Source organism: Heterodontus francisci, unplaced genomic scaffold, assembly GCF_036365525.1.
Source record: "Heterodontus francisci isolate sHetFra1 unplaced genomic scaffold, sHetFra1.hap1 HAP1_SCAFFOLD_124, whole genome shotgun sequence".
NCBI lineage: Eukaryota > Metazoa > Chordata > Chondrichthyes > Heterodontiformes > Heterodontidae > Heterodontus > Heterodontus francisci.
The window spans coordinates 2646174-2718262 of NW_027140322.1; the positions used below are offsets into that span (position 1 = coordinate 2646174).

At 43.4% G+C, this 72089-nt stretch overlaps 1 protein-coding gene across 1 annotated transcript; it reads left to right on the forward strand.

The window, feature by feature from the left end:
* The first annotated feature begins 26600 nt into the window (after positions 1–26600).
* Positions 26601–50998, forward strand: LOC137359223 (deleted in malignant brain tumors 1 protein-like). The gene is made up of 7 exons (XM_068025283.1): positions 26601–26714; positions 27426–27610; positions 28266–28294; positions 29353–29661; positions 37032–37346; positions 44961–45146; positions 50943–50998. Exons 1-7 carry the CDS (start codon positions 26601–26603, stop codon positions 50996–50998), a joined length of 1194 nt encoding a protein of 397 aa, XP_067881384.1.
* Positions 50999–72089: the final 21091 nt, after the last annotated feature.

The window sequence follows — 72089 nt, forward strand, 5'->3', positions numbered from 1 at the left end:
TGAAAGGGGACACCGCCTGCAGCTCCCGTAGCACCGGTCTGCTCCCATGGGGCTGTACATTATAACTCACTGATCTGCATGAGAGAAAACTAAAGGACAGCAGTGATCCGACCAAAGCTCCTCTCCATTCGAACCACTGAATCTGTCAATGCTGCCTCTCTACTTTTCGAGTCTGGAAGTGATTGTGGAAACCAGTGCCTCAACATCAGCAGGTTGGGCTTCAATCAAATCTGGCCTGTGTGAGTTGGTGTATGTTTGTTTGTGTGTGTGTGTGTGTGTTTGTATATTTGCCTGGTTCGGTGCCTGGGTTCTGATCGGTGTGTGTGTTGGTGTGTGGCGTCTGTCTGTATTTGTCTGTGTAGATCTGTCTGGCTTGGTGCCTGGGTTCTGATCGGTGTGTGTGTGTGAGTCTGTCTGTCTCTGTTTGTGTCGCTGTGTTTGTATATCCGTCCGAATCAATGCCTGGGGTGTGATCGGTATGTTTGTGCATGTGTGTGTGTGTGTGTATGTATGTGTATGCGTGTGTGTGTGTCGTTGTATGTCTGTCTGGCTCACAGACTGCGTTCTGATTGGTGTGTGTGTGTGTGTCTGTTGGTGTGTGTGTGTGGTGTGTGTGTGGCGCGCGTCTGTATTTGTATATCTGTCTGGCTCAGTGCCACGGGTCAGATCGGTGTGTGTGTGAGTTTGTGTTTGCATCTGTGTGCACTTGTGTGTGATTGCCTTTGTCGATCTGTCAGGCTTGGTGCCTGGGTTCTGATCGGTGTGTGTGTATGTATGTGTGTATGTACATGTGCCTGTGTGTGTGCTTCTTTGTATATCTGTCTGGCTCACAGCCTGGTTTCTGATTGGTGTTATTGTGTGTCTCTCTCTCTCTCTCTCTCTCTCTCTCTCTCTCTCTCTCTCTCTCTCTCTCTCTGTCTGTCTGTGTTTATGTGGTTGTATATCTGTCTGGCGCAGTGCCTGGGCTCTGAAAAGTGTGTGTGCGCAATTGTGTATATGTGTGTCTCTATTTATATGTATGTGTTTCCATATCTGTCTGGCTCAGTGCCTGTGGTCTGACTGGTGTGTGTATGGTGAGTATTTGTCTGTCTGTCTATGTGTGTGTGTGTGTGCGTGTGTGTGTGTTTGTATATCGGTCGGGCTCAGTGCCTGGTGTCTGATCTCTGTGTGTGTGCGTGTTTGTGTGTGCCTGTGTCTGTGTGTTTGAATATCTGTCTGGCTCAGTGCCTGGGATCCGATCGGTGTGCATTTGTGGGTCAGTGGTGTGTGCCTGTGTTTGACTGTATGTGCTTGCTCATCGGTCTGGCTCAGTGCTTGGGTTCTGATCAGTGATTGTGTGTGTGTGTTTGTGCGTGCATGTATATCTGTCTGGCTCAGTGCTTGTGGTCTGATCTGTGTTTGAGTGCACGTGTGTTTTTGTGTATGTGTGCCTGTCAGTCTCTCTTTGTGAGTGCGTGTACATCTGTCCGTTTCAGTGCCTGTGCACTGATCGGTATGTGCGTGTTTGTGTCTGTCTGTCTCTGTGCGAGTGCGTGTTTGTATATCGCTCCAGCTCAGTGCCTGGAGTCTGATCAGTGCATGTGTGTGTGTGTATATCTGTCTGGCTCAGTGCTTGTGGTGTGATCGCTGTGTGTATGTGTGTAGGAGCAGGAGCAGGCCATTCGACCCTTCGAGCATGCTCCGCCATTCATTCTGATCATGGCTGATCACCCAACTGAGTAACCTGTTCCCGCTTTCACTCCAAATCCTTTGATCCCCTTAAACTCAAGAGCTACATCTAACGCCTTCTTGAAAACATAAAATGTTTTGGCCTCAATTGCTTTCTGTGGTAGCGAATTCCACAGGCTCACCACTCTCTGGGTAAAGAAATTTCTCCTCATCTCAGTCCTGAAAGGTTAACCCCCTATCCTTCCACAATTACCCCTGGTTCTGGACTCCCCCACCATCGGTAACATCCTTCCTACAACTGCCCTGTCAAGCCCTGTTAGAAATTTATAGGTTTCTATGAGCTCCTCCTCACTCTTCTGAACTCCAGCGAATATAATCTTAACCCACTTAATCTCCTCTCATACGTCAGTCCTGCCATCCCAGGAATCAATCTGGTAAACCTTCGCTGCACTCCCTCTATAGCAAGAACATCCTTCCTCAGATAAGGAGACCAAAACTGCACCCAATATTCCAGGTGCGTCCTCACCAAGGCACTGTATAATTGCAGCAAGACATCCCTGCCCCTGTACTCGATTCCTCTCGCTATGAAGGCCAACATACCATTGAGTTGTTACCACCTGTTGGACCTGCATGCTAACCTTCAGCGACGGATGTATGAGAACACACAGGACTCAGTTCATATTCCCCTCTCTCAGTTTTTAGCCGTTCAGATAATAATCTGCCTTCCTGTGTTTGCTGCCAAACTGGATAACCTCGCATTTATCCCCATTATACTGCATCTGCCATGCATTTTCCCACTCACTCAACTTGTCCAAATCACCCTGAAGCCTCGCTGCATCCTCCTCACAACTCATCCTCTCACCCAGTTTTGTGTCATCTGCAAATTTGGAGATATTGCATTTAGTTCCCTCATCTAAATCATAAATATGTATTGTGAATAGCTGGGGTCCAAGCACCGATCCCTGTGGTACCCCACGAGTCACTGCCTGCCATTCGGAAAAAGACGCATTTATCCCGACTTTTTTTTTTCCTGTCTGCCAACCAATTTTCTATCCATCGCTATAAAGTACTCCCAATCCCATGCGTTTTAATTTTACAAGCTTATCTTTTATGTGGGACATTTTGAAATGCCTTCTGAAAGTCCAAATAAACCACATCCACTGGTTCCCCCTCATCATCTCTAATAGTAACAGCCTCGAAGGATTCTAGTAGATTTGTCTAGAATGATTTCCCTTTCGTGAATCCATGCTGACTCTGGCCGTTTCTACCACTGTTCTCCAAGTGTTCTGCTATAAAATCCTCAATAATGGAATCTAGAATTTTCCCCACTACCGACGTCAGGCTGACTGGTCTATAATACCCTGCTTTCTCTTTACCTCCCTTTTGAAATAGTGGGGTTACATTAGTTACCGTCCAATCTTTAGGAACTTTTCCAGCGTCTATCCAATCTTGGAAGATGACCACCAATGCATGCACCATTTCTAGGGCACTTCCTTAAGTACTCTGGGATTCAGACCAGCAGGCCCTGGGAATTTATCAGCCTTCAATCCCACCAATTTCCCATCACCATTTCTCTTATGATACTGATTTCCTTCAGTTCCCATCTCTCACTAAGCCCTGTGTTCCCCAACATTTCGGGTATGATATTTGTGTCCTCCTTTGTGAAGACAGAACCAAAGCATACAATTAGTTGGTCAGCCATCTCTGTGTTCCCCATAATAAATTACCTGTTTCTGACCGTAAGGGACCTACATGTGTCTTCACTAACCTTTACAGTCAGTTTTTATATTCCCCACAAGCTTGTTCTCATACTCTATGTTCCCCTTCTTAATCAATCCCTTGGTCCTCCTTTGCTTAATTCTAAACTGCTCCCAATCCTAAGGTTTGTTGTTTTTTTTCTGGCGAATTTATAGGCACCTTCCTTGGATCCAATTCTTTCTCTAATTTCCCTTGTAAGTCATGGATTGGCTACCTTTCCCGCTTTACTTTTGCACCAGACAGAAATAAACAATTGTTGCAGTCCATCGATGCACACTTTGAATGTTTGCCATTGCTTTTCCACCGTCGTCCCTTTAACTAACGTTTCCCAGTCCATCATGGACAATTTGCGCCTTATACCATCATAGTTTCCTTTACTAGGATTCAGGGCCCTCATCTCAGAATCAACTATGTCACTCCCCATCTTGATGAAGAATTCTACCATATTATGGTCGTTCTTCCCCATGGGGTCTCGCACAACCAGATTATCAATTATTCCTCTGTCATTACCCATTACCCTGTCTAGGATGGCCTCTTCTCCAGTTGGTTCCTCAACGCATTGGTCCAGAGAACCACCCCGTATATACTCCAAGAATTCTTCCTCGACGGTATTGTGACTAATTTGATTTGCCCAATCTATAGGCTGATTAAAGACACCCGAAAATACAAATGTTGCTGTATTGCATGCGTCTCTAATTCCCTGTTTAATGCCATTCCGAACATCACCACTACAGTTTGGGGATTTATATACAACCCCCACCAACCATTTCTGCCCTTCAGCGCTTCTCAGCTCTACCCATACATATTCCACATCGTCAGAGCTAATAACCTTCCTGATTATTGCATTAAAAACCTCTTTAACCAACAATGAAACTCCAATGCCTTTTGCTTTTTATCTGTCCTTCCAAAATACAGAATAGCCCTGGATGTGCATTTCCCATCCTTGATCACCTTGCAGCCATGTCTCCATAATCCAGACTGTATCATACTCGTTTATCTCTATTTGAGCAATGAATTCATCCACTTTATTGTGAATGCTCCACGCGTTAAGGCACACAGCCTTAAGGCTTGTTTTTAAAACATTAGTTGGCCCCTTCCCACTACTTTTCACTGCGGTCATGTTTGATTCTGGCCCTTGATTTCTCTGCCTTTCACTTTTCCTATTCCCCTTACTGTCTTTTGTCCTTGTCTTTGATCGTCCCTCCTCTGACTCTTTGCAAAGGTTCCCATCCCTCCGTGTGTTTGTGTGTGTGTGTGTGTGTTTGTGTGTATCTCTGTTTGTGTATGTCTGTTTGTATATCTGTCTGGCTCAGATACTGGGGTCTGGTCGGTGTGTGTGTGTGTGTGTGATTCTCTTTGGCAGTCTGTGTATGTCTTTGTACATCTGTCTCGCTCAGTGCCTGGGGTCTGATCGGTGTGTGTGTGCCTGTGTGTGTGTTTTATCAACATCCTTGCTCGTAGATTTGCTAGTGCTGTTGGGGTGGTTGGGGGTGGGTGGAGTTGCTGTTGGGGGTTAAACTAATTTGGCAGCGCAATGGTATATGACTGGAGGTACAGTCGGGATGATGCAGTCAAATAAATAAGAAAATCTAAGTCAGTTTGGAAGGCAGAGCAAATACAGACCTGTTAAGGCACGAGTGAATAATGCAAGGATGGATTGCATCTATTTTTTTAATGCGAGGAGTCTGACTAGCAAGACAAATGATTTGATGGCATTAATTAGCACATGGGATTTTGATATTAATGCAATCACAGAAACATATTTGTGGGAATGGTAGGACTGGCAGCTCAGTATTCAAGGATATAGAATCTTCAGGCGAGACAGACGAGGGGGTAAAAGAGGAGGTGGCATTGCACTGTTGATCAAGTAGGTCAATTACTGCAGTAAGGAAGGATGATATCTTAGAGGGATCCTCAAATGAGGGCATATGGGTAGAACTTCAAAACAAAAAAAGGGGCAATTACTTGGCTGGCAGTGTACTGCAGGCCTCCAAACAGTCAGTGAGAGATAGTGGAGCAGATACGCAGGCAAATCTCAAGCAGGTGTAACACTGATAGGGCTATAGTAGGGGAGTTCATGTGCCCCCAATATTAACTGGGATATTCTTTATGCAAAAGGCTGAATGGGGGTGGATTTCTTAAAATGCATATAGGACAGTTTTTTGAGCCAATACATAGAACGTCCGACAAGACAAAGGGCAGTCTTGGACCTAATCCAAGGGAATGAAGCTGGACAAGTACTAGAAGTATCAGTGGTGCAGCATTTCGTGCTTAGTGGTCATAAATCTGTAAGATTTAAGGTAGCGATGGAAAAGGACCAGGAGGGACCGGAAATGAAAGTACTGAATTGGGGGAAGGCCAATATCAATATGAAAAACAGGATCTGGCTAAAGTGGAATGGGAGCACCTACTTGAAGGAAAGTCTACATCAGGCCATTGGAAGTCATTCAAGGAGGAAATAGTGAGACAAAAACAAGAAATGCTGGATTCACTCAGCAGGTCTGGCAGCATCTGTGGAAAGAGAAGCAGAGTTAACATTTCGGGTCAGTGACCCTTCTTCGGAAATAGTGAGAGTTCAGAGCCAGCATGTACCCGTAAAGGTGAAGGGTAGGTCTAACAAGCCCAGGGAACTCTGCATGTCAAAGGATCTCGAGGATCGGATCAGGAAAAAGGAGGGCTTATGGCCTATTTCGAGCGCTGAAAACAGTGGAGGCCGTAGAGGAGAATAGAAACATAGAAAATAGGAGCAGGAGTAGGCTATTCTGCCCCTCGAGCCTGCAGAATGTGCAGGGAAAGGAAAGGCCCAAGGCGTTTTATAAGTATATTAAGGGCGAGAGGATAACTAGGGAAAGAGTAGGGCCCATTAGGGACCAAAGTGTCAATCTGTGTGTCGAGCCGGAGGACACAGGTACAGTTTTAAGTGATTAGTTTTTATCTGCTTTGACGATGGAGAAGGAGGATGTAGGCATAGAGACCAGGCAGGGGGATTGTGATATACTTGTACAAATTAGCATTGAAACGGAGGAAGTATTAGCTGTTTTAGTGGGATTTAACGTGGATAAATCCCCAGGCCCAGACGAGATGCATCCCAGGCTGTTATATAAAGCAAGAGAGGAGATAGCAGGGGCCCTGACACAAATTTTAAAATCCTCTCTGGAAACAGGAGAGTTACCAGAGGACTGGAGGCCACTGAATGTGGTACCATTATTCAAGAAGGGGAGCAGGGATCTAACAGATAATTGCATCAGTGGTATGGAAACTATTGGGAAAAACATTCTGAGGGTCAGGATTAATCTTCACTTGGAGAGGCACTGGTTAATCAGCGATAATCGGCATGGCTTTCTCAGGGGAAGATCCTGTCTAACAAACTTGATTGAAATTTTTCGAGGAGGTGAATAGATGTGTAGATGAGGGTAAAGTGGATTCTGTAGTCTACATGAACTTCAGTAACGCTTTTGCTAAGGCCCCGCATGGGCGATTGGTGAAGAAGGTAAGAGCCCATGGGATCCAGGGTAATTTGGCAAATTGGATCCAAATTTGGCTTCGTGGCAGGAGGTAGAAGCTGATGGCCGAGGGTTCGTTTTTGGGGGTGCAGACGTGTGATCAGTGTTGTACCGCAGGGATCTGTGCTGGGACCCTTGCTGTTTGTAGTGTACATTAATGATTCAGACGTGAATATAGGAAGTATGATTAGTAAGCTTGCAGATGGCACTAAAATTGATGATATTGTAAAAAGTGAACGAGGAAAGCCTTTGATTACAGGACGATATAGATGTGCTGGTGAGATGGGCGGAGCAGTGGCAAATGGAGTTTAACCCTGAAAAGGTGATGCATAGGAGGGCTAACAAGGCAAGTAAATATAAAATGGATGGTAGGACCCTTGGAAATAGAGGGTCAGAGGGACCTTGGTGTACTTGTCCATAGATCATTGAAGGCAGCAGCAAAGGGAGATAAGGTGGTTAGGAAGGCACATGGGATACTTGCCTTTTTTAGCCGAAGCATAGAATATAAGAGCAGGGAGGTTATGATGGAGCTGTATAAAATATAAGTTAGGCCACAGTTAGGGTGCTGTGTACAGTTCTAGCCTCCACCTTATTTGAAGGATGTAATAGTACTGGAGAGATTGCAGAGGGGAGTCACCAGGATGTTGCCTGTGCTGGAGTATTTCAGATATGAAGAGAGACTGAAAAGGCTAGGGTTGTTTTCCATAGAGCAGAGAAGGCTGAGGGGGGACGTGATTGAAGTTTACAATATTCTGAGGGCACTAATAGGTGAGATAGGAAGAAACGTATTCCTTCAGCTGAGGGATCAATAACCAGGGGGCATAGATTTAACGTAAGGGGCAGGGAGTTTAGAGGGGATTTGAGGAAAAGAATTTGAACCCAGAGGGTCTTTGGAGTCTGGAACGAACTGCCTTAAGATGTGGTAGAGGCAGGAACCCTCACGACATTTAAGAATTATGTAGATGAGAATTTGAAACGCCATAGCATACAATGGTCCGGGTCAAGTACTGGAAAATGGAATTAGAATAGTTAGGTGCTTGATGGCCAGCACAGACACGTTGGGCCAAAGGGCCTGTTTCTGTGCTGTATTACTCTATGCCTCTCTGATTGACCACCGCACAGTCCCTCTGGAGCCAAGGTCCTGTCTTTACATTGAGGTATACTCACCATTGTAGTGTGTGGCACTGCCACCATGCTAAATGGCATAGATTGCAAACAGATCTAGCAACTCAAAACTGGGTATCCACGAGACGCTTTGTGCCATAGGCAACAGAAGCAACAGCAGAATTATATTAATTATTTCCAGCACTTTCTTATTTAAGGTCAGTGTTTATTGGGCTGCCTGAGTGTTATATTATTAACAGGGATCCCAGAAAATGACATTGTTGGCACAGAGATCCTCACATTTCTGCTTTCATACTGCATTCTCTTAAGTATTTGAGAAATTCTGAGGAGATCTTGCATGTGTAACATAATTTATATAGTTTCTTTGCTGAGTATCAGTGCTGACTGCAATTTCCTTGGTTAGTGTGACCATTTTCAGCATGTTAATGTGTAAGTGCCACTGTATGCAGGATTGATCAGCTCCTCACAGATACAAGAGATTGACCCAAATATCTTCAATCTCCATCATTCTGTGCGTTTGCTTCAGGTTTCTCTGACAGCCGGTTGCTGTCAACATCCATGTCTCATTCTGAAATTGTCAGTCTGTGATCTCTGTAAAACACACCTCAGGGGGACAAGTCTATCAGATTGGGAAAGACTGGATACAGCTGCAGAAACCAAAGAGTGTGTGGCAGTGTGATGGGGCGCATTACCTGGTTTCAAATCATTTCTGTCTGGATTGATAATACAGTTTGTGGAATTCTTTTATTCAATGTCCATTTCGGGAGAGTCTTTGTTTCATTCTTTGTGCAATCCAGGGAATTAATCATTTGAAGGTTTTCTACCTGTTATAACTTTACAGTGGCAGCTCAGCTGCGTTCATTTATTGATCTGTTTTCGTTCTTCAGACTTTTTTCATTGCCCAGATCTACTTTCACTCCCACAGAAATCAGGCTGGCATTAAATTTTATTTATTGGGGTGCAGTGGACAGTTTATTTTGAAGCAACTTTCAATCTTCAGATCCCCTCTTTGAATTGAATCACAGCAAATTAACTACTGACATTGACACAGGCTGCATTTCCAGTGATCGGATCACAGAGAGTTAACGCTTTACATTAAAACAGGCTCAATCCTCCTGATTGTATTTGATTATTAACAGTAGTCCTGCTTCATTAACCTATACAGGAAACAGCCTTAACATCTCATGGCGTCTTCTATTTTAAATTAAAACCACAGCGAGAATTGATGCGTTGGTGTATCTGACTTTACTGATTGAATTGGACTCAGAGTGATTTATCGTGACCTGTTGATATTGTGTGTTATTCATTCGGAAATTGTACACAGATTAAAGCAATTATGTACTCTTTGTGATAAGAGATACGTTTATTTGCAGACACTCAGCTGTCAAATATTTCCAGTGAATTAATGATATTGCCCAGACATCCCCCGATACATTGTCCTTCTGGATTTTAGCAACGTAAGTTCAAATTCCAAGCTGAAACATCCTGCTGCAGTATTGATATTGCAGAGCAGCAGGCAAGAAAAACAGAAGCACTGAAATCACCACAACGCCAGGTGCTTCCTCTCAGTAGAACTGAAAAACACACAGTGACTGTTCTGAGGCTCTGCAGACTGTGAGCTGCTTTTCACATATTTCGGTATTGGAAAGCCTTTCTTGACTCCAAGTGATCACCTTCCAGAAAACAGACTCCTTTTTTGAGGGAACACATCACATCCCTCCCTGTCTCGTTCAACGATGGTGAAAATTCACAACTTATGATGACCAGTCAGTGTCTCTGTGTGATCTGGGTTTTTCACAGTCTTAATGAGTGAACACATTTCCTCAAATATTTGGCAGGTTTCCCGATAAAGCTGCACAGTCCTTATATGGAGTGCAGCAGCTTTGAGAGGAATGGCTCAGATACACTCTGCTGTTCTGCAGTGGGCAAATACAGCAAGAGTGATTGTTGTATTGCTGGTAATAGTGGTAATAGTAATCGAGGTGACTGCCCTCGGTATCAAGGCAATATTGGACCAAGAGTGTGCCTAAGGAGATTACTTTCCTGATTCTATCATATTCTCTTTTCTCAGCCTCTCCAAAGTTATTGATCTATTGTGTGTATGCTTTTACATTCAATTGCAACCTCACCCCATTTCCCCATGATATCATCTTACTTAAAAAGTCAAAATACTGAGGATGCTGAAAATCTAAAATATGAACAGAAGATGTTGGAAATACTTAGTCGGCATTTTGAGAAAGGGACCGAGACTTAACCTTCCCCGCTGGAGAATTTTCTTCAGAACTGGAAAATGTTGTGCTGCAACAGTGTTTCAGTGAGCACAGAGGCTGGGAAAAGGGGAATGGAGGAAGTAGATAAAGAGAGAAACTGTGATGGGGTGGAAGGCATCAGTGATTAAATGAAGAGCTGAATCATTCCCAGAACCTGCTGTCAAAAATAAATGGGGGCAGTAGTTCCCACGTGATTTTATTTTTGAAGTTGATGCTGAGTCAGGAAAATTGAAACAGTGTAGGAGGCTGAGTACAGAGGGGCCAGCTGGGAGTGGGACAGGGAATTATAATGGCAAGTGAACGGAAGCTAAGGGACTTAATGACTGCTCAGCAAAGCCATTGCAGAATGTATGCTTCATCTCCACGGTTTCGAGGACAATTGTTAAGAATTAATACATTGATGAAATAAAGTAAAGTACAAGTAAATCACTGTTTGTGGGCCTGACGGTTGAAAGAGAGGAGGTGAAAGGGCAGGTAATGCATCTCCAACACTTGCATGGGAAGGTGACATTGGAAGAGGAGTGGGTATTTCGAGTGATGGAAGAGTGGGTCAAGCTGTACCTTCAGAATGCTGAAAATGGAGAGGAGGATGCCTGGTGGTAGCATTGTGGTGAAGTTGGCAGAAGTGATGGAGGATATTTCATTGAATGTGGAATTGGTGGAGTGAAAGTTGAGGGTAAGGGCAACTTCATTGTGGTTAAAGAAGGATGGAAGGAATGATAGTGTAACTGGAATGGAAAGGTTCAAAGGCCCTTTCAGCCACGGTGGCAAGGAGCTAAAACACATTCTTTCAGTGCAGCAGCTTTTTCGGGAGCAGCGTGTGAGCGAGTGAGCAGCTGGGAAAGTCCGTTTGAAAGTAAATTTAATTTCCTTTTGTTTTTCGGCGGAGGCCAGGGGGCTGCTGGGTAAGTAAAACACTATATATTTGGGCGGTTTAAAATAACTTTCCTTTCAGTGCAGCAGCTTTTTCGGGAGCAGCGTGTGAGCGAGTGAGCAGCTGGGAAAGTCCGTTTGAAAGTAAATTTAATTTCCTTTTGTTTTTCGGCGGAGGCCAGGGGGCTGCTGGGTAAGTAAAACACTATATATTTGGGCGGTTTAAAATAACTTAATTTTCAGTGAGGCAGCTTTTTCGGGAGCAGCGTGTGAGCGAGTGAGCAGCTGGGAAAGTCCGTTTGAAAGTAAATTTAATTTCCTTTTGTTTTTCGGCGGAGGCCAGGGGGCTTCTGGGTAAGTAAAACACTATATATTTGGGCGGTTTAAAATAACTTTCCTTTCAGTGCAGCAGCTTTTTCGGGAGCAGCGTGTGAGCGAGTGAGCAGCTGGGAAAGTCCGTTTGAAAGTAAATTTAATTTCCTTTTGTTTTTCGGCGGAGGCCAGGGGGCTGCTGGGTAAGTAAAACACTATATATTTGGGCGGTTTAAAATAACTTTCCTTTCAGTGCAGCAGCTTTTTCGGGAGCAGCGTGTGAGCGAGTGAGCAGCTGGGAAAGTCCGTTTGAAAGTAAATTTAATTTCCTTTTGTTTTTCGGCGGAGGCCAGGGGGCTGCTGGGTAAGTAAAACACTATATATTTGGGCGGTTTAAAATAACTTTCCTTTCAGTGCAGCAGCTTTTTCGGGAGCAGCGTGTGAGCGAGTGAGCAGCTGGGAAAGTCCGTTTGAAAGTAAATTTAATTTCCTTTTGTTTTTCGGCGGAGGCCAGGGGGCTTCTGGGTAAGTAAAACACTATATATTTGGGCGGTTTAAAATAACTTTCCTTTCAGTGCAGCAGCTTTTTCGGGAGCAGCGTGTGAGCGAGTGAGCAGCTGGGAAAGTCCGTTTGAAAGTAAATTTAATTTCCTTTTGTTTTTCGGCGGAGGCCAGGGGGCTGCTGGGTAAGTAAAACACTATATATTTGGGCGGTTTAAAATAACTTTCCTTTCAGTGCAGCAGCTTTTTCGGGAGCAGCGTGTGAGCGAGTGAGCAGCTGGGAAAGTCCGTTTGAAAGTAAATTTAATTTCCTTTTGTTTTTCGGCGGAGGCCAGGGGGCTGCTGGGTAAGTAAAACACTATATATTTGGGCGGTTTAAAATAACTTTCCTTTCAGTGCAGCAGCTTTTTCGGGAGCAGCGTGTGAGCGAGTGAGCAGCTGGGAAAGTCCGTTTGAAAGTAAATTTAATTTCCTTTTGTTTTTCGGCGGAGGCCAGGGGGCTTCTGGGTAAGTAAAACACTATATATTTGGGCGGTTTAAAATAACTTTCCTTTCAGTGCAGCAGCTTTTTCGGGAGCAGCGTGTGAGCGAGTGAGCAGCTGGGAAAGTCCGTTTGAAAGTAAATTTAATTTCCTTTTGTTTTTCGGCGGAGGCCAGGGGGCTGCTGGGTAAGTAAAACACTATATATTTGGGCGGTTTAAAATAACTTTCCTTTCAGTGCAGCAGCTTTTTCGGGAGCAGCGTGTGAGCGAGTGAGCAGCTGGGAAAGTCCGTTTGAAAGTAAATTTAATTTCCTTTTGTTTTTCGGCGGAGGCCAGGGGGCTGCTGGGTAAGTAAAACACTATATATTTGGGCGGTTTAAAATAACTTTCCTTTCAGTGCAGCAGCTTTTTCGGGAGCAGCGTGTGAGCGAGTGAGCAGCTGGGAAAGTCCGTTTGAAAGTAAATTTAATTTCCTTTTGTTTTTCGGCGGAGGCCAGGGGGCTGCTGGGTAAGTAAAACACTATATATTTGGGCGGTTTCTGAACCCGAGACACCACACTTGTAGTGTCTCCCACCCGCCCTCCTCCTCTAACCAAAAAAAAGGACTCGGTGGGGTGTTTATAAGGTAAGGCTTTTTCGATTTCTCTGGTTTTATAGTGATTGGTAAAAACTTTTCGTTCCTTTTTCATTTAACTAAGTTTAAACTTAAGATTAAAAATGGCAGGAGATCTCAGACCCGTATCATGCTCCTCTTGCTCAATGTGGGAGCTCAGGGACATGGCTGATGACCCTGACTCCTTCACGTGCAGGAAGTGTGTCCAGCTGCAGCTCTTGTTAGACCGCATGACGGCTCTCGAGCTGCGGATGGACTCACTTTGGAGCATGCGCGATGCTGAGGAGGTCGTGGATAGCACGTTTAGTGAATTGGTCACACCGCAGATTAGGATTGCTGAGGGAGAAAGGGAATGGGTGACCAAAAGGCAGAGAAAGAGCAGGAAGGCAGCGCAGGAGTCCCCTGCGGTCATCTCCCTCCAAAACAAGTATACCGTTTTGGATACTGTTGAGGGAGATGGCTCACCAGGGGAAGGCAGCAGTAGCCAGGTCCATGGCACCGTGGCTGGCTCTGCTGCTCAGAAGGGCGGGAAAAAGAGTGGAAGGGCTATAGTCGTAGGGGATTCGATTGTAAGGGGAGTAGATAGGCGGTTCTGTGGTCGAAAACGAGGCTCCCGAATGGTATGTTGCCTCCCAGGTGCACGGGTCAGGGACGTCTCAGATCGGCTGCAGAACATTCTAAAGGGGGAGGGTGAACAGCCAGTTGTCATTGTGCACATAGGCACTAATGATATAGGTAAAAAACGGGATGAGGTCCTACATTCAGAGTTTAGGGAGTTAGGAGCCAAGTTAAAAAGTAGGACCTCAAAGGTAGTAATCTCAGGATTACTACCAGTGCCACGTGATAGTCAGAGCAAAAATGAAAGAATAGTCAGGATGAATGCGTGGCTTGAGAGATGGTGCAGGAAGGAGGGGTTCAGATTTTTGGGACATTGGGACCGGTTCTGGGGGAGGTGGGAGTATTACAAATTGGACAGTCTACACCTGGGCCGGACTGGAACCAATGTCCTTGGAGGTGCTTTTGCTAACGCTGTTGGGGAGGGTTTAAACTAATGTGGCAGGGGGATGGGAACCAATTGAGGTCAGTTGACAGTAAGGAGGTAGTAACAAAAGCCTGTAAGGAACTAGATAATGAAGTCAGTGTGACTAAGGGGAAGAGCAGGCAGGGAGCAGATGATGAATATAAAGGGACTGGTGGTCTGAGGTGCATTTGTTTTAATGCAAGAAGTGTAGTAGGTAAGGCAGATGAACTTAGGGCTTGGATTAGTACCTGGGAGTATGATGTTATTGCTATTATTGAGACTTGGTTGAGGGAAGGGCATGATTGGCAACTAAATATCCCAGGATATCGATGCTTCAGGCGGGATAGAGAGGGAGGTAAAAGGGGTGGAGGAGTTGCATTACTGGTCAAAGAGGATATCACAGCTGTGCTGAAGGAGGGCACTATGGAGGACTCGAGCAGTGAGGCAATATGGACAGAACTCAGAAATAGGAAGGGTGCGGTAACAATGTTGGGGCTGTACTACAGGCCTCCCAACAGCGAGCGTGAGATAGAGGTACAAATATGTAAACAGATTATGGAAAGATGTAGGAGCAACAGGGTGGTGGTGATCGGAGATTTTAATTTTCCCAACATTGACTGGGATTCGCTTAGTGTTAGAGGTCCAGATGGAGCAGAATTTGTAAGGAGCATCCAGGAGGGTTTTCTAGAGCAGTATGTAAATAGTCCAACTCGGGAAGGGGCCATACTGGACCTGGTGTTGGGGAATGAGCCCGGCCAGGTTGTTGAAGTTTCAGTCGGGGACTACTTTGGGAATAGTGATCACAATTCCGTAAGCTTTAAAATACTCATGGACAAAGACGAGAGTGGTCCAAAAGGGAGAGTGCTAAATTGGGGGAAGGCCAACTACACCAAAATTCGGCAGGAGCTGGGAAATGTAGATTGGGAGCAGCTGTTTGAAGGTAAATCCACATGTGATATGTGGGAGGCTTTTAAAGAGAGGTTGATTAGCGTGCAGGAGAGACATGTTCCTGTGAAAATGAGGGATAGAAATGGCAAGATTAGGGAACCATGGATGACAGGTGAAATTGTGAGACTAGCTAAGAGGAAAAAGGAAGCATACATAAGGTCTAGGCAGCTGATGAAAGACGAAGCTTTGAAAGAATATCGGGAATGTAGGACCAATCTGAAACGAGGAATTAAGAGGGCTAAAAGGGGTCATGAAATATCTTTAGCAAACAGGGTTAAGGAAAATCCCAAAGCCTTTTATTCATATATAAGGAGAAAGAGGGTAACTAGAGAAAGGATTGGCCCACTAAAGGACAAAGGAGGAATGTTATGCTTGGACTCAGAGAAAATGGGTGAGATTCTAAACGAGTACTTTGCATCGGTATTCACCGAGGAGAGGGACATGACGGATGTTGAGGTTAGGAACAGATGTTTGATTACTCTAGGTCAAGTCGGCATAAGGAGGGAGGAAGTGTTGGGTATTCTAAAGGGCATTAAGGTGGACAAGTCCCCAGGTCCGGATGGGATCTATCCCAGGTTACTGAGGGAAGCGAGAGAGGAAATAGCTGGGGCCTTAACAGATATCTTTGCAGCATCCTTAAACACGGGTGAGGTCCCGGAGGACTGGAGAATTGCTAATGTTGTCCCCTTGTTTAAGAAGGGTAGCAGGGATAATCCAGGTAATTATAGACCGGTGAGCCTGACGTCAGTGGTAGGGAAGCTGCTGGAGAAGATACTGAGGGATAGGATCTATTCCCATTTGGAAGAAAATGGGCTCATCAGTGATAGGCAACATGGTTTTGTGCAGGGAAGGTCATGTCTTACCAACTTAATTGAATTCTTTGAGGAAGTGACAAAGTTGATTGATGAGGGAAGGGCTGTCGATGTCATATACATGGACTTCAGTAAGGCGTTTGATAAGGTTCCCCATGGCAGGCTGATGGAGAAAGTGAAGGCGCTTGGGGTCCAAGGTGTACTAGCTAGATGGATAAAGAACTGGCTGGGCAACAGGAGACAGAGAGTAGCAGTAGAAGGGAGTTTCTCAAAATGGAGACGTGTGACCAGTGGTGTTCCACAGGGATCCGTGCTGGGACCACTGTTGTTTGTGATATACATTAATGATTTGGAGGAAAGTATAGGTGGACTGATTAGCAAATTTGCAGACGACACTAAGATTGGTGGAGTAGCAGATAGTGAAGGGGACTGTCAGAGAATACAGCAGAATATAGATAGATTGGAGAGTTGGGCAGAGAAATGGCAGATGGAGTTCAATCAGGGCAAATGCGAGGTGATGCATTTTGGAAGATCCAATTCAAGAGTGAACTATACAGTAAATGGAAAAGTCCTGGGGAAAATTGATGTCCAGAGAGATTTGGGTGTTCAGGTCCACTGTTCCCTGAAGGTGCCAACGCAGGTAAATAGAGTGGTCAAGAAGGCATACGGCATGCTTTCCTTCATCGGACGGGGCATTGAGTACAAGAGTTGGCAGGTCATGTTACAGTTGTATAAGACTTTGGTTCGGCCACATTTGGAATACTGCGTACAGTTCTGGTCGCCACATTATCAAAAGGATGTGGATGCTTTGCAGAGGGTGCAGAGGAGGTTCACCAGGATGTTGCCTGGTATGGAGGGCGCTAGCAATGAAGAGAGGTTGAGCAGATTAGGATTATTTTCATTAGAAAGACGGAGGTTGAGGGGGGACCTGATTGAGGTGTACAAAATCATGAGAGGTATCGACAGGGTGGATAGCAAGAGGCTTTTTCCCAGAGTGGGGGTTTCAATTACTAGAGGACACGAGTTCAAAGTGAAAGGGGAAAAGTTTAGGGGGGATATGCGTGGAAAGTTCTTTACGCAGAGGGTGGTGGGCACCTGGAACGCATTGCCAGCGGAGGTGGTAGCTGCGGGCACGATGGAGTCTTTTAAGATGTATCTAGATAGATACATGAATGGGCAGGAAGAAAAGAGATACAGAACCTTAGAAAATAGGCGACATGTTTAGAGAGAGGATCTGGATCGGCGCAGGCTTGGAGGGCCGAAGGGCCTGTTCCTGTGCTGTAATTATCTTTGTTCTTTGTTTGTTCTTTATTTCTAAATGGAGAAGAATAATTCTGTTTGCTTTATAATGCCCGATACATTTCAAGTAAGATGTCCTTCTGATACAGGCCTGGGCTGATATTTGGTCAGTCACATTCGCACCACACACATGCCAGTCAATTACCTTGTTCAACAGGACAGATTCCAACCACCTCTTCTCGAAATAAAACGACGTTACCATCGTCGAATACCACAACATGATCATCCTGGGGTTTACAATTGACCAGACACTTGACAAGACCAGGTATTTAAATACTGTGGCTACAGGAGTAGGTCAAATGCTCGGACCACTACAGACAACAACTCATCTACTGGCTCCATATACACCATATACAAAGCACAAGTCAGGAGCTGGTAGAATACTTCCCACTTGCCTGCAGAGTGCAGCTTCAACTATTTATAACAATTAGTTGCAGTTCCATGGAAAACATGCGGTGACTGCACTGCTCTCGGCCCGCTCACTAATATCAAGCTGCACCTTTCAGTCTCACCAGAAACAGATAGAATTCTGCTCATCGAATATCAATCCCAGTATTTATGAGGAATGAAGGACTATTTCATTGTTACATATAGTTACCACAATCGTTTATATTTTAAATAAACTGCTGTTCTAATGTGTGAACTGACATGTTGCCACTCCAGATCTATCCAAATGCAATTGTCCATCCAGCTGAGGCGTAGCTGGAATAGATCACTAGAGGGATGGGGACGGACTCGCATCAGGAATCGACTGTCTGGAGTGGTTATGGATCTCACATTCTCCTTTCTGCCTCGGAGAAGTCAATTTAAAATGTAAGCGTCGCTCCACGATGAACCATTACTGGGAAAGGCGTTAACTGGGATTAACTGCAGGCAATGGGAGTCAGAGGGAAAAATCTCCACTTGTGGGAATCATACCTCGCACAAAGGAAGAGGGTTGTGGTTGTTGGAGGTCAATCATCTCAGTCTCAAGGCATCTGTGCAGGGGTTCCTCAGGGTAGTGTCGTCGGCCCAACCATCTTTAGCTGTTTCATCAATGACCTTCCCTCCATAAGGTCAGAAGTCGGTATGTTTGCAACAGAAAAACTATATACTGGGGGATTCGACACGTGAATCATCTATTCACTAATCCATTCAGAAAATGAGGTGTTAAATAGTTTAGTGTTTATTATACACCCCCAAAAGTGAGCACTAGATTATGGAGTTATTCTGTCAGGGAAGTTAAGAAAAACATAAAAATGGTTGCACCTTCAATTACAATAATATAGTCTGGGACAGACCATAGTAATGGAGAAGGTGTAAAACAAGACCTACAATTTCTTCTTTATGTCGTGCCCTTACATAGTTAAAATATCCAAGTCATATTATCAAACACAATCTGATAGCGAGCAGCATTGACAGATATGATGGCAGGTGACCAAATGCCTGGTCAAGGTGGTAAGTTTTAAGCAGCACCTTAAAGAAGGAAAAAGATATAGTGAGGCAGAGGTTTATGGAGGGAATTCCAGAATTTAGGATCTTGGTAGATGAAAACATGAACACCAGCGGTGGAGCGTTCAAATTTGGGAATGCTCAAGATTCCAGAATTCAAGGAGCACAAATATCTCATAGGGCTGAAAGAGATTACAGAGATAGGGTGGGAAGAGCTCATGGCGAGATTAGAAAATAAGCGTGAGAATTTCAATATTGTTCAGGTGAATAACCAGAAGCTAATGGGAGTGCAACGGTGATGGGTGAACGGGACCTGGAGTGAGTTGTGCGTTAGCCGCAGAGGTTTGGATGTCCTCAGGTTAACTGAGGATGCAAAGATGGAGGCTGGCCAGGACGAGCATTGGAATAGTCAAGTCAAGAGGTGAAGATGGGGAATTAAATGCTGCACTCTCTGGATGAAAAATGAATTGTCACTTAAGGGAAAAGAGAAAGAAGAAATTCATTACAAATCCCATTTCAAGAATATAATCTAAAACCAGATAGAAAGCATAGTGTACAGGGAGAATTGGAAAAGAATACAAGAAGGACAAAGGGAGAGCATAGAAAAGATTAGCAGCTACAAATCTTGTAAAACATGTAAAAGTAAAAGGCATAGTAAAAGGAACGGTGGGGCGGATTATGGAGAAACAAGTAAATATTCCTGTCGAGGCAGAGGGCATGACTGTGGTACTGAATAAGTAATTTGCAACTGCCTTCACAAAAGTAGAGGCTGAAATTAATGCCGCAATCGAGTAGAGGGAAGCAGAGATATTGCATAGGATAAAATAGATGGGAAGGCGTTGCTAAACAGTTTATCACTAAATGTCTGCAGCAGCCCTGTTCCAGATGGGAAGCATCCTAGGTGGATAAAGGAAGCTGGGTTAGAGATAAGATCAGCTCTGACCACAATATTTCAATCCTCCTTGTTTATCGCACTGGGGCCAGAGGACTTGAATTTGGTAACTGATAGACTCCTTTTCAAAACGAGAGGAGAGGGTGAGCCTTGTGACTACAAGCTGATCTATCTGACGATAGTGAAGGTTGAGAGATCGACTAGAGGCCCCCATCAAGGACAAAATTAATTCTCACTTGCAGAAGCATGGGGTAAGATGAGAAAACCATCTCGGATTTGTTGAAGGCCAATTGCGTACAACTAACCTGAATGAGTTGTTTTATCAAATAAGAGACTGAAGTGGGCCTTGTGTATGTGGGCATTCAATGTTGACGAAGTACCTCATAACAGACTTATTCAGACAATAGAAATGCATATTATTAAAGGGACGATGTCAGCTCGAGCAGTCGATTGGCGAAGAGATAGGAGGCAGAGAACAGTGGTGAATGGATGCTCTTCTGACAGCCGAGCGTGGCAGTTGCTCGGGGGTTGGTTTTCAGACTACTGTTTTTTCTTTCTACATGCAAATTACTTAGACTTGGGGTTAGAATGAATAATTTTGACATTTGTGGATGGTGAAAAACATGGCTCTGTAGTAAATCGTGAATATTATAATAGCATACTTCAGAGTAGACAGTCTGCTGAAATGGGCAAATCAACGGTAGATGCAACTTATTGTGGTCAAGTCAGAAGTGAAGTTCATTGGGAAAATATCATGTCAGTATAGTATAAATGGTACCATTTTCAGGGGATGCTGGAACAGAGGGACCCGGGAAATGCAAGTCCATACATCTTTGAGGATTGCAGGGCAAGTGGAGAAGCTGATTAAAAAAGTGTATGGGATACTTGATTTGAAAATGGGGTAATTGAATTCAAACATAAAGGGCATCAAACTAATCCTTTACTAATCAATTGTTATGACTCAGCTGGCGCCCTGTGTGCAATTCTGGGCATGAATATCTTGGATGAATTTCAAGGCCCTGGAAAGGGTACAGAGGAGGATTAGCAAGAAGTAACCACTGGTGAGGGAATTCATTTACATGGATAGAATGCAGGAGTTTGTTTTTTTCTTATTGGCGCAGAGAAAGTTCAGTGGGATAGAAACATAGAAAATAGGAGCAGCAGTAGCCCATTCGGCCCTTCGAAACTGCTGTACCATTCATTCTGATCATGGCTGATCATTCAACTCAGTAACCTGCTGTCGCTTTCACCCCATATCCTTTGATCCCTTTAGACCCAAGAGCTGTATCTAACTCCTTCTTGAAAACATGCAATGTTTTGGCCTCAACTGCTTTCTGTGGTCTCGAATTTCACAGGCTCACCACTCTCTGGGTGAAGATATTTCTCCCTATCTCGGTCCAGAAAGGTTTATCCTGTATCCTTAGACAATGACCCCTGATTCTGGACTCCCCCACCATCGGGACCATCCTTCCTGCATCTACCCTGTCAAGTCCTGATTGAATTTAGTAGGCTTCTATGACAACGCCCACCCCCCCGGCTCACTCTTCTGTACTCCAGAAAATATAGTCCTAACCGACTCAATCTCTCCTCATACGTCAATCCCGCCATTCCAGATCTAACAGAACTCAAAATAATGAGGAGTTATGATGGAGTAAGCATGTGGAAATTATTTCCTCTCATGAATACGTTTGTCATCAGAGATCATGGCCAGGATTTTACTGGCCCCCAGAGGCATGATTGGAAGCCAGGAGGGGTGGGGAGGGGACAAGGAGAAAAGCGGCGGCTGGCAGGGGATATGGCAGGATGGAGATCCCAACGCATCCCCCTCGTCCAGTGATCCTGGGGGCAGGATAGACCGACAACAGCCTTCTCGCCCAGTGGCACATTGACGATCTTAAGTGGCCTATTATGGGATAATTATGGGATCATTCCACCGCCGCTGGGATCTTACCAGCAGCGAGGTCCTCCACCACATGGAGAGGACACCTTGTAAAACGAAGCACTCACCCTGTGGCCGTGCGGGTGGGGTGGGGCGCTGCTTCATTCCTGGGTATTTTGTTGCCCACAGAGCACCTCCACCAGGAACCAGTTCATTCCCGGGACCTCCCTCCACCTGCACCACCAGAATACCGCCTTAATCTCTCACCGGGGCCTAACGGACTGTAACTGGTGACCCCGCTTCACCTACCTCTTCTCTGGGCTTCCAGCGCTGCGCCTGGGGGCCGAGGAGTTCGATAGAACCGGCAGAATAACTGGAGGGGGAATGAAGAGACAATATTTTACACAGAGGCTTGTTAAGATCTGGAAAGCACGACCTGAAAGAGTGATGAAATCAGATTCCTGAGGAATTTTTAAAGACAATTAAACAAGTGTTTGCAGTGGAATAATTTGCAGGGTTACCAGAAAATGCTACATATGTGACAATAAATTAGACAGCTCTTTAAAAACGACTCTGACTAAAGTAGGCGAATGGCCTTTCCTGTGCATCTTTGATTCGATGATCTGGGCGCCAGATCAGTGATTCATTTACTTTTCACACTGTCACATGTCATTATCCCCGCAGGATAGGCTGGTAGTTGGAACCTGGGTTCATTTTATCCATTAATGGTCACATTTCATCTCATTGGTGTATTTTACCAGACTGTAATTCACGGTTCACACAAGTCAAAATCGATTGGGTATTTGGAAGGAAACATCAGTTTCTGTAGAAACTTCTGTCAAAGAATTAATTTCCACAACAGTCAGAGTTTCAGAAGTTGCTGGAAGGAGCTCTTAGTCTTTGAGAATAGCGTTCGGTTAATGTTCTGTTCACATCGCTGTACCCGGCACCAGAACGATGCTGCTGTCCTTCCTCACCCTGTCTCTACTGCAGCTTTTGAACTGTGAGTTACGGATTATTGAATGCATTATGTTATTTACTGATACACTGATTATTATTACAAGATATGTATTATTAATCTAATTATCATCTTTAATACAGAACCCATTCAGGAGATGTAGAAAGTAAATAATGCTTTATGCATTTTTATATTCTTGTGTAGAGTGCAATGAAATATCGGAACTTGTTTATTGCCTTCTACCTGCCGCTCGTACAGACAGAGCAGACTGGAGTTGAAAATCAAATGGGTCGATTTAAGCAGGGTCTGTTGGAAAAAGAGCCACTTCGCTGTTACAATAGAATCTGTCAGTATCTGGGATCAGTTTACAGAAAACGCATCTATTTTATTTACAGTTGTCATTCTTTGGGATGATATGAAATGGATACTGAAAGGTTTATACAATTTGTAGAAGTTTCATTTGACACACATTTGGGATTGATTGTTTCCATTTTAAGTTCTATCAACAACAAATAGGAATAAACCTCCATATATATAAAAATGACTTGCGTTTATGTAGCGCATTTCACGACGTCAGGACGTCCCAAAGAGCTTTGCTGTCAATTAAGTACTGTTCTGTAGTGTTGTCCATACTGTAATGTAGGAAACGTGGCAGGCAAGTTGCACAGAGCAAGCTCCGACAAACATCAATGTGATAATGGCCAGAATACCTTTAGTGTGTGTGTGTGATGTTGATTGAGGGATCAACATTCCTCAGAGCACTAGGGATAATTCCCCTGCCCTTTCTCCAAATACTGCATCTGAAAGAGCTGACGGGGCCTCAGTTTAACTTCTCCTCCGATGGAAAGCATCTTGGACAGTGCAGCACACCCTCAGTACTGCACTGGAGTGGCAGCCCACATTTTGTGCTCAAGTCTCTGGAATTAGACTTGCACCCACCATCTCCTGACTCAGAGGCGAGAGTGCTAACAATTGAGTTATTGCTGACAGTAATATTGTATTGGTGACAGTAAACAAGTTTGGAATATTCTACATCTCATTAACGGGTATTTTAAATTCCCAGTTGAATTTGTGTTGGGCACAAACACCAAGGCAGTTTGTTTTATTACCCGCCCCCCCACCAACCCCCCCACTCCCCCCGCCGTCCCGCACTGCGTTTTTTACACTGACACAGCCAGCTGGAATTGAAATTCTAATCTGATTATTTAAAGCGAGACTGTTAGAAGTAGAGCGCCGTCTTTGTTTGAAGAGAATGAATATGAGTCTGTGTGTAAGTTATCTCACTGAGTGTCGAGCACCAGTCAAAACTGCTTCTACGGCTGACATGAACCGCCACACACATTTCTGTCACAGATATTTTTCAATACAAATGTTGTCTGCTCTTCTAGTGATACAGTTCATGAGACAAAATATTTTAAAATAGTTTGTTCAGTTTTGAAGTGTAATATTCAATCTATAATTCCTCTCAAATGTAGATGGAACCAAAATTTGTCAATTTGTTTTCATTGTTAGTATAATTATCAAGTGCACTCTGCAAAAAATGGTGTTACTGAAAGTTCCTGAATCGTTGGGGAATTTGCTCTGTCTTATTGATCAGTTAGTGATGATCTTCAAAATTAGTATCTTTTACATTAAATTCATTATTATATATCCTCCATTTGTATGTACAGTACCTAAAGATAGTTCAGTATTCCCAATCACATATTTTTACACAGTGTCATGTAGTGTGCAATGAGTTCCTGATAATGTTCTTTATTATTGCTCCAACGGCTCATGCTTGTTGCATATTTGTTGTTTTATTCCATTGATGATTCAGTCTGTTTCTCACTATTTACCGTGTGTGTTTGGTTACATTCATTAATCTCTGTCCATTGAAACTTTATTGGTTTACTGACAGGAAAACTTAGTCCGAGTGCTATCCAATACTTTATGTATTTAGCGAATTATACTTCCGTGAATATTAACTAATTGGAGAGTAAAATCCTGTTTTGTGGATTATTTAAAAAAAAATTATTCAAGCCACTGAAAAGATAAAAAAAATGAAGTGCACATGACTCCCTGTATCCTTTTCTCAAATCGCTAGTTGCTCCGAATGATTTTTAAAAAGCAGGCATGCTTTATGACAAATAAACAATGTTTCATTGCTGTCATATGAAGCGAATATTGAAATAGTTTATATCATTTGTGGAATTCGCATTGAATACGGATCTTGGGCTGTTGGCTTGATTTTACATTCTATCAATATTAAATACAGAACAATTATATATTCTTTCTCTATCAGAAATCATTGTTTTTATAATATCATACATCTGATTAACACGTCTTCTCAATTCCCTGGTGGGACATGTGCGAAACTTTGATTTAAATCCAAAATTGAAAACAAATAACGTGACAATTTATTTTATGTGGTCCTCTGCGGCTATTGTACCGACACGACAGACTGGAGTTGAAATTCTCAGCAGATTATATAAACAAAGCAATCGAGCAGCAGAATGTGATCAGAGTGAGAATAGAAGGTCTCGGGGTTTGGGGTCTGGGGTCCATGGTAACACAGAGATTATAGAACAGCAGTCAAAGCTAAATCTACTGCTGACTGAACCCACACGGGCATTTCTGTTCCAGGTATTTCACATTAGAAGTGCTGTCTGACACTATATGATACACTGAGTGGAACTGAAATAATTTAAATAAGTTTGTTCCACGTTAGAGTGTTGTACATGATCTATAAATATTGTATAATATATTAACTAGAGACAGAACCAATATTACTTGAATTAGCATCAGTTATTACTGTAATTGTGAAGTGCCTGTCCAAAAGATAATGTTAGTGAATATTCCAAAATCTGCGGAAGATTTTACATTTATTATTGTTTACTTAATGATGACCTTGAAACTTTCGAACTTTGTATTATAAATTCTCAACTTATTTCACATATTCGTATGTACAGTGTCAAATAATGATTAGTGTGACAAAGTCTCCTTCCACATGCTCCTTTTTTGTAAAGCATCGTGAAGTGTTTAATGAGATATCATGAATAGTCTCCTTCCACCTGCTCGATATTTTTGCAGAGTTTTTCGGTCGATGATTCGATTCAGTTTCTCACTGTTTCCAGTGCGGGTTTGGTTACATTTGTTAATGTCTATCGACAACAAATGCAGGTTCACGACAGGGAAAGACTCCCTAAATGTTATTACATACTTCCGTGATGAATTTTCTTTTGGTTTTGTAAAAGGGATTGTGTTGTAAAATCCTGATCTTGAAAGTAATTTAAGAATATTTTCTGCAAGCCACAGAACAGAAGGAAAGTATGAAATGCATCTGACTCCCTGAATTTTTGTTTTTAGCAATCCGCACCAGATCAAAATCAATTTATAGGAAAGTGCATATTTATTTTAATTTGTCATTTATTGAGATCGAATAAAGTGAATATTGAAACAGTTTCCTTAATTTATAAATTTGTCATTAAATACATTTTGTCCTGTTTGATTTCAAATAGGGAAATGTTATCCATTTTTGTCGTTGACAGCAAAAATTGAACTAATATTTGTCATCTGATTAACATTTAATTGCATTTCCAGAGGAGATATGAGTTAAATTTAGTTTTAGTACCAAAATTGAATATAAACACCGTAAGAGTCGGTTTTATGTTGTTTCCTAAGACTCTAGTACAGACGCAGCAGACTGGAATTAAAGTTCTAATCAGGCGTTGAAAACGGAGACTCCTGGAAGTAAAAAGTAGTCAGTGTTGCAATCGAGTTTATGGGAGTCAGAACTGCAGAATACCGGAATCTCCATCCAGTCGACTCATCCCACATTGAGATTTCTGTCCACGGAATTTCTCAGTGAAGTGCCGTGTCATACAGAGAATTAGATTAAATATTGTGTACAGCATTTGGAATATTCAGAAAGGACAATAAATATTGTATACTATATTAATTGGAGGTGGAATCCAACATTGGTTCATTTGTACTGATTATCAATAGAGTTATCAATTACACCCTCCAGAAATGATGCTACTGGTTTCAGGGGGATTCGGTGTGTGAACAGTTTTATTTGGTCACCGACAATCTTCAAAACTATCACTTTTTATAATAAATCATGCTTTCTGTTTCATACATTTATGTGCACGGTGTTGTGTAATAATTAGTATTTCTCAATCTATTTCTACATGATTCATACATTTGATGTAGTTTTCAACATCCAGACGTGTTTCGGCATCTCTTTCCACATGTCCCATACTTTTTGTATCGTGCGATGCGGTGTTTAATGAAAGATCTGGAGTTTTTTCCCAATCTCTGGGGAAAGGTGGGAAAGTGGAGATGGGGCAATAGATCAGCCATGATCTTATTGAACGGCGGAGTCGTCTGGGTAGGAAGTATGGCCTAACCCTACTCCTATTAAATTCTATAATGTCCTTCCACAAGTCCCATACTCTGGTCAACTTGTGGAACAAATCCTGAATTCTTTTCCATATTTAAAATTAACAGACAGTGCCCAGAACAATTTGTCTCAGTTCTGTAAATGTTTGATGTGTGTTTGGTTATTTATAACAATGGTATCATTTCTTCAGGCACTAGCTCATGTGTTATGGAGATAGATTGTTAAAAATTACTGATAATGCTATTGACGCACAGAATCTGGATTGCTTGATATGATTTCCTTCTGTCCGCTGCTTTGCTTGTGGTTGTCAGCTGCAATAACTGTAGTTCTATCAATTCATTTGCTTCTGAAATCTAAAAGAGTTCGCTTAATTGCGAATGTTGTTCAAGTTGGACCTAAAAAAGATGGATATAATCATTTTGATTCTTGACCCACCGAGTAAACTGCCGTGAGAAATATGCACTTATAAACTCTCTGCATTGACTGTATTTTGTAACCCCTAAACCACCCTTATCCTTGGTTTTTTAACTCATTCAAGAGTTTCAATTCTGGGCTTTGAATATCCCACGTTTGTCCCGTTTCAGTTCACCTCCTTTGAATTTATTGTTATTTCTAGTTAATATTTCTCTATTACTCTTTGTGGTAACATGGTGCGATAGCAAGTTAACATAAGTATAACATGTATAAATAACTTAACAGTTTTGCACCAAACCCATTAGTCTAAATATCAGGAAGTTAACCGTGCGACCACTGAAATCTGAGGTGCTGGGAAGTGGGAGTCGCTGTAGGTCAGTAAGAGCAGGGGAAATGGGTGACCGGGAAAGTCCGCACCAGGATAACAGCAACAGCAGAAACTTTGAAAGTTACCAGTGGAAGATTATGCAGTAAATTAAAAGGCATTGAAATTTACCACAGGATGAGAAAATCTTTAATTGAATTTAAATGTTCCCATTCCTTCTCGAACTTTCGATCGGAATGCTGAATTCACTGAGAGTGCCATCACCAGTGGGTTTAAAGGCGGCTACGTCACCATCCTCTTCTCAGGACACCTACACACGGGTCAGAGCACCATCAGCACAAATTTACAGGGCGATGGGGAAAGGCAGTGGGACTAATTAGACAGCTCTGACAAAGAGACAGCATAGGCACCATGGGCCGAATGGCGTCCCTCTGTTCTGTTTCATTGTAAGATTCGAGAAGGGAGAGGACCATCACCACCGCCTTCTCAGAGCACCTTCACACTGGGAATACATGGAGCCCACCTACCATCACCACAAGGAGACAGTGTATCCGGGTGTCAGTGTGTGTATATGTGAAAACATTTCTGGATACATTTTGGCCCATTACCAATATTAATTTTTTGCAGAAATTGTATTTTTTGTGTTAAGAAATGAAATCACAGATCCCGGTATAATTTCTTCTGCAAAGCGAAAGGAATAATGACCCTGCAGTTAGTTGTATTTGTCTCTTTTCTTTCTGACATTGTCATTCCTTTCTTGTCCCAGTGAACTCTAATTGTTAACTTCTCATTTCAGGCAGACCTGGGAACAGTCAGGCTGACCCGTCAGGTAATCGCCCATTATTTTCACACGACCTGCTATCTCTTTGCTCTAATCCAACCCATTAAATATTAAGCTTGGACGACAATCTCTGTACTATTTTTGATCACGGATTAACCCGCTGCCCGGTTGCTAGCCAGAAAGGGAGTGTGTCCCTCATAATGTTAGCAAAGGTCTTTAATTCTAGCTGAGAGATGACTGCTGCCTTCATGTGGAGGGACAATAACTGAGGGTCTCTGAAGAGCAGAGTGTGAAGGATCCGCTCCACTCACACAGTTACCTATCTGAGAGATCACTGCTATCTTCATGTGGAGGGACAATAACTGAGGGTCTCTGAAGAGCAGAGTGTGAAGGGTCAGCTCCACAGACACTGTTACCTAGCTGAGAGATGAATGCTCTCTTCATGTCGAGGGGCACTAACTGAGGGTGTCTGAAGAGCAGAGTGTGAATTATCAGCTCCACTGACACTGTTACCGGTCCAAAGGTCCACCTCACCAATCTGCTCTGATCTCCAGATCACATCACCATCCAGCCCTGTCTTTATTGGCTATGGTGGGTGAGGGTGCAATTTACTCTGCTCTTTCCAGGTGCTGGGATCTCACTGTGTTCGTCCATTCAGTACTGAGCACGTAAACATGTGATCATACCAACCACGCCCATCTCCCCACTTCTGCAGGTTAAATATATTATGAGCTTGTCCCTATTCAGATCCCATTGGAGCCTCTGTGTTGGTGGGAATATCTCGCTGCCGCCCGGTTCCCTGCTGGTTTGCACTGTTTATTAGTAATTCCCTTTCATTTTTCTTCATGTGTAATATTTACTCCGGGTTTTATTAGGGTCCAGGGTGCAGACCGATGTTCCTATCAATTCATGCCCAGTGAATAGGGAGGGTCCGTTCGCTGGGAACCTGTGGGTTTAACACACCATGACCGCTTGAAGATATTTCTGATATTTTACCTAGACGGTGAAGCTGAGACTGGTGAATGGGGAGGGTCCGTGCGCTGGGAACCTGTGGGTTTAACACACTATAACCTCTTGGTGATATTTCTGATATTTTACAGAGACAGTGAAGCTGAGACTGGTGAATGGGGGCAGTCGGTGCGCTGGGAGAGTGGAGATTCACTACAGGGGACAGTGGGGGACTGTGTATGGATCGTACTGGGACCTGCCGGACGAAGCTGTTGTGTGTCGGGAGCTGGGCTGCGGGACCGCGGTCTCTGCACCGGGCTGGGCTCACTTTGGGGAAGGGACCGGACCCGTTGTGACGGCTGATGTAGCGTGCAGCGGAACCGAGGCCGCTCTGCGGGACTGTGAATCATATCAATGGGATCACTATTCCTTGTCGCACTCCGATGATGCCGGCGTCATCTGCTCAGGTAAAAATATTTCTCAGTTTCTCATCTGCCGCCGCAGCTGATAGAATCTGTGAAGAAGCGAAAATAAAACAATCCGGGTCGGTCCGTACCTGGAAAATCAGATGATAATAATTCCAGTAATCTCTGGTTAAAATTATCATTAATATTAGGTTCACTGTTCAAACTTATATCATTAGTAATATATTTAGTAAACATGCTCCACCGGGAGCAGTAAATACCTGATACTCAGCACATTTGCAATACAGACAGAGCACTTTCCATTGAGATTTTCCCTAAAGCTGCAGTGAATGAGCTGAACAGCAGGAAATTTCGCAATCTTAATCCAACTATCCATTCATCAACCCAGCAGCCGCTACCGGGCATGTACTGTCAGCCCAGCTGTCCACCTGCAATGATCGCTTGGCCTCAGATCTGATATATTACACAGATTGTGAAGCTGAGACTGGGGAGCAGGGGAGGGAGGCAGATTTCTCAGCCTTGGGGAGCCAAAGTATCACAAAGAGGAAACGGCTTTCTCAGATCCCACCGCTGCGTGCGCATTGCCATTTACATTTTGGCAAATATTAAGAAAGTGAAATGCACAGAATATTAAACAAAAGAGCTAAGATAGTTCAGGAAGCAGTAGCAACGATTAAACTCAGCACCGTTGAACTATTGGAAGAAAAGCGAGTAGGGCGACACAGTGGTACAGTGGTTAGCACCGCGGCCTCAGAGCTCCAGCGACCCGGGTTGAATTCTGGGTACTGCCTGTGTGGAGTTTGCAAGTTCTCCCTGTGTCTGCGTGGGTTTTCTCCGGGTGCTCCGGTTTCCTCCCACAAGCCAAAAGACTTGCTGATTGATAGGTAAATTGGCCAGTATAAATTGTCACTAGTATAGGTAGGTGGTAGGGAAATATAGGGACAGGTGGGGATGTTTGGTAGGAATATGGGATTAGTGTAGGATTAGTATAAATGGGTGGTTGATGTTCGGCACAGACTCGGTGGGCAGAAGGGCCTGTTTCACTGCAGTATCTCTAATCAAATCTAATCTTTTCCTGAAATCCTGACCAGTTACTATAAGGAGGATAGTGATAGACTTCAAGAGGACAAAGAGAGGCTGGTGAAATGGGCGGACAGGTGGCAGATGCAATTTCATGCAGAGAAGTGTGAACTGATACATTCTGGTTGGAACACGGAGGAGAGGCGATATCACAGAATCACTGAACTGCTAAAGAGCGGAAGGGGGTTATTCGGCCCATCATGTCTGTATGGGCTCTTTGAAAGAGACATTCACTCAGTTCCATTCCCCTCTCTCCATAAGTCTGTACAATCTTCCTTTTCATAGAACTATGTAATTCTCTTTTGAATGCTTCAACTGAACATGTCTCCGCCGCGTTCTCGGGTAAACATTCCAGATCTGAAACACTCGCTGCATGAAAAAGATTTTCCTCATGTCACTTTTACTTCTTTTACCAAATGCTTTGAATCGATGCCCTCTCCTTCTCGATCCTTTCACCAGTGGAAACAGTTCCCACCCTGTAAGTGGGATCTTTCTGAGCATTTTCCTCTTGTGATACCCACAATTACTGCGGACCCATTACTACGGCTCCACGAGGCTGAGAAACCTCCCTCCCTCCCCTGCTCCCCAGTCTCACCTTCACAATCTGTGTACTATATCAGATTTGAGGCCAAGCGATCATTGCAGATGGACAGCCGGGCTGACAGTACATGCCCGGTAGCGGCTGCTGGGTTGACGAATGGAGAGTTGGCTTGAGATTGTGACATTTCCATGGAGTAGATAGAGACCCTCATGATTTGGAATACCTCAATCAAATCAACTCTCCGCCTTCTCTTCTCCAAGGTAAACAGACATAACTTCTCCAATCTAGCTTCAAAACTGAAATTCCTCAATCCCTGGAACCATCCTCATGAAACGTCTCCATACGCTCTCCAATGCCCTCACATCTTTCCCCAAGTGCGGAGCCCAGATCTGAACCCAATACTCCAGCTGAGGCCGAACTAGTGTCTTATATAAGTTCAACAAAACTTCCTTACTCTTGTACTCCATGCACCTATTAATAAAGCCCAGGACACTGAACGCCTTATTAAACGCTCGCTCAACTTGCCACCTTCAATGACTTATGCACTATTCAACCAAGGCCCCTCTACTCCTGCAACCCCTTTCGAATTGAGCCCTTCATTTTATAATTTATCTCCATGTTCTTCCTACCAAAATGAATCACTTCATATTTCTCTGCATTGAACTTCATCCGCCACCTGCCTGCTCATTCCACTAACTTGTCAATGTCCTTTTGAAGATCCGCACTATCCTCCTCACAGTTCACAATGCTTCCAAAATTTGTGTCATCTGCAAACTTTGAAATTGTGTCCTGTACACTATATAGATTGGGAACCGAATATTGAAGGATACATGGCATTTAGGAAAGACAGGAAGCTAGGAATAGGTAGAGGGGTCGCTCTGTTAAATAATGATGGTATTAGCGCAATAGTGAGGGATGAACTAAGTTCAGCAGACCAGGATGTGGAAGCCGTTTAGGTAGAGATGAAAATTCATAAAGGCAAGAAGTCACTTGTCAAAAGTGGTGTACAGACCACTAACCTTAACCACACTGTGGGACGGAGTATAAAGGGATAAATAATGGAAGCTTGTCCGAAAGGTACACCGATAATTATGGGGGGATTTTCACCTACATATAGCTCGAAAAAGCAGATGGCCGAAGTCGCCGAGATAAGGCGTACATAGAGTATTTTCGGGATAATTTCTTGGAATAATACGCTGCGGTGCCAACCAGAGAGCAGGCAATCCTAGACCTGGTATTGTGCCACGAGACACCAATAATTAATGACCTCATAGTTAAGGCGCCCCTGGGATGCAGCGATCATGATATGATTGAATTTTACATTCAGTTTGAGGGAGATAAGAGTGGGTCCATGACTAGTACTTTAAATAATGGCAATTATGAGGGCATGAACGCAGAGCGAGCTAAAGTGAACTGGCAAATCAGGTTAAGGGATAATAGAGATGCAGTGGGAGATATTTAGGGGAATATTTCAGAATATACAGAGTAGATACAATTCAATGAGAAAGAAACATTCCAAGAGTGGGACCGCAATCTGTGGTTAAGTAAAACAGTTGAAGGTCGTATCAAACTTAAAGAAAAAGCCTATAATTGCACAAAAATGGGAGGCAGGTCAGATGATTGGACAGAATATATACAAAAAAGCAAATAACGACTAAAAGATTGATAAGGAAGGTAACATTAGAGTACCAGAGAAGGCTAGATAGAAATATAATGACAGATAGTAAGGGTTTATATAGATATTGTTCAAAAAAGAAAAGAGTTAACCAAGTGAGCGTTGATCCTGTAAAAAATAAGTCTGGGGAATTAATTATGGGTAATAAGGAGATGGCAGGTGAATTGAACAGATATTTTGCATCGGTCTTCAATATTGAGGGTAAAGGTAACATCCCAGTATTAGCTGTAAGTCAGGAAATGGAAGGGAGGAAAGAACTCAAAAAAGTTACAATCACCAGGGAAATGGTACTGAGCAAATTGTTGGAACTGCGAGCTGACAGGTCCCCGGGTCCTGATGGACTTCATCCTAAGGTGTTAAAAGAAGTAGCTAGTGAGATAGTTGAGGCGTTAATTTTAATTTTCCAACATTCCCTGGATTCGGGGTAGGTTCCTTTAGTTTGGAAAATAGCAAATGCAAAGCCTTTATTCAGAAAGGAAGGGATTATATAAAGCAGGAAACTACAGGCCAATTACTTTAACATTTGTCTTGGGAAAATGTTACAAACTATTATTAAAGATGTTATAGCAGGGCATTTAGATGAATTCAAGGTCATCGGGCAGAGTCAACATATTTTTGTGAAAGGGAAATCACGTTTAAGCAAGTGATTGGAGTTCTTTGAGGGAGTTGCAAGTGCTGTGGATAAAGGGAAAACGCTCGATATATTGTACTTAGATTTCCAGAAGGCATTGATAAGGTGCCATATCAAAGGTTATTGCAGAAAATAAAATCTCATGGTGTAGGGGGTGACATATTGGCATGGATAGAAGATTGGGTAGCTAACAGGAAGCAGAGAGTAGGCATAAATAGCTCATTGTCTGGTTGGCAAGATGTAACGAGTGGTGTGCCACAGGGATCTGTGCTGGGACATCACATTTTCACAATTTATATCAATGACTTGGAGGAAGGGACCGAAGGTATGGTTGCTTAATTTGCTAATGACACAAAGATAGGTAAGAATGTAACTTGTGAAGAGGACATAAGGAGTCTGCAAACGGATATAGATAGGTTATGTGAGTGGGCAAAGACCTGTCAAATGGAGTTTCATGTGGGAAAGTGTGAAATTGTCCATAGTGGCAGCAAGAATAGAAGAGAAGCATATTATCTAAATGGTGAGAGATTGCAGAGCTGTGAGATGCAGAGGGATCTGCGTGTCCCAGTGTATGAATCTCAAAACATTAGTATGCAGGTACAGCACGTAATTAAGAAAGCTAGTCGAATGTTATCATTTATCGTGAGTGGAATTGAATACAAAAGTAGGGAGGCTATGCTTCAGCTATACAGGTTATTGCTGAGACCACATCTGGAGTATTGTGTACAGTACTGGTCTCCTTATTTAAGGAATGATGTAAATGCCTTGGAGGCAGGACAGTGAAGGTTTACTAGACTAATATCTGGAATGGGTGACCTGTTGTACGAGGAAAGATTTGACAGACGAGGCTGGTATCCGCTGGAATTTAGAAGAGTAAGAGGCGACTTGATTGAAACATATAAAATCCTGAGGGGTCTTGACAGGGTGGATGTGGAAAAGATGTTTCCCCTGGTGGCAGAATCTCGAACTAGGGTTCCAGTTGAAAAATAAGGGGTCGCCCATTTAAGACAGCGATGAGGAGAATTTCTATCTCTCAGAGAGTCTTGAGTCTTTGCAATTCTCTTCTTCAAAAGGCAGTGGAAGCAGAGTCTTTGATTTTTTTAAAAACAGAGGTAGATAGATTCTTGATAACCAAGGGGGTGGAAGGTTATCGTGGGTAGGTGGAAATGTGGAGAAATCAGTACAACCGTGAACTTATTGAATGGTGAAGCAGGTTCGAGGGATCGAGTGGCCTACTCCTGGTCCTAACTCGTATGTTCATCCGTATGTTCGTATATAACAGGGTATATCTAAAACATCCTCTTTATTAATGTTAAACCCCTCTAGTATGTGAATTACCAGCTCTTTTACCATTGCCTGAGGTGTATCTTCTTCCTTGGTAAAGAAAGATGCAAAGAGTTCAGTTAATAGCTCAGCTATGCCCGCTACCTCCATATTAAATCCCCTTTCTGGTCCCTGATCGGCCCCACTCCTCCTTTTACCAACTTTTTGCTAGTTATCTGTCTATAAAAAATATTGGAACTTCTTTTAATGCTAGTTGCCAGTCTCTTTTAAAGGGTACAGTTCTAAAGTGACTGCAGGACGAGAGTGATCTGGGAGTATTTGGGATCAAATAGTTGAATGTAGCAGGGCAGGTTGAGAAAGTGGTTAATAGGGATGTTGGTCTTTTTAAATAGAGGCATGGAGTACAAAAGTAAGGAAGTTATTATGAACCTTTGTGAAACACTGGCTTCACCTCAACTGATCGATTGTGTACAATTCTGAATATGGCACTTTAGTAGAATGTGAATGCTTAAGAGTGTGTGCAGAAAGGATTTACAAGGAATGTTCAAGGGATGAAATACTTCAGTTATAATGATAGATTGGAGAAGCTGTGGTTGCTCTCCTTCGAACAGAGAAGGCTGCGAGGAAATTTGATTGAGGTTATTCAAAATCACGAGTGGTCCAGACAGAGTAGATAGAGAGGAACTTTTCCTCTTGGCAGAAAGGTCAATAACCTGAGGCCACTGTTATAAGGTGGATGGGAAAAGAACCAACCGTGACATGAGGAAAGACTTATTAACATAGTGAGTGGTTAGGATCTGGAATGTTCTGCCTGCGAGTCTGATGGAGACAGATTCAATTGTGGCTTTCAATATGCAATTGGACAAGCACCTGAAGAGAAAATCTTTGCATGTCTATGTAGAAAGGGCTAGTGAGGTGCTCTTACAGATAACCAGCATGGACACAATGGGCTGAATGGCCTCCTTCTGTGTTGTAAACATTCTATGATTATATGCTGACTGCTGCAGCTTGTTGGTCACAAACTGCCTGTCCAGTTTTTAAACTTAAAACTGTGAATGTGGTTTCAGGGTAATTAATTGCATACGAAGGGCTTTGAAGGTTGATCATGACAGACTGTCGCAAACTGGCTACAAAAAAGTCAACAAAGTGTGGGTTAAAGGTAGTTATTCAGACTGACAAAAGTTGAGAAGTATTGTGTGACAATTCATGTCAATGGGTTAGCGCTGTGCAAATGCGTTCTATTGTTTGGTCCATTCCGAAGATTACGGCACACAACATTAAGAAGCGGCTGAGCACGCAGCACAAAGCAAAAGTTAAAGGCTTGATAACACTCCAGCTGTAGTGCTGAAGATCAGTGCTCTAAAACTAGCGACAACTCTAGCCAAGCTGATCCAGTACAATTACAGCAGTTACAGCACTAGGATTCAACTGATATGGTGTGAAGTTGCTCAGTTGCACACTGCCTAGAAAAGTAGGGAAACACTGACTGGTTAGTACCCAATCAACCTCCTCCCAATCAACACCAAATCTTTCCTTGTGCTGGGTGTGACTCCCCTTTCAACGTATCTCTCTTTAATAAAACTCATTTTTTTTTGTATTTTCCAGAGCTTTGTTAACCTGTATTGCTATTTTATTGATTTTTATATCTGCACCCCTGAGTCCCATTGCTCCGCGACACAATTTAGATTATCATTGTCCAAGGAGTATGGGTTCTCAGTCTTCCTACCCAAATGTGTAAGTGCACATTTATCTGCATGAAAATTCATTTACAATTTCGTTAACATGAAGTATTTTTCTCACAATCTGCCTTTGTATTAACTATTGCTCCAAGTCAATGTCATTAGTGAATATTACAATTGTACGTCCTTTTTCTGCGTCGAAATCATTTATGTTAAATATGAACAACAGTACTCCCAGCACCAGTTCTTGTCACACAATACTTCTTGCCCAGTTCTAACTGCTGATACAGTGATGGCGACTGGGTAAGTTATAAATAAATAAAGGCACATTTTAAAGATTATAGTCCTGTCACATTATAAGCAGTAGTGATACAGGAAACACAGCATCATCAGTTTTGAACAGAATCTGAGAACGGCTCGTGCCAGATCTGTGATTAATCAGATGCGTATTGAAATAAAAATCTATGTATTATTGTGATTATTAACGTATTATGCTAATTATGATATAATATGCTTATTAAGATCGCAGATATCCTCGACTAACATCCGGAGACTCCCCATGCTCAGGCAGACTGGAGATCCAGTACGGTGAAAACTGGGGAACAGTGTGTGACCTTGACTGGGATTTGAAAGACGCCAATGTGGTCTGTAATCTGCTTCAGTGTGGAGTCGCCGTGTCGGTGCCAAGATATGCTCATTTTGGAGAGGGCATTGGGCTCGTACGGTCTGATATCTTTGACTGCACTGGAAATGAGACCAGTTTATTGGACTGCCGTCTTTTTCAAGGAAATCAGCAGGAGTGCAGCCACAGGAACGATGCCAGTGTGATCTGTTCCGGTGAGTACAGACTTACTGAAAAGCAGACAACTCCCTGCTTAATATGTGGAAAACTGAGGAAGGTGGCATTCCCATGTTTCTGTCTGAAAGGTTCATATCTAAACTAGTCATTATAGTTTATTATTACTGCTAAAGGTCTGGTGTAACGTGGTACAAAATACCCACAATTACTGGTAAACAAGATGGTTCTGAATCTTAACATTTATTTTGCAAGAAGCAGAATTTTCGCAAGTTTGTTTACCACTGCACCGAATGTATATTTAGAATTGAATATTGGCTGCAACAGTTGGGAGTTGACTAAATGAATATGCACTGGCCTATTTCGATACTTTAATTTGAACACCACGAATGATCCGACATTACAATAGCCTTCTGATCCTCCCTGCCCACGTTAGTATTCTTATCATACAGTACTGAAGCAGGCCCTTCGGCCCACCGACTGTCTGTCGACCAACAACCACCCATTTCTACTGATCCTACATTACCTACCACTCTCCTTGCACCTACCCACAGTCGGGTTAATTTACAATGGTCAATTTACTTTCGACCTGCAAGTCTTTCACTGTGAGATGAAACCAGAGCACGCGGCAGAACCCCACGCATTCACAGGGAGAACATGCAAACTCCGCACAGACAGCACCCAGAACTGAATTTAGGTCACTGGAGCTGTGATGCAAACCACTGCTCCACTGTGCCCACGTTAACACTAACTGAACGGCAGGGTATAAAAGCACGGCTGTACTCCAGCACTGCTCAGTGCAATCAGGCCAGAATTGAAAGATTACAAAGTTATTTTATAGAAAGTGTGTATTTTACCCGCTAAATATGACAGGATCGGACACATATCCACATTATCAGTACAGAGCTTTCAGTTGCACTAGCCTGCTCGATCATTCAGTTAGATCATACCTGATATGTTCTTCAAGTCTCTTTACCTGGCTTTGAACCAGATTCCTTGATACACCGAGCTTAAAAAAATCTATCAATATTAGTCTTGAAAATTTAGATTAGATGTAACATCCACAGCTCTTTACTTTGGACGTTGTTAGGGAAAGTTCCAGATTGCCGCTGTTTTTATAGAAAAATGTGTTTCCTAATTGTTCTTTGAGGCCCAACTATCTTCTGGTGCTTCGTCAGTTACCTTCCCACCATCAAAATGTCAGAAGTTGGGCTTTTTGCTGAGAATTGCATGGTCTTTAGTTCCATTCACAATTCCTTGGATTAAGAAACAGTTCATGCCCAATTACATCAAGAATCCGGACATTATTTAGACTTGGGCTGATAGGTAGAAAGTAACACACTCACCACCTCCGTGTCAGTTAATGACTATTTCCAACAAGAGAGACAATATCATCTCCCCTAGCTATTATAATCAGTGAATTCACTACCACCATCAAATCCTACTGGGTGTTGTCATTGACAAGAAACTGAACTAGACCATTCACAATAATGTAGTGGCGAGTGGAGCAGGTCAGATGATCGGCATTCTGTGGCAAGTAGCTCACCTGCAGAATTCCCAAAGACTTTCCAGCAGCTGGAAGACATAGGCTGGGAATGTGAAAGGACATGACTCTTATAAATTTCAGGGAACCCAGCCACAGTTTGTGTAATCCTTCTTCATAATGAGGGGAGGCAATGGTGTGGTGCTAATGTCACTGGACTAGCAATCCAGAGTCCCAGGCTAATTCTGGGGACGCTGGTTCAATTCCCACCATCGCAGCTCGTGGAATTTAAATTCAGTTAATAAATCTGGAATTAAAAACTAGTCTCAGTAATGGTAACCATAAAACCATTGTCGATTGTTATTTAAAAAAATCTTGTTTCGTCATATCCTTAGGGGATGAAATCTGCCATTGTTACCTGGTCTGGCCGACATGTGACCAGAGACCTACAGCAATGCTGTTGACTCTTAACTGTCCTCTTACATAGCCTAACAAGTCACCCAGTTGTGAAAGGTAACGATGCATGAGCAATGAATGCTGGTCTTGCCGGCGACACCCACATCAAATGAATGAATAAAAAACAGAAACATTTGAAGCCAAGGAATCATTCTCGCATCTTTTATGCTGCACACTCTCCATGGTCAACATATCCTTCCCAAAGCATATTGCCCATAGCTTAACATTACACCAGATGGGGCCTGACCAGTTTTTTTTTAGCTGCAGCATCATTTCTTCACCCTTGTATTCCATTCCTCTAGACATAAATCCCAGTATTCCATTGGCTGCTTTGATTTTCGTTCCTGTACTTTCCCATGACCCTGAAGTCTATTTTCCCTGTGCTGCATCCGGCTTTTCACCATGTAGAAAATACTGTAATCTTTTTAAGTCCAAATTGGACACCTCACGCTCACCAATATTGAAATAGTTTTACACAGTCACGGAATCTTTTTTTTTGTAAAGTTATGCTTAAAATATGCATGATTACAATATGGCTGATATTTTATTTCAATGGCAATATTGAGTATGTCAATTATATGTGGCTTTCTATCCAGTCATCTAAATCATTAATAAATATGGTGAATAGTTGAGGTTCCTGTGGGACGGCGCCATCACATCCTGCCAGTTAGATGATCTGCCCATTATCCCTGCTGTCTATCTCCTGCCACTAAACAAACGTCCGAAGCAGGTCAATAATTTCCCTAAATTCTATGAGCTTCAAGTTTAGCCAACAATCAGTTACAAGAGATTTTGCTGAGTGCTTTCTGGAAGTTCATCTGAATAACATCCATTCAGGTTCCCCTGTTCTCTACTTTAGTTACCTCCACAAAATATTTGATCAGGTTCATCAAGCATGATCTACCTTTTACAAATCCACGCTGGCTCTCTCTGATTAGCTGTCACTTTTCAAGGTGATCAGACACTCCATCTTCAAATGTACACTCTAGTAATTTCCTGACAACTGCTGTTAGGCTAACCAATCTATAATTGCCTTGGTTCCCTCGCTAACCTTTCTTTAAATAGCAGTGTGACAATTGCAATTTTCTAATTACTGATCCAGCAGTTTGCTCTCAATCATTAACAAAGGGACGGAAGGTGTTGTTTACAGCGCTATCAAGCAGTACTTACCAATAAACTACTCACTGATGCTCAGTTTGGGTTTGTCGGACCCCTCAGCTTCAGACCACATCACACCCTTTGTACAAACATGTATGATAAAGCTGCATTCCAGATGACAGTGACTGCCCTCAATGTCAGGGCAGCATTTGTCCGACTGCGGCAACAAAGAACCTTAATAAAAGTTGGGTCCATGTAAATACTGATGCAACGAAATTATGCATAATTCCTGCCATTTCCTTATTTTCATTTATAATATCACAACTGTCATTGTAATGAGACCACATTGCTTTTAATGACAATATATTTCTGAAGTTATTGTAAAAGTTTTGGAGCTCTTGCGAACTGTTTTGTCATCCTTTGCTATTCTTTGTATCTCTGCCATTCACGAAGATCTGTGCATTTTTCTTTTTGCATTTTTGCATGTTTTTGGTCTCTTTTATACTTATGATGTTCTTGTGTCGTGCACGCCAGTCCATAATAGATGAGGTTGAGTTTGGAATTGGACCATTCAATGCGGTGGTCATTGAGTTGAGCTTCCTTGATGGCAGGCTTGTGCCGTTCACTGCGTCAGGGAAGCTATGGAGATCGATAAACACAAGACCTTCCCCCTAACAGTGACCTGTTCCTCGGTGAATATCAGGGTTTCCCTCCTCGAGAAACGCACAAGCACCTGCTGTGCAGCCAACAAACCACGACCAGAACAGTAGCATGGATTGACTTGCCACGATGCACAATAACTGACGAATCAGCAGCAAGAATAATGGCATATACTGACCTCTCATGGAATATAATTAACTGACCAAGAAAAAACAGAACAAGAACATGTAATAACCTATCAGTAGTAAGATCCTGCCCACATTCCCGTTCTGCACTGCATATAAACAGACTGCTTCCACCAATTACAATTATTTCTCCAGACAATGGGCAGAGTACATGGCCCAAAACATCGTGGTCTGTCAGTATTTCTAACAACTGCTTTTTCAAGAAAGCAACTGCTGTTCTCAGCGCAAAGGCACGTGATGTAAAACCGTAAAATGGTCTGACTCAAATGTTGAATATTTTAGTTTTCTATTTCCCTGTAGCACCTAGATATGCTACATTTACAACTGTGCTCTACCCCCTCACCCCGCCCCCCACCAGCCTCCCCTCACCCATTTACTAGTTTAAGGTTCCTGTAACAACCCTATTTATCCTTTATTCTGGAACCCTGATCCCAACCCGATTCAGGTGCTTCACATTCCAACAGAATAGTTCTTTAATATCCCAGTACAGGTGCCAGGGTCCTTTGAAAGGTAACACCTCTTTCCAACATCATAACCTTCAAGCACGTGTTCATCTCCCTGATCGTTTATTTTTCCTATGCCAATGTGCAAGCGGCTTGTATAATAATCCTGATATTATAATCCTTGAGACCTTCTTTTATATTTCAGCTCCTGGTACTCTCCGAAAAGAACCTCTTGCCTACTCTTAGCAATATTGTTTATGCCTAATTGGTCCACAACGACTGGATATTTCCACCCCAATCTTGCATTCTGATTTGAGATAACCCTCACTTCGCACAAGTTGGGAAAATACTGTGTGGGACTGTTAATGCCCTAATTATTGAATCACTTAAAAGTATCACATTATGCACCACTCCTCCTCCTTTTGAACAGCTTCCTATTCGAAGGTATCACGGTCAACATTGTGGCTGTCCTTCTAACAGTCTTCATCCTGATCTTCACAAATAGACAGTACTTTGTTCCTGTTCACTTCTGTATATCCTCGTTCTCCATTACATCTGGATTTCAAATCTGTACACTATAAGCTGCAACAACCTCATTCTGATCCTGCAGCTCTCGACAAGGTGTGACTGAAATCTGCAGCAAACTGTCAAATACTCTTCTTGCTATCATATGTGTTGGTGTTTTTCCAATTCCCACAACAGCTCTATGATCCTGAGCCAGAGAGGTTCCAGGTTGAGATATCTACTACAGACAAGTTCCCTCGGTTCAGTTCCATTCTCTACAAATTCCAATATCCAGAAAAAAACCTGCTCTGCCAGAACTTAGTCTGTCTTTATTTTAGAGGTAAAATTATTTGTTGATGCATTTTAGCTTTAACACTATTTTACTGGTTAGCTAACGCCGAAACACTAAGCACTCATCAATTAACATAGTCCGTATTTACAACTTACCCACGCCCTCTCACACTCTGACCTGACAATTGCTTCACTGAGTGAGTTTGTCCCTCTATTTGCCAGGTGTCTGTCTCTCAGCCCCTTCCAATAGGCATTGCTACTGCTGGCTGTGGCGCTCTTTTAAACCGGTTGCTCTAGTCACTGACTCCAGTTTAACAGACAAAACAGAACACCTCCATCCGAACGCTCACCCTCTACTACCTAGAAGGACGAGGACAGCAGATGCATGGGAACACCATCTGCATGTTCTCCTCCGAAGCACACACCATCCTAATTTGGAACTATATAACCGGTCCTTCACTGTCGCTGGGTCAAATCCTGGAAGTCCCTTGCTAACAGTACTGTGAGTGTACTGAAAGCGCATGCACTGCAGTGGTACAAGAAGGCGGCTCACCACCATCTTTGCAAGGGCAGTTCGGGATTGGTAATAAATGCTGTCCGAGCCCGAAATTCCCACCCCCTGTGAAAGAATAAAAAATACCTCCTTTTACCCCTCTGCACCGAATTCTTACTCTGAGCAAACTCTAACTTCCCACTATGTTCATAATGTATTCAGTTAACATTGCAATCTTTGTTTACACTCTGCCTTACCAGAAGTCTAAATATAGAATCATAGAAAATAGGAGTAGGCGTAGGCCAGACAGCCGTTTGGAGCCTGCTCCGCCATTCAAAAAAAGTAATGGCCTATCATCTAATTCAGTACTCTGTTCCCGTTTTTCCCCATATCACTTGATTCCTTTTGTATTAAGAAAGATATCTATCTCCTTCTTGAATATATTTAGAGATCTGTCATCCACTGCCTTCTGTGGTAGAGAATTCCACAGGTTCACCACCTTCTGAGTGAAGTCATTTCTCCTCATCTCGGTTCTAAATAGCATACTCCATATCCGGAGACTGTGACCCGTGGTTTTGGACTCTCCAGCCATCGGGAACATCCTCCCTGCATGTAGCCTGTCTAGTACTGTTCGAGTTTTATAGGTTTCTCTGAGATCCTCTCTCATTCTTCTAAACTCTAGTGAATATAGTCCGAGTCGATCCGATCTCTCTTCATACGTGAATCCTGCCATCCCAGGAATTAGCCTTGTAAATCTACTTTGCACACTCTTAATGGCAAGGGCATCCTTCCTCAGATAAGGAGACCAAAACTGCACACAATGCTCTAGGTGTGGTCTCACCAAAGCCCTGTATAGGTGCAGTAACATCTTGCTCCTTTACTCAAATCATCTTGCAATGACGTCCAATATTATATGCTTTTTGAGGCACATTCGAGATACAACAGTCCAGACAGTTTCCAGCTGACAGTAATTACCCGAGTTCGCACAATCACAGCTGATTGACAGCTTACTGCTAACCTGACTTACCCTGTTAACTGCGAACAATGAACTGCCTTGCAGTTTGGTTTTTAATTCCAAGCGAATTGCTAAATGTTACGGCTAGATTTAAGTCTTAGCCACTAATTACCAAATTCCAAACTTCCCACTCTGCTGACAACACATGCAGCTAAAGGTACAGTCTATGCTTGCACACTTTGCCTTAACTCTACCTTACTGCATTGCAGAAGAACATTCCCCATGCAGGCAATTGCAGTTCAAGAGGACGGTCCTGACACCGGTTTCAAGGGCAAATAGAGTTGAGCAATAACTGCCACCTCTGCCAGAGATGTCCACATCCGCATAAAGAAAAGCAGCTCCGAAATGGGCTTGTTTTGTATTTGTTCTCCAGATCTTCTATAGCTCATCTATCAAACCCCTTAACCATTTTAAACACATCAACTAGATAAGCTGTAATCCTTCTAAACTAAATCTATTACAAACAAAGTTTATGCAACTTATCTTCATAATGTACCGTTTAAAGCATTGCTGCCATTCTAGTGACACTGTCCTGAACAACCTCCACAGCCAATGGTTTTGTGAAGTGCCGTGCCCAAACGTGACAACAGATACAACTGAATCATCACATCCTTCATCGTTTACATTCCAAAATCCAAGAGATAAAGACCAACAATCGATTAGCGTTTGCAAGAAGAGCTGTTAATTTTTGAGTGTTCAGCCAACTTCTTAAAGAGGTCCTGTAGTAATTATTGTGATGAAAGTACACAGACCTGAAACATAACTCTCTTGCTCTCTCCACAGATGCTGCTAGCCCTGCTCAGTATTTCCAATATTTTCTGTTTTATTTCAGGTTTCCAACATCTGCAGTATTTTGCTTTTGTGTTGCTGTGGTAATTCTAATTGTTTTTTGATAGATAATTTGTGTAAAGTATGGATAGATAATCGTGTACATAAGATTCAACTTTTATACCCATTTTCTATTTTGCTGTTTCTATGCAGAGGATGATTTATAAATTATTTGGATTTGGATTCGTTTCCAATACAGGGAAACATGGACCTCGATTGGTTGATGGGACGAACAGATGCTCTGGCCGGGTGGAGGTGCTGCATGGAGACCAGTGGGGGACGCTGAGTGACATGTACTTTGATCTGGAAGACGCCAACGTGGTCTGTGAGCACTTGCAGTGTGGGACAGTAACCTCAATCCCGGGAGGAGCTCACTTTGGGAAGGGAGCCGGTCCAGTGTGGAAGGAAAGGTACAGGTGTCGGCGGAATGAGACGCGATTGTGGGATTGTCCTGTTTCATCCTGGGAACAGTTTAGCTGCTCCCATGAAAATGATGCCAGTGTCATCTGTACGGGTGAGTCATCTCAGTCAATTGAACTGAAATACACCAAATGTTCTGCTGTCAAGCATCATTAACTATTTCCACAGGTCGCTGATTCACTAGTTTTGCTGATCCCATGCTTCCTTCGACACTAAGATTCTGAGATGTGTTTGTCGGTTTATTGGTCTGAATTAAATTACAAATGAATCAAAGAGCTTCACTCTAGTAAACATTGAATACATACAATGTCTCGTGATTAGTACTTATCACTCATATAATATCTCTTTTGTGGTAAATCTAGGGCATTATTCAAGGGCTATAGAATCAGCAATTTGCTCCCAGGACCACTGCCATAGAATGGAAATTTTGCTCGAGCATTGAAACTGTTATCAATGTTGGCCGTTCAAATATGAATTATCATGTAATTCTCTGCAAAGATCAGCTGTGCAATAGAAAAAACTGTGAACTTGTTTCCAACTAAATAGCATGAGATAAATTTTAATTTCCATTACATTAAGGGCAATAAAATGATAGTGAGTGAAGTAACTCGTTATTTCACCAATATGCCATGTCTTTGATTATTTCACAAACTTGATGTAAATTACAATTCTCCCAGTTATCCCTCAACCAGCGCCCTCTTATAACAGATTATCTGCTCAGTTAACTGATCGCTGTCCGTTTGACATTGCTCAACGCAAATTGCTCCCACGTTTCACAATTTAAAATATAGGTAATAAAAACAGTAAGTGCTGAAAATACTCAGAAGTTCTGGCAGCATCTGCGGTGCAAGAAACAGAATCAACCTTACAGTTTGCAGATCTTTCATCAGAACTTAGAGATTTAACAGTTTTTAAAGAAAGGGGAAAGCAAGGAAAGAACGAAAGGAACAATCTGTGATATGGTGGAAGGCAGGAAGAATTAAATGGTAAATGGGACAATGCAAGGCAGAAAGAGATAGGAATGGGCCAAGTGAAAAACACATTTCGAGAGGAGCTGCAAATTGGAAGGCAAGACATCGTCCAAAAAAGGGGAGGGAATCTTTCCTGAAATTGCTGAATTCAGTGTTCATTCCAAAAGCCTGTAAAGAGTCTAGTGGAAAGAGGAAGTGCTGTTTCTCAAACTTATGTTAATCTTCATTGGAACTGTGTCGGAGAAAGAGGAGAGAGATGTCAGAGTGGGAGCAGAATAAATAATGAAAAGGACAGGCAACTGGAAGCTAAAGGTAAAGCTTGCAGACTGAACAAAGGTGTTGTGCAAAGTAAGCACTCAATTATGTTTGGTGTCCCAATGTAAAGCAGACGGTATCATGATCAGTCAATACAGTGAATACAGTATACTAAAGAGAAGGCAGTACAAGAAAATCGCTGTTTCACTTGGAAGCAGTATTTGGCGGCTTGGATGGTGAGAAAGGTGGAGGTAACAGGGCAGTGGCTGCACCTCCTGCGCATTCATGGGAAGGTCCTGGGGGAAGGGGTGCTGAGAATGATTGAAGAGTGAATCAGAGTGCCACAGAGCGAATGGTCCCTTCAGAATGTTAAACGTGGAGGGAAGGGGAAGATGTGCTTTGTAGTGGCACCACATTAAAGGTGGTGGAAATGGTGGAAGATGATCTGTTGAATATGGAAGCTGATGGAGTGGAAGATGAGGAGAATCAGAATCCTATCATTATTCCGGGAGGGGGAAAGGGTGAAAGCAGACGTTTGGGGAATGGAATGGACGTGCTTGAGGGCCCTGTCAACCATGGTGGGTGGATGAGGAGGTGAGGAGAGTCCTCGGTTGAGGAAAAAGGAATACATATCTGGAACCACTGGTATGGAAGTTTGCATCACCAGACATTGCAGATGGAGCAAGTGAAAAAATGTGATAGAGTAATTCGAAGAATTGGGGTGTGAGGAAGCATAGACAAGGTAACTGTGAGAGTCACTGGGTTTACTCTTTATATTAGTTAATAACCTATCCCCAGAAGCAGAGACAGAGATGTTGAGGAAGAGAATGGAAGAGTTGAAGATGGACCATGTGAATATAAGGAGGTTAAACTGGAAGAAAAGTTGATGATATTTTCAAGTACAGGGCGAGAGCTGGAATATCAGTGCATGTGGACAGGAGGACGGCCTTCAGTCCCTCGGCTATCACCTACAGTTCATTTTACCCTCTGTCCCCAGTTCAGCAACCGTAAGCTACTCGGTACGTCTCTAAAATGTATTTACAGAGAAAAGGTAATGGTGAAAATGATCTTTCAACAAGCCTTCTGAACAATGATGACAGGAATAGTAACCATTAATATTAATGACTTTTCGGGTGGCAGTAAATTCTGAGATATTTTGCTTCAGTTTCACCATTCTCAATCTGTTTCATGTTGTAGATGAAAATTGGTCACTAAGTCTGACTAACGGGGGAAGCTGGTGTGATGGGAGAGTGGAGATTTACTACAATGGCAGCTGGGGGAGATTGCAGGATAGACACTGGACCCTGAATGATGCCAATGTAGTCTGTACACAGCTGGGTTGTGGTGAAGCGACAGCCGCTTATAACTATTCAAAGGACGGAGAGAGTGAAGGACCCATCTGGGTGAATGATGTCCAGTGTGAAGGAAACGAATTGCAGCTCCAGAACTGCATCTTATTCACATTGAATTCGTCTCTCACTGACAGTATGGATGTAGGGGTCCTGTGTTCAGGTAAGCAAATTCTTCACTGCTTTTACAAAAACATAAAAGTGAAATGTCTAATCTGCTGAGAAAAGTGATAATATCGGTTACTTGTTCCTGGGTTTCTCAAAGCAGTAATTTCACTCGAGGAGAGTCGGAGAGGATGGTGGGCGGTCGGGGAGCTGGGGTGGTGTACAGAGAGAGAGGACACGGACACAATTAAACAGCAAGAACGTTTGTATTACAGAAATTTCAATTAACACATACATCACAAGGGGTTTAACAGGAATGTAAACGGAGAGAAAACTGACACAGAGCCAAACAAAGAGATGTTAGAGTGGGTGACGAAATGTTTAGTCAGATGAAAGCAAAATACTGCGGATTCTGGAATTCTGAAACAAAAACAAGAAATGCTGGATTCACTCAGCAGGTCTGGCAGCATCTGTGGCAAGAGAAGCAGAGTTAACGTTTTGGGTCAGTGACCAGAAACGTTAACTCTGCTTCTCCTTTCCACAGATGCCGACAGACCTGCTGAGTGATTCCAGCATTTCTTGTTATTGTTCTTAGTCAGATGGTTGGATTTGATGAGCCGGAGACACGGAAATATTTCTGGTGGAAATTCAGATCTGGGGGTTAGATGGTTAAAGGCAAAACTGAAAGTTGTGGGCAATTGAAGTGGGTGAAGTGCAACAAGCTGTATTCAGAAAAAAGCAGAGCTCCTGAAATGATTCAGGCTGGAGATGGTTATACTGATGCAGGGGGAGAGCATGAAGGTGTCTGAACATGAAGATCATATTTGGAAACTCTGGGTATTGATCGCAGGGAAACCAGTAGATCGTCGAGTGCCATGGCGTTCCTGAGAGGGGCTTCATGTAGGGAAGGCAACAAAACTTTGGATGAGCTGATGTTTCTGGAGGATGCAAGATGGGTGATCGCCCAGGAGAACATTGAAATATTCGATTCTGCAGGCAACAAAGCATGGGTGAGCATTTCAGCAGCAGATGGGCTGAGGCAGGAAGGGAGGTGAATGATGATAGAGGTGAAAGATAACGGCCTTATGAGAAAGAGAATACGGAATTGGATTCTCAGCTGTGGTATCAAATCCGGCGCCAAGCTTGCAATCAGTTCGACTGTATAGTATATAAGTGGAGGTAGCTGTGTGGGAGTTGGTCTGGTGCTAGTTTCATTAGATTGTGTATAAAAGTAGACAGATGTTTTGGACTAGACACTTTAAAGTTTCATTGTGTGGCATGTTAATGCATGCATGTGTTCTGGGGATGTTGCATTATGCAGAGTGTAGTTTAGTTTTGTTTAGTTTAGAGATACAACACTGAAACAGGCCCTTCGGCCCACCGAGACTGTGCCGACCATCAACCACCCATTTATAATAATCCTGCACTAATCCCATATTCCTACCACATCCCCATCTGTCCCTATATTTCCCTACCACGGCTAGGGGCAATTTATAATGGTCAATTTACCTGCCAACCTGCAAGTCCTTTGGCTTGAGTGTGGGCAGATGTTTTCGGGTTGTTCCAATGAACATTTATTTGCATACGACATGTGGAACTTACAACATATGAGATAGTTAATGATTCAGATTTGATACCGATTGGTTACAGTAAGCATTTTCTTCGGACACTGCGGAAATCAATACATTCCAGCGTTTCACGTCAGAAGTTTACAGTGCTGAATGGTTATTACACACTCAGTCACTGGACAGAGTCGAGTATGTCATCTTGTTCTTCAGTTAGGTAGATGTTAAGCTCCACCCAACATTTATGCCCACCTACAGAAGCCATGTGTCTTCTCCTTGTCTTCTACTTCTGTATCTGATGGGTCACATTGCTGATGTTTATTCTCCAAAGTGCCTGACGCAATTAGTCCAATCATTCTTGTCCAGTCCAGATTAAATACTGGTTTCTGTTCAGCCGGGAGGTCTGCACATCGACAGTTCAATTGCCCGTAGGCGCTTCCTGATCCTGTCCAACATTTTGCAGAGAGATCCTGTTTTCTGCCCTCTTTGGTCCGGTCCAACAGTCATATATTGATAGAATTAGTCGTTTAGTTCCTTGATTTTTTACAGACAATCGCAATTGCTAATGTGCCTCACATGTTTCGTTTGCTCATTTAACATAATTGCAGCAGTCTGTCTGGACAGACAGGTCTGCATCTTCTCTGTTCAGACATGCGGTTTATGTATCTAAAATTACTCAAATATATTCCTTGTCAAAGACAGAGTCCCATCCTTTCAAAGGTAAGTGATTCTCTTATGCAATTAATATTAAATTGATTTATGATAATGTTAATAATGTTATAATCAACACAACCCTAGAACGTAGTTCCACACGAAGATACTGCATATTGCAAGGCTGATGTTTAAGGGTAGGACTTGTGGACCTTACATTCTCCAATATGAAGTGGAGTAATAAAGTAATCATGAAGTAATAAATAGCATGGATTAAACTGCTGGTCTTGCCAGTGACACCAACATTCCCTGAAATAATTGAAAAACAGAAAGGCACGGTGACATGTGGGGAACTATCTGGTAATATAATCCTGAATGTATCAGTCGCATAAAGCATCATTGGGTCCTCTTCATCTTCACTAAATCCTCCTGTTTGACAAAGATTATCCAGGAAGCCAAAGAAAACGCACAGCAAATATTCTCCATCATAAATCTTCCTCCTGAACCACTCCCCTGCCTCATCCACCCTGAACTCCAAAAATAATTGAGAGGAGCTCATAGACTTTTTGTCACAAAGTTCAAAAACATCCGTTCAGTCACCTCCCTTTCTTCCCCAACCCATCAGGCCTAACTTCCTATCAGTTCCCACCCCCATCCCATACGATCACCCTGAATTCACATTTCTTGTTTCTCTCCTAGAATCCTTCACTCTCTCTCTGAACCTGTGCTGTTGATGGTATCCACATTTTGCTGTCTACACCTTATTTCTATTAAACTACTGAACACAAACATTCCCTTCCTGGGTTCCATATTAGCTGGCAATATTAACGATTCTCTTTCTCTCTCTCTCTCTCTACATTTTCAGGCTCCTCTCCATCAAATCAGCAGTCATCACACCTCTCCTCAGAAAGGAACCATTGACCACCTGTCCATGCAGGTTACTGCCCAGCTCCAACTGATCGTACCTCGCCAAAGTCCTTGAATGTGTTGTCGCCTCCCAAATCCATGCTCATCTTATATGAAGCTGCATGTTTCAATTACGCAAATCAATTTTCTATCCACACCACAGGCCGAAAACAAATGACATCCGAAGTGATTGTGACAAATATAAACGATTCCACCTCCTCTTTCTTGACTTGTCTCAAATTTTTATATGATTGATCATGAAATACTTGTCCAATTCCTCCCCATTAACACACGGCTGGGTGGGACTGCACTCAGCTGGTTCTAGTATTATCTGTACAGTCATGGTCAGAAAGTTGCCAGCAATGGTTTCTCTTCCTGCTTCTGCAAAGTCACCTATAGTGTCACCAGAGGATCGATCCTTTGACACTTCATTACTCATTTACATGCTGCCTTTCAGCGATATCCGCAAACAAAGCCTCAGTTTCCACATGTATCTCACTGTATCCAACTCTACCTCACATTCAACACTCTTGAGCCCTCCAATGCCTGTACACTGTGAGAATTCCAGGCTGACATTCAGTACTGCATCAGCAGAAAATTCCTGCAACTCAGTATTGAAAAGATAGAAACCATCAGTCCCCATCGCATGTTTCCTTGCTGCCAACTCCATTTCTCGCCATGCCAACTGTCTGTCACTCAGCCAGACAGCTTGTAATCTTGGTGTTATATTTGACCCCAGGGTGATCCTCCTATCCAATCTCCATATCCTCATTAACACTGTCTATTTTCACCTCCATGACATCACCCGCATTTGCCCTTATCTCGTCTTGTCGATAGCGTTGTTCCCTCCAGACTCGATGATGCTAATGCAATCCTGGCTGGCTTCACTAGTTACAACCTCTGTAAGCTCCGCTGTCTCGACCATTTGCCACTCAGGCATCTGCCCTCTGCCCACTGACCTACTTTGCCCAGCAACGAGAGGTTTTAAAATTCTCATCCTTGTTTTCAAATCCCTTCCTGGCCTCACAGCTCCTGTCTTTGCAATCGGCTCCAGACTGGCAGCTCCCAGTTCTGGCTTCTTGAGCATTCCTGGTTTTAATTGTGCACCATTGGCGGCCGTGCCTTTATTTGCGAAGGTCACATGCTCTAGAATTACTTGCTTAAATATCTCTGCCTGTCAACCAGTCTTTCCTGCTTTAAGACGTTCCATAAAAACTAACTCTTTGACTTAGCTTTTGGTCATCTGACCTAATATATTTTTCGGTGCTCTGTGTTAAAATGTCTTTGATATCACTCCTGTATCGCGCCTTGGGATGTTTAATTACGTTAATGGCGCTAGATAAATGCAAGTCACTTGTAATTGAATATGAGGGAAATAGGAGATGGCAGTAAATGTCTGACCAAGATAACAAATTAGGGTAACATACATGGACAAGGAACAGATACAGTTATATAACATGAGTATAAATTAACTGTGAATCGTGTGAGTGATTGCCTGTTTGACACTGTACACAGCGTTCAAAACATAAAAGGGGAACTGGAGATCAGAACTTGTCAAAGCCAGATGTAATAGCATATCTGAAACATTGCCGTTCTTTACATTCTATGTAAGAAGTAAGTGTAAACAGATATTCTGTTGTATAGTTTTATTTACCTGTCACAGGTGCTTTTCACGTTCATTTTTTGAGCTGGTGATGGTAAAATCAGTTGTATTGAGTGATGATGTGAATGTCTATTGAAAGTATAATCCTCATGTACTGTTATCCAACAGACCACGTGCAGTTAAGGCTGTCTGACGGTGGAAGCCCATGTACTGGCCGAGTGGAGATTTATTACAATGGGACTTGGGGCTCAGTTTGTGATGATTCCTGGGATCTGGCGGACGCTGACGTGGTTTGCAAACAGCTGGGTTGTGGAAAGGCATTGGACCTGGCACTTCCTGCATCTTGTGGACCAGGCTCAGGGCCAGTTTGGTTGGATGAACTGACGTGTTCCGGTAACGAATCATTTCTCTGGGAATGTCCCTCAGCATCGTGGGGTCACCACGACTGTTCTCATAAAGAAGATGTGAGGATCATGTGTTCAGGTGAAGGTGCTTCCATGTGCCCATTTTCCGTAGTGTTGTGCACGCGGTTTCACAGGGAAGATATGGCTTCGAATTGCATACAATGGACAGCACGGAATCTGGCCATTCGGACTAACTGGTCAATGTGGTGTTTACGTTGCCCACGAGTATCACCCCACATCATTGCACCTAACCCTCTTTGCATATCCTCCTGCTTCTTTCTGCCTCATGTACCTGTATAGCTTTACCTTAAAGGCATCAGTGCAAATCACCTCAGCAATTGCATGTGTTCGGAATTCAAAATTCAAACCACTCCCTAGGTAAAAAAACAAACAAATTCTCCTGAATTTCTTATTAGATTTATTCGTGATTATCCTTTATTTATGATCACTAACTTCGGTCTCTGTCACTTTCGAAGTGATTAGTGCCTCTGTATCCCGAGATCTCTTTGCTGATCGACATCATTTTGACTCTTATTTTGCAAGAAGTACGTGGCCTCTTTATTCTTCCTGTCAACACTGAGCACCTTAGACTTATCTCTATTCAACTTATTTGGCAATTGTATGCCCATTCGGCCCGTTTATTAACGTATTCCCGTATTTTGTCTCTGTCTTTCTTAGTGTTAACTATATCCCCAAATTGCTGTCATCTTAAATTTTGAAATTAAGTCTCCCTTGTCTAAATCCAAATCGCTCATGTAAATGTTGAGCAGCAGTGATCCCAGCCCTGTGGAACACCACTTCCCAACTTCCACCATTCTGGGTTACCACATTGTACCCGGACGGTGTGCTTTGTAGCTGGTTTCCTATCATTCTTCCACTGATCTCTTGACTTCACAGGCTCTGACCTCAGTCATGATCCTTGTCAGAGGCCTTCTGAAAAAAAAACATGCATATTACATCGACTGCATTATCCCTGTTATCTTTCTGTAACTTCTTCAAAGAATTCAATAACGTTGTTTGTCTTTTCTGTTGTGAAATCCGTGTTGATTATTCTTTATTACTTTATGGGCTGTCAGTGTTTTTCTATCGCTTTTCTGAAATAATTACTGGAAATCAGTGAACACAACCGGTGCAGCATGTGTTGAGCTGTGCAGTATGAACATACAACGAGTTATCAATCTAACTATCTGGATATTTCTTGTGTCATTGACAGAGCACAAAGAGCTGCGGCTGGTGAATGGGAAGCATCGCTGTGAGGGGAGAGTGGAAGTGTTCTACAATGGCACCTGGGGAACCGTGTGCTCGGATACACTTGTTGAACGTGTTGCAGAAGTGATCTGTAAACAATTACAGTGCGGTCCTCTCAGTTCGATCGATTATTATGCTCAGTCATTCGGAGAAGGATCCGGACCCATTTGGCTCGATGGGATGGAATGTATTTCACACGAATCGTTCCTTTGGCAATGTCAAACAGAACCGTGGGGTAAACACAACTGTGAACACAGGGAGGATGCTGGTGTTGTTTGTTCAGGTAACACAACAAACCTCTAAATGTGCGAGTGTCATTTCAAACATTGGTGTGTGATACAGTCAGCATGTTTCTCTTCTCAACAGAAGCAAAAGTAACTGAGGAGCAGCCCCACAGATCAAAGGACTGCATTCGAGAATATGATTGTAAACGTGGGCTTTCACCAGGTGCTACTTCCTCTTTATTATACCAACTATCTGACATGTACTACTTTCTTATACTACATCAATAATAACCATTGATTCTCTTTGCCAGATTCTGGACATTGGTTGCGCCTGTTTGGAGGTAACACCAACTGCTCCGGGAGAGTTGAGATATTGTGCAATAACAGCTGGGGCACGGTGTGTGATGATTCCTGGGATCTGGCCGATGCCAATGTTGTCTGCAGACAGCTGGATTGTGGTCACGCTCTTTTGGCCCCAGGAGGAGCTACTTTTTCCCAAGGTGACGGTGTTATCTGGCTGGATGAGGTGAAATGCACTGGAAGCGAATCGTCTCTGGCCGACTGTCCTTCTTCATCGCCGGCTCAGTCTGACTGTGATCACAAGGAAGATGCCAGTGTGATTTGTTCCGGTGAGGGTGGCAGGGTTTGGAGAGTGGGGTTAGGGTGCCTTGTTTTGTTAAATTGACTCATTAGTTCGGAAATTAAGAACAATTTTTATCATTTAAATGGAAAGTGCTGAAATCCTCCTGAACGTTTTGTACAATATATTCCACAGGACTCGATGTGCCTCCGATTGTTTACCCGTCCTCATCTGCAGGTACTTACCATTATTAGTATTCCAGCTAGCGTTCGGGTTTGAATTAGTTGAATTGGTACTTTTGTCATTTCCTCAAGATACTATAAGCATGTGCTCACTGACTGGAAAAAAATTTTCCTCACCGCATATTTCAAATGGTCCGGTTGAAAATCCGCTAATCCCAGTTTCTGACTGTACCTGAACTGTCCTGTACTGATCAGAAACATGGGGGCACTGTCTCTGTAATTTAGATTGGCTCACACTTTCCTCTGGTGCAATGTGCACCACACATACTGGGGAATGTTCAGCCCAACTCATTGCCCGGAAGCAGTGGATCTAATTATTAAATACTTATATAAATATTTTATCATGCAAGATGGACTGTGTCTGTATTAAAGCTTTCTTGTTGTCATCAAGAACAGGGATATAAAACAACTTCCATCCTAATTGCGGTCTGCTTCGGAGTCCTGCTAATCTGTGTGTTCATCTCGCTGATGGTGGTTATACAGAAAAAGTCAATCAGAAGAGGTGAGGCTCATATCTTACCGCGGATCCAACACAAAATCCCAGATATTGTGTCACATACTGCCAAAACTCTCGTTCATTGCAGCTTTCTATGGACCGTCAAGTGGCCTTGTTAGAAACACATTGTAATTTTTTTTGCTGGTTTTCTCAATTCAACGTGCTCGCAATTAGTGAAAGGTGACATTTAAACTGGAGAGTAATTTCAAGTGTCCACATTCACTGTGAGAGTTCATCACATAATACATGAAACTCTGGAAGAATTTACTTATTGTAACAATGGATCAGGAAATTTGATTGGAATTTCTGGGCTGTACATTCAGCTATTTATTTGACTGTTAAATCTTCCTTCATCCATTGGGTATCAATTCCAGCCCTTCAGATTCTGGCTCTGGGCATCCAATCTCGAGCTGTCTAACCGGGTCTGCCTGTTATTTTGACAAATGAAATTTGTATAGGACCTTCTGCATTCACCAGCGGTGATTCTACATTCCAAGACAACGCTTCCACTCATATTTCACCCAACTAACACACTCCTGATTTATTATAAGAAATGGGCCTCTTAATAAAAAACACTTTCCATAATAACATAGAGTTCTTATAGAAATAGCTCTCTCTCTTACTCAGAAAGATTTGAAAGCTCGGACAGCTTCGGCCTGTTATCTCTGCCGAGGACCCGACTAGAACAGGCTCTGAAACAAGACAGTCCAAAAGCTGATACGATCAAGCTTTCTAACCTCACTAGACTGGCAGTAGTTTACAAACGAACACAAGCAGCAGATCAGGTCATCGAGTCATAGAGTAATAGAGTTATACAGCACAGAAACTAGCCCTTCAGCCCATTGTGCATGTGCCGGCCATCAAGCACTTATCTATTCTATTCCCATTTTCCAGCACTCGGCCCTTAGCCTTGTATGCTATGGTGTTTCGCGTGCTCATCTAAACACCTTAAATGTTGTGAGGGTTCCTGCCTCCACCATCTCTTCAGGCAGTGTGTTCCAGACTCCACATCCTCTGGGTGAATATTTTTTTCCTCAAATCCCCACTAAACTTCCTGCCCCTTATGTTAAATCCATGTCCCCAGGCAACTGACCCCTCTGCTAAAGGAAAACGTTTCTTCCTATCTATCCTATCAATGCCCTTCGTAATTTAGTAAAGTTCAATCAGGTCTCCCCTCAGCCTTCTCTGCGCTCAAGAATACAACCCTAGCCTATCCAGTCTCTCTACAGAACTGAAATGCTCCAGCCCAGGCAACAGCCTGGTGAATCTCCTCAGCATCCTCTCCCGTGCAATCACATCAATCCTATCGTGTGGTGCCCAGAACTGTACACAGTACTCCAGCTGTGGCCTAACTAGCATTTCATGGAGCTCCATCATAGTCTTCCTGCTCTCATATGCTATGCCTCGGCTAATAAAGGCAAGTATCCCATATGTCCTTCCTCACCACCTTATCTCCCTGTGCTTCTGCCTTCAGTGATCTATGAACAAGTCCACCAAGGTCCCACTGACCTTCTGGACTCCCTAGTGTCCTACCATCCATTGTATATTCCCTTGCCTTGAATGTCCTCCCAAAATGCATCACCTCACACTTCTCAGGATTAAATTCCATTTGCTCGGACCCCATCCATCTTACCAGCACATCTATTTCGTCCTGTAATATAAGGCGTTCCTCCTCACTGTCTACGACATCAGCAATTTTCGTGTTATCTGCAAACTTACTGATCATACCTCCTGTATTTACATCTAAAGGTACAGTGCAAACAGCAAGAGTCTCAGCATCGATTCCTGTAGTACACCACAGGTCACTGGCTTCCACTCGCAAAAACAACTTTTGACCACCACCCTCTGCCTCCTGCCACTAGGCCAATTTTGCATCCACTTTGTCAAATTGCTCTGGATCCCATGGTCTCTTATCTTCAAAAAGGAAACAGTGAGAGCTCAGAGCCAGCATGTTCCCCTAGCCTTGAAGAGTAGGACCAACAAGTCCAGGAGACCCTGGATGTCAAGGGATTTAGAGGATTGTATAAGGAACAAAAAGGAGTTTAATGGCAGAATCAGTGAGCTGAAAATAGTGGAGGCCCTAGAGGAGTATAGGAAGTGTAGGGGGTATTTAAAAAAGTCATTAGAAGAGCGAAGAGGGGACATGCAAAAACACTGGGGGAGCAAGATGAAGGACAATCCCAAGTCTTTTTGAAGTATATTCAGGGCAAGAGGATAAGATTACCACCGATTAGTGGCCATCAGTGTGTGGAGTCGGAGGATGTAGATTAGGCTTTAAATGATTATTTTTCATCTGTATTCACCATGGAGACGACCCATGTAGGTGTAGAGATCAGGGAATGGGATTGTGATATACTTGAACAAATTATCATTGAAAGGTAGGAAGTATTAGCTGTTTTAGTTGGCTTAAAATGGATAAATCCCCAGACCCAGATGAGATGTGACCCAGGCTGCTAAGTGAGATAAGGGAGGAGATAGCAGGGGCTTTGCCACACATTTTCAAATCCTCTCTGGTACAGGAGATGTATCAGAGGACTGAAGGACAGTGAATGTGGTACCATTATTCAAGAAAGGTAGCAGGGATAAACCAGGTAATTACAGGCAGATGAATCTAACATCAGTGGTAGGGAAACTATTGGGAAAAATTCAGAAGAACAGGATTAATCTCCACTTGGAGAGGCAGGCATTAATCGGGGATAGTAGCATGGCTTTGTCAGGGGAGATCGTTTCTGACAAACTTGATTGAACTTTTCCTCAGTGAACACATTTGTCCCCAGTCTGCTGCAGGTGAACATATGAGTATGTAGAAAAATAGACACAAAGACATATACACAAATACGGACAATAAAACTACTCCGCATTCACAATACCTGGCTTTATCTCTTTACTATCACAATCTCTGCCATTTTGGAAGTGTTCGCAGATAATTTACTGTTAAACGCTCATTGGTTGCAACTAAACTTTAATCTCCCCACCATCCACCTGACAGGTTCTGTCACTAGCGGCAAGGGTTCACTGGCTGGTTTGTACCAAGCAATTTATGAAGAGATTGGGAATATTCCACCTGGCAAGGATTCCTATCAGGTCCGGCGTTCAGGTCTGTATTTTATATTTCATACCGAATTTTCACTAGACAAATGTCACTTCCGCTTAAATACCCCATTTTAATAGTCAGGTTACTGACTGAACACTGTCAGAAATCTGCTCACTATCACCATGTGAAGGAGCCCTGTCACAGTGCGAGTGTGTCTTTCTGTGTGTATAGTAAGATGAGCAATGGGTTTGGGAAGATTCCCACCCGCCGCTAATGCTGAAAGAACGTGATTTCTATTTGTTTATAACTATCATGTCATTTCATTCCATTTAAACTAGACCATAAATAATCACTGCTCTCAGAAGGAGATAGTCACATTGACTCAGATTTTATTTTTCTAGGTGACTGGAATTCTGGATCAGAAACACTTTCCCATCAGGAATTCCTTACCTGAAATCGGTGGTTTCCACCAAGAAACCTATTCTAACACCTTGTATTCTGAAGTTTAACATGAAATCTACAAATTCTGCTTCATGATACTGGGGCAGCAACACCACCATACCGATATAAGTTCTGTCCTGAACTATATTTGCAGGGCGATTTAACCATTGAGATAAATTATTCAGTTTACAACAAAACACACAAAGACGATTTCCCTGGCAGCTAAGATAACGGAGAATCATAAAAGATTCGAGAAGTATATTAAGAGTAAAAGCGTAACTAGGGAGTGAGTGGGTCCCCTTAAGGATCAGTGTGGGAATCGATGTGTGGAGACATGGGAAATGGGCGCGGTCTTAAATGAATACTTTAGTTTGTATTTACCGTGCAGAAGGTTATGGAAGCTAGTGAGTTCAAGGGAGAGAACAGATATCCTGGAGCATATCAACATTACAAAGGAGGAGGTGTTGGAGGTTTTGAAGCGCATTAAGGTGGATAAATCTCCAGGGCCTGACCAGGTGTATCCTAGGATGCTATAGGAAGCAAAGGAGGAGATTGCTGGGGCACTGGCAGATATTTTTATGTCATTGTTAGCCACAGGTGAGGTATCGGAAGACTGGAGAATGGCTAACGTTGTGCCTTTATTTAAGAAGGGAAGCAGGGATAAGCCAGCGAACTACAGGCTGGTGAGCCTTACATCATTGGTGGGATTCTGAGAGACAGGATTTACAAGCATTTGGAAAGGCAAGGTTTGATTAGGGATAGTCAGCATGGCTTTGTGCGTGGGAAATCATGTCTCACGTATTTGATTGAGGTTTTTGAGGAGGTGACCAAGAGGATTGACGAGGGCAGAGCGGTGGACGATATCTACATGGACTTTGGCAAGGCCTTTGACAAGGTCCTGCATGGTAGGTTGCTCCTAAAGGTTCAAACACATGGGATCCAGGGAGAGGTAGCCAATTGGATACAATATTGGCATAATGATAGGAGGCAGAGGGTAGTGGTGGAGGGTTGTTTTTCAGATCAGAGGCCGGTTACAACAGGATGTAGATCAACTGGAAAAGTGGGCAAGGGATTGGCAAATTGAATTTAACGCAGACAAGTGCGAAGTGATGCATTTTGGGAAGTTAAACCAGGGCAGGACATAGACAGTGAATGGCGGGGCCGTGGGAGTGTTGCTGAGCAGAAAGACCTTGGGGTGCAAGTACATAGTTCCCTGAAAGTGGCAACACAGGTAGACAGGGTGGTGAAGAAGGCATATGGCATGCTTGCCTTCATTGGCCGAGCCATTGAGTACAAGATGTGGGACGTCATGTTTCAGTGGTACATAGCGTTGGTTCGGCCGCACTAGGTGTACTGTGTGCAGTTCTGGTCGCCAGACTACAGGAAAGATGTGATTAAGCTGGAGAGGGTGCAGAAAAGATTCACAAGGATGTTAGCTGGTTTGGAGGACTTGAGTTAGAAAGAGAGATTGGATAGGCTGGGTCTGTTTTCCCTGGACGAAGGAGGCTGAGAAGGGACATGATAGAGGTATGTTAAATTATGAGACGTATAGATAGGATAGTTAGCCAGAGTCTGTTTCCCATGTTAAGGGTGACTAAAACTAGACGGCATAGATTTAAGGTGAGAGGGAGGAGGTTTAAAGGGGATCAAAGGGGTAAATGTTTCACACAAAGAATAGTGGGTATCTGGAATTAGCTGCCTGAGGAGATGGTGGAGACAGGAAAAGTAGCAACATTTAAGAGGCATCTGGACAGGTACTTGAATGAGCAATGCATGTAGGGATATGGAATTAATGCAGGAAGGTGGGATTAGTATAGATATTCGTTATGGTCGACATGGACGCGATGGGCCGAAGGGCCTGTTTCTATGCTGTACGACTCTATGACTTTCAGAACAAATCCGTTATTAGCCTCCTTGCACTCTTTTCTGCCCCATTATCCGGGGTGGGGTTCGGTTTTGGAGCCAACATCGGCCATTTGAGACTCTAAAATGGAAAGAGATGGGGACAGGGTGGAGGGATTCTGTATTAAGAAATTGTGCTAACTGACTATTTTTTCACTGTTGTTTCTGCGCTGATGTCTGAAATCTGAACGACCAGCTGTAGTGTGTATTGTTTTAACTGCTCGCTGTGTGAGCCAACATTATTGGTCCATCCCAAGATGCTCCTGAACCACTGCAGTCCCTGTGATGAATGTTCCACAATCGTGTCAGATACAAAGTCCCAGTACATTGTCATCAGATGATGACGGTTTATTGTTATTTGCTCGAACGTCCCACTCAATCTCTCCAATAACCATCCATGTTTGTGTTTAACAGTTACTGATTCCATTCAGTCCCTCAATCAGATTGAATATTACACCAGTCACAGTTTGGGTGACACGGATCCTGGATCAGAAAATTCTGAAGGGAACTCCTCCGGTATTCAGGGTGGGTACATTTTTACTTGTTATCATCAGGCTTTTAAATCCATCACGCTGTCTGCTATCTAAAATTAACAATGAAATATATCAGAACTTACTCGCTGTAAAATGATGCTGCTGAAGACATGGAGATTTGCTGATTGATTTTAGTTTTAAAAAATGTAGAAATAATTTGGATTTCTACAAAATCATCCCAATTGCACCCAGTAGTATAATGGAATGAAACTTTCAGTTCATGATGTTTTCTGGCACTGTTGTCTGGGCAGTGAAATGTGAAATTTGTGTGCATGTTGGATAGGTGATTCAACGGGATACATGTGACTTTAATACGGAGGGCAGAATTTTATTACACATTGGCTGCAGATTGGGAGGGAAATTGCCACTGGATAGCGGTGCAAAGGAAGCTCGACATCTTTACACTGTTAGGTGATATTCCCAGAGTCGGCAGAGCTGGTGGGTGGAGGCTGCACTATAAGGCTCTGGGCAGATAACTGAGCCTATAAAACAGGAAATTCATGGCAATTTTCCGAACTATTCACAAATTAGTGAAAGGCGGGCGACAACAACAGCTTTCAGAGACTCGCCATCTACACGGAGGCGGAAGCTCAGAGGAAGGTCAGTTTTGGCTGTGAAAAGCATTGTGGCACTGGAGGGAGGGCGAGAGATACTGAATCACGTTATTGGCAATCTGGAGGCTGACCGATCTTGGCGATCACAACAGAAGTATTCAGGATGAGCATCCTCTCCGACTTGCAACATATGTATGCAAAGTGAAAAGAGTGGAGGCATTGAGAAATGAGTGCAACAATTTACAATAGATGTCATCCACTCCTGTTTTGAGGTCTCCCATTGTGGAGGAGCATCAGAGATGGAGAGAACTGTAGTCCGCGAGATTTGGGCTGCAGCACCCAGAGAGGGACAAGGATCATGACGCTGGAAGAGAGGGTGGGCGAGCAGGTCTCACAGTAGCACGCAAGCAGCTTCTTGAGTGCAGAAGATGCGACCCATCAGAGAGGGTTTACCATCAGAGTCTCTGCTTCCTGCAAATGTCAGAACAGCAGTGTCACTGAAGATTGTGCCTCTCCAGGGAGGCGGTCACTGAGCTGTGCACTATGATGGAGGAGGATCTGAACCAATGAGTGGGGGCACCCCTTCCCCAAATATATTTTCATCTTTTCTGACATTTGAGGCCGTCAGCTTAATGTTAGGCACTGCACTCACCTTGCCATACTACATCAGGGCATTGATCCTGTTTCTGCACTGAAACCTCTTACATGGGACCACGTCACGGCTGGTTACCTCCTGCTCAATCTCCTGCCATGCCGCCGCCCTCCCCACCTGCCTAGCTGGCCTCCTCCTCCCGTCCCGATGAAAAAGCGCTTCCCTCCTTGCCCTTTCTGTCTGAAGGAGCACTTCCATGGAGGCATGCGAAAACCTGGGCGCCACCCTTGCTCTGGCTGCTGCCATCTGCCAAACATGCAGGTTGCCAGTCTCCCAACCAATGTCCTACTTTGCCGTTCCTTTCAGTCGATTGCAGGCTGCATTTTAAACATAGCATGAGCGATGACTTACCTGTCGTGACACGACAAGTTCCCACCATTCGCCAGCCTCTAATCTCACTGTAGTTGAAGATCACAGTCTACCCTGGCCGGCCCGTGTATACTGACGTCTAATAATATAATTCTAAGCATTCAGTGTTACCATTTATTTTCAGTGAAAATCATTATTTCCTCTCAGGTCTGGTTCCCGCTGATTATGATGACGTTGATATTGGAGCCATTGACACTCAGGATGGGCACGTTTTGCTGGACAGTGGTCCTGATGATCTCTTCACACTGACAAGTGCCGGCGGTGATCTCTCCACTCTTGGTGAGTTAAACTCCCACAGTCACCAGCTGATCCATTTTATCTGCTATCACCCAGCGGTAAAAAAAAACAACGCGGTGAATGGAGCTGGAAAACATTCAGAGGCCACCAAATTCCAGTCCCCTCTACGTTATTGACACATATATAGATAACCCGCACTGAACCCGCTTTCAGTCCAGTCATTAATCCATAATCTTTGTCTCCACAGTATACAGCTCTCAAACCCGAACTGATCCCGCTTCCAGTCCAATCATGAATCCATCATCTTTCTCTCTCCAGTATACACCTCTCAGACCCGCACCGTTCCCGCTTTCAGTCCAATCACTAATGCATAATTTTTCCCTCCACAGCATACAGCTCTCAGACCCGCACTGATACTGCTTTGCTGGTTCCCTCCAGTCCTGAAAACAATGAGGATGTTCACTGTGACACGTTCACAACAGCAGACATTCCACTAACAATGGGCAGTGACTGTGTGGTTCAACATCTTACATCTCCATCACACCGGTAAGATGAATGCTTTATTATTTGTTCCATGTATTTGTGCTGACACGGCAGTCCCGGCTGTTTCCGATATTAATATGATAATTAATGGTGTTTTCAATGGTCAGTGATTCCAAAGTATCAGAAGAGAACATTTTCTGTACTTACTAAAGATATAGGAGGCTTATTGAAGCAGAAATATTCTGAGGAGATCAGATACGGTATTTGATGTATTTGTTTGATGGGTAACATTGCTGTAAATCTCTCAAGTCGTTTTTGTTGTCTTTTCAGGTAAAAGTCAGCCTCAAATCCTGTGAATGATGTCTGGAGGCGAATCTGTGTTAAATCTGAGGGAATGGCATGAATTTTTCCAACAGTGTGAACATGATGAATGTGCTTTGCTTTACTATATAAACATCACTTTATTTTAATTAACTATCATTTTACTTTGTGTTGAAATAACTAGATTTGGCTTTTCTCCATATTTTGTTTGAAGGTGTGTGTTTTCTGTTTAATTAAAATACACAACAGAATTGATATCGGATCATTTCTCTGTCTATACAAATAGTGAGATATATTACTCCACATTTAATTACCAGCACTGTTACAGAGATGAAAATCATTGCTGATTAATAAAGAGTTTATGTAATGTTCGTTTTGTAACCGATTCACTTTTCCATAGCCTGTTAAAAAAAGGTTCAGAACACGTCAGGTGACAAATAAATTGTCTGTCTCTTTAATCTGCATTTATTGTATCTGCTTCCTCCATCGCCATCTACTCGATGTGGACAAATTACTGCAGTTTATAATGTAAGTGCTGATGTACAATAGGAATAACCTTAAAAATAATTTTTAAAAGCATTTATTCAATGTAGCAGTTGGAATTTGTGCCTTTGTCAATATCAAAAACTCTTTTATGTTTCAAGTGCTAAATAAACACCAATTCCTAGATACAATACAATGTTCTTTTACTGTGCTACACTCTCCCAGAGGATGGCGTCAGAGTAGGAGAATCTGGTCAGAAATCCATGCGTTTTTGCCGTCAATTTTAAACATTTCAGTGAGTTATCAGCAGAGCGCAATTGTTACTCTGTCGGGAGAGCAGCAACACCATGCATTACTCTCCAGAAAATTGTGATTTTTCTGACTCGTTGGCTTACTGAAATACCCGTATCAACCAGCAGACGAAGACCATCATTTGAATTGAAAACGAATCATGCTGGAAATACTTAACAGCTAAGATATCATCTGTGGCGAGAGCTTTGAATGTTAATGTGATTTCTTCAGAAATATATATTAGTCAAAATTTATTACTTTTAGCAAATACAGAACCAGGGAAAAAGGGGGACTTGAGAGAGTAAAATAGTGAAGGTTTGTGTTAAGATGGAGGCAATTGTGATGAAATGAATCCTGCCCCACTTTACTCTTTGTTATCAATGTCCCTGTGATCTGCAGCAATTCATTCTCCCCACCCTGACGTTGTCATTAAACCTGCAGACTATGGAATCGCTGTTGATGTTTTCTGAAAAGACCTCTACCTTGGGGAGCCTAAACACGAACTCTCTGACATATCGCTCCACCTCACCCAGACCATGACCACAACACTGTACATCATGTCATCCTTTCCAATACTATCATTGAACTCATTTCCTCTTGAGATCTTCACCCCGTGCCTGTAACCGCGCACAGACCCATCTAAATCCTGCAAACATCCACAAACAAGACTACCTCGATAGACTCAACATTTCAATCTGTTCCTTTCCGATGGAGCTTAACTCTTTCCATTGCACTTTCTCCCCTTGTCTTCTGCTGTCGCCAACCACGATTTTAACTACTCTGGTGTCCTGGCCAGCAATGTTTCCTTTTCGCCATGGACATCCAGTCCAACACTGTAAACAGGACATGTAGACTCCCTCAACTCCATCCCTCCCCAGGCCGTCCAACCACTCTACATTTACATCTCCCACCAAGATGTTCATTCCCTTTAAACTTCTCTTTCTCTCTCCAGAGCATGTAATTCTGCTGAAACTCTATCACTCACCAGGAAGATCAATCCCTTTAAAACCCAATCCATTCAAGAAATTCGGATCCCTACTACTCCATCCCTCATCAGGACGGCCATACCCTCAACACTTCTGTCACTAACCAGGATGTTCAAACCATCGACAAGTTAGCCCATTCAAAATATTCAGTTCTCTACTTTACCATCCCATACCGGGATGTCCAGTCGCTTTACAATCCATCTTCTACCAGGATGTACCTTCCACATACACCAGTATCTCTGACTACGACGTGCAGCCTCTCTGCATCGTTATCACTTGCCCAGCCAACCAGTCCTTTGACACCCTCAACTCCCACCAGCACACGGCATCTTGTTTGGGTGCATTGATGACTATTTCAGTGTAGTTTCCTGACCTAATTCTCAACTGAAAGGAATGAACTTTGAACAAAGAACAAAGAAAATTACAGCACAGGAACAGGCCCTTCGGCCCTCCAAGCCTGCGCCGATCCAGATCCTCTATCATGAACATGTCACCTATTTTCTAAGGGTCTGTATCTCTTTGCTTCCTGCCCATTCATGTATCTGTCTAGATACATCTTAAAAGACGCTGTCGTCCTCGCGTCTATCACCTCCGCTGGCAATACGTTCCAGGCACCCACCACCCTCTGCGGAAAGACATTTCCATGCATATGCCCCCTAAACGTTTCCCCTTTCACTTTGAACTCGGGACACCTTGTAATTGAATCCCGCAATCTGTGAAAAAGCTCCTTGCTATCCAACCTGTCTATACCTCTCATGATATTGTACACCTCAATCAGGTCCCCCCTCAACCTCCATCTTTCCAATGAAAATAATACTAATCTACTCAACATCTCTTCATAGCTAGCGCCCTCCACACCAGGCAACATCCTGGTGAACCTCCTCTGCACCCTCTCCAAAGCATCCACATCCTTTTGGTAATGTGGCGACCAGAACTGCACGCAGTGTTCCAAATGTGGCCGAACCAAAGTCTTATACAACTGTAACATGTCCTGCCAACTCTTGTACTCAATACCCCGTCCGATGAAGGAAGCATGCCGTATGCCTTCTTGACCACTCTATTGACCTGCGTTGCCACCTTCAGGGAACAATAGACCTGAACACCCAAATCTCTCTGTACATCAATTTTTCCTAGGACTTTTCCATTGACTGTATAGTTCACTCTTGAATTGGATCTTCCAAAATGCATCATCTCGCATTTGCCCTGATTGAACTCCATCTGCCATTCCTCTGCCCAACTCTCCAATCTTTGTATATTCTGCTGTATTCTCTGACAGTCCCCTTCACGATCTGCTACTCCACCAATCTCAGTGTCGTCTGCAAACTTGCTAATCAGACCACCTATACTTTCCTACAAATCATTTATGTATATCACAAACAACAGTGGTCCCAGCACGGATCCCTGTGCAACACCACTGGTCACACGTCTCCATTTTCAGAAACTCCCTTCCACTGCTACCCTCTGTCTCCTGTTGCCCAGCCAGTTCTTTATCCATATTGCTAGTACACCTTGGACCACATGCGCCTTCACTTTCTCCATCAGCCTACCATGGGGAACCTTATCAAACGCCTAACTGAAGTCCATGTATATGACATCTACAGCCCTTCCCGCATCGATCAAATTTGTCACTTCCTCAAAGAATTTTATTAAGTTGGTAAGACATGACCTTCTCGGCACATAACCATGCTGCCTATCACTGATAAGCCCACTTTCTTCCAAATGGGAATAGATCCTATCCCTCCGTATCTTCTCCAGCAGATTCCCTACCACTGACGTCAGGCTCACCGGTCTATAATTACCTGGATCATCCCTGCTACCCTTCTTAAACAAGGGGACAACATTAGCAATTCTCCAGTCCTCTGGGACCTCACCCGTGTTTAAGGATGCTGCAAAGATATCTGTGAAGGCCCCAGCTATTTCCTCTCTCGCTTCCCTCTGTAACCTGGGATAGAACCCATCCAGACCTGGGGACTTGTCCACCTTAATGCCGTTTAGAATACCCAACACTTCCTCTCTCCTTATGCCGACTTGACCTAGAGTAATCAAACATCTGTCCCTATTCCCAACATCCGTCATGTCCCTCTCCTCGGTGAATACCGATGCAAAGTACTCGTTTAGGAGCTCACCCATTTTCTCTGACACCACGCATAACTTTCCTCCTTTGTCCTTGAGTGGGCCAATCCTTTCTCAGGTTACCCTCTTGCTCCTTTTATGTGAATAAAAGGCTTTGGGATTTTCCTTAACCCTGTTTGCTAAAGATATTTCATGACCCCTTTTAGCCCTCTTAATTCCTCGTTTCAGATTGATCCTACATTCCCGATATTCCTTCAAAGCTTCGTCTTTCTTCAGCCGCCTAGACCTTATGTATGCTTCCTTTTTCCTCTTAGCTGGTCTCACAATTTCACCTGTCATCCATGGTTCCATAATCTTGCCATTTCTATCCCTCATTTTCACAGGAACATGTCTCTCCTGCACGCTAATCAACCCTTCTTGAAAAGCCTCCCACATATCACATGTGGGTTTACCTTCAAACAGCTGCTCCCAATCTACATTCCCCAGCTCCTGCCGAATTTTGGTATAGTTGGCCTTCCCCCAAATTAGCACTCTTCCTTGAGGACCACTCTCATCTTTGTCCATGAGTATTTTAAAACTTACTGAATTGTGATCACTATTCCCAAAGTAGTCCCCTACTGAAACTTCAACCACCTGGCCGGGCTCATTCCCAACCACCAGGTCCAGTATGGCCCCTTCCAGAGTTGGACTATTTACATACTGCTCTAGAAAACCCTCCTGGATGCTCCTTACAAATTCTGCTTCATCTAGACCTCTAACACTAAGTGAATCCCAGTCAATGTTGGGAAAATTAAAATCTCCTATCACCACCACCCTGTTGCTCCTACACCTTTCCATAATCTGTTTACATGTTTGTACCTCTATCTCACGCTCCCTGTTGGGAGGCCTGTAGTACAGCCCCAACTTTGTAAGCGCACCCTTCCTATTTCTGAGTTCTGCCCATTTTGCCTCACTGCTCGAGTCCTCCATCGTGACCTCCTTCAGCACAGCTGTGATATTCTCTTTGACAAGTGATGCAACTCCACCACCCTTTTACCTCCCTCTCTATCCCACCTGAAGCATCGATATACTGTGATATGTAGTTGCCAATCATGCCCTTCCCTCAACCAAGTCTCAGTAATAGCAATAACATCATACTCCCAGGTACTAATCCAAGCCCGAGGTTCATATGCCTTACCTACTACACCTCTTGCATTAAAAAAATGCACCTCAGACCACCAGTCCCTTTGCGTTCATCATCTGCTCCCTGCCTGCTTAGTCACACTGACTTCATTGTTCGGGAGCAGAGAGTGCGAGCGAGTGAGCAGCTGGGAAGGTCATTTTCAAAGCAAACTTAATTTCCTTTTGTTTTCGGCGGAGACTAGGGGGCTGCTGGGTAAGTAAAAACCTATATATTTGGGCTGTTTAAAATAACGTACCTTTCATTGCAGCAGCTTATTCGGGAAGCAGAGAGTGCGAGCGAGTGAGCAGCTGGGAAGGTCAGTTTCAAAGTAAACGTAATTACCTTTTGTTTTCGGCAGAGAGCAGGGGGCTGCTGGGTAAGTTAAAACCTATATATTCGGGCTGTTTAGAATAACTTACCTTTCTTTGCAGCAGCTTATTCGGGAGCAGAGAGTGCGAGGGAGTGAGCAGCTGGGAAGGTCAGTTTCAAATTAAACTTAATTTCCTTTTGTTTTCAGCGGACCTCCAGGGGGCTGCTGTGTCAGTAAAAACCTATACATTTGGGCTGTTTAAAATAACTTACCTTTCATTGCAGAAGCTTATTCGGGAGCAGAGAGTGCGAGCGAGTTTGCAGCTGGGAAGGTCAGTTTCAAAGCAAACTTAATTTCCTTTTGTTTTCGGCCGAGACCAGGGGGCTGCTGGGTAAGTAAAACCCTATATATTTGGGCAGCGGCTGAACCCGAGACACTACACTGTAGTGTCTCCCAACCGCCCTCTTCCTCATACCAAAAAAAAGGAATCGGTGGTGTGTAGATAAGGAAAGGCATTTTCGATTTTTTTTTTATCGTGTGATTGGTACAAACTTTTCGTTCCTTTTTTATTTAACTAAGTTAAGCTTAAGATTAGAAATGGCAGGAGATCTCAGACCCGTGTCATGCTCCTCTTGCTCAATGTGGGAGCTCAGGGACACGGCTGATGTCCCTGACTCCTTCACGTGCAGGAAGTGTGTCCAGCTGCAGCACTTGTTAAACAGCATGACGGCTCTGGAGCTGGGGGCGGACTCACTTTGGAGCATCCGCGATGCTGAGGTGGTCGTGGATAGCACGTTTAGCGAATTGGTCACACCGCAGATTAGGATTGCTGAGGGAGAAAGGGAATGGGTGACCAAAAGGCAGAGAAAGAGCAGGAAGGCAGTGCAGGAGTCCACTGCGGTCATCTCCCTCCAAAACAGGTATACCGTTTTGGATACTGTTGAGGGAGATGGCTCACCAGGGGAAGGCAGCAGTAGCCAGGTTCATGGCACCGTGGCTGGCTCTGCTGATCGGAAGGGCGGGAAGACGAGTGGAAGGGCTATCGTCATAGGTGATTCGATTGTTAGGGGAATAGATAGGCGGTTCTGTGGTCGAAAACGAGACTCCCGAATGGTATGTTGCCTCCCAGGTGCACGGGTCAGGGATGTCTCAGATCTGCTGCAGAACATTCTGAAGGGGGAGGGCGAGCAGCCAGTTGTCATTGTGCACATAGGCACCAACGATATATGTAAAAACGGGATGAGGTCCAACCAGCAGAATTTAGGGAGTTAGGAGCCAAGTTAAAAAGTAGGACCTCAGAGGTAGTAATCCCAGGATTGCTACCAGTGCCAAATGATAGTCAGAGTAGAAATGAAAGAATAGTCAGGATGAATGCGTGGCTTTGGAGATGATGCAGGAAGGAGGGGTTCAGTTTTTTGCGACATTGGGACCGGTTCTGGGGGAGGCGGGACTATTACAAATTGGACGGTCTACACCTGGTCCGGACTGGAACCAATGTCCTTGGGGGTGCTTTTGCTAATGCTGTTGGGGAGGGTTTAAACTCATGTGGCAGGGGGATGGGAACCAAATGAGGAGGTCAGTGTACGGTGAGGAGGTAGTAACTAAAGCCTGTAAGGAACTAGATAGAACAAAGAACAAAGAAAATTACAGCACATGAACAGGCCCTTCGGCCCTCCAAGACTGCGCCGATCCAGATCCTCTATCTAAACATGTCGCCTATTTTCTAAGGGTCTGTATCTCTTTACTTCCTGCCCATTCATGTATCTGTCTAGACACAGCTTAAAATACGCTATCGTGCCCGCGTCTACCACCTCCGCTGGCAACGCATTCCAGGCACCCACCACCCTCTGTGCAAAGAACCTTCCACGCACATCACCCCTAAACTTTTCCCCTTTCACTTTGAACTCGTGAACCCCAGTAATTGAATCCCCCACTCTGGCAAAAAGCTCGTTGCTATCCACCCTGTCTATACCTCTCATGATTTTGTACACCTCAATCAGGTCTCCCCTCAACCTCCGGCTTTCTAATGAAGATAATCGTAATCTACACAACCTCTCTTCATAGCTCGCGCCCTCCATACCAGGCAACATCCTGGTGAACCTCCTCTGCACCCTCTCCAAAGCATCCACATCCTTTTGGTGTAGTGTCTCGTGTTCAGAAACGGCCCAAATATATAGCTTTTAACTTACCCAGCAGCCCGCTGGTGGTCCACCGAAAACAAAAGGAAATTAAGTTTACTTTGAAACTGACCTTCCCAGCTGCTCTCGCTCGCACTCTCTGCTCCCGAATAAGCTGCTGCAATGAAAGGTAAGTTATGTAAACATCCCAAATATATTGGGTTTTACTTACCCAGCAGTTCCCTGGTCTCCGCCGAAAACAAAAGGAAATTAAGTTTACTTTGAAACTGAGAATCAAAGCTTTTCACTCGCTCGCACTCTCTGCTCCCGAATAAGCTGCTGCAATGAACGGAAAGTAATT

Coding starts and splice junctions, on each gene's coding strand:
- LOC137359223 (XM_068025283.1), top strand. CDS start 26,601: ATGCGGTGTTTAATGAAAGATCTGGAGTTTTTTCCCAATCTCTGGGGA. Junction 28,295..29,352: donor CAGTCAGGCTGACCCGTCAG/GTAATCGCCCAT, acceptor TTACAGAGACAG/TGAAGCTGAGACTGGTGAAT. Junction 29,662..37,031: donor TGCCGGCGTCATCTGCTCAG/GTAAAAATATTT, acceptor ATGCTTATTAAG/ATCGCAGATATCCTCGACTA.